Below are 72089 nucleotides of genomic sequence, written 5' to 3' on the forward strand. Positions count from 1 at the left end.
CGGGGCCCAGCACACACCCTGTGTCCAAACACCAGGGCTGCGCTCATAAAACCGTGTGACCTCGGCGGGCTGCTTCTGGACATGATAATAACAGTACTCACAGCAATAGGATGGTTGTGAAGCTCAACTGACTTCATATAAGTAAGAGACTTAGAGTAGTAACCAGCTTGAGGTAAAAACAGCCATTATTTCACATCTAGTTGAAGATTTTGTTTAAAAAAGTGTGATTTCAGCACAGTGTTCGACAAGAAGCACACAACAAAGTCTAGCTATTATTGAAGTTATTATTATTACTTCTTTTGTATTACTTTAATAATATTATTCATTACTATTATTACTTTCAGACATAGAGGTGACAGACTTGGGGTTGTCCCTGCTAAAGTGTTGAAAGGAGAATGACAAAAGAAAAGGCTATAGCTTCTTCTTCTTTTTTTTTTTAATTTTTATTTTATATTGGAGTATAAGTGATTAACAATGTTGTGTTAGTTTCAGGTGCACAGCAAAGTGATTCAGTTATACATATACCTGTATCTATTCTTTTTCAAATTCTTTTCCCATTTAGGTTGTTAGGTAATATTGAGCAGAGTTCCCTGTGCTATGCAATTAAGTCCTTGTTGGTTATCCATTTTCAATATAGCAGTGTGTACATGTTAATCCCAAACTCCCTAAATATCCCTTCCCACCTTCCCGCCGGTAACCGTAAGTTTGTTCTCTAAGTCTAAGTCCAAGTGAGTCTGTTTCTGTTTTGTAAATATGTTCCTATGTAACATTATTTTTAGATCCCACATATAAGCGATATCATACAATACTTGTCTTTGTCTGACTTACTTCACTCAGTATGATAATCTCTACGTCCACCCATGTTGCTGCAAATGGCATTATTTCATTCTTTTTAATGGCTGAGTAATATTCCATTGTATATATTTACCACATCTTCTTTAGCAATGCCCCTGTCGATGGACATTTAGGTTGCTTCCATGTCTTGGCTATTGTAAACTGTGTTGCAATGAACATTGGGGTGCATGTATCCTTTCAGACCATGTTTTTCTCCGGATATATGCCCAGTACTGTGATTGTGGGATCAGAGGGTAGCTCTGTTTTTAGTTTTTTAAGGAACCTCCATACTGTTCTCCACAGTGGCTATACCAATTTACTTTCCCACCAACAGTGTAGGAGAATTCCCTTTTCTCCACACCCTCTCCAGCATTTATTCATTGTGGATTTTTTGATGATAGACTTTCTGACTGGTGTGATGTCATATCTCACTGCAGTTTTGATTTGCATTTCTCTAATAATTAGCGATGTTGAACATCTTTTCCTGTGCCTCTTGGAAAAGGCTGTAGCTTCTTATCACCCAAAGCGCGGACAAGATCCACAGCACGGACATCGCCTTTGACTTTGGTGAAGTTCAGGAGCTCAGACTTCGGCCGCAGACCTACGACTCAGAATCTGCATTTGAAACTAGATCCCAGGTGAGTCAGGGGCATGTTCAAGGTGGAGAGGCACCGCTCCAGTGCGCTGGTCCTCAACCCACTGGAATCACATTTGAAACACACTGCTGTGTAGACCCTCCCCCCAACCTCTCACCACCTCAAAATTGCAGCTCCATTGGCTGCAGTACAAATGCCAAAACTGTTGTGCAGTCATGGTTGACGCCCACCCATCTATCTTCTGGTCCATGGAGAGTTAGTCTGCAGGGATGGATGGGAGCTTAGTTTCTTCAGCAAGTGCCAGTGAGAGGGTTTGTATTTTTTCTCGTCAGGCCCAGTGGAAGGATGGAGGGACATGGAGAGAACACATTCTTCTCTCCCGCCCCTGCCATTCCCCGTCTTCATTCCAACTGTGGACACATGACAAGGCTCTGTGCAGGCTTCTTGGCCAATGTTTGTTTCTCTGGTTGTGGGTCACAGTGTCCAGGCTGGGCTGGCTGGCAGTCTCTCTGTCAGGCCCGTGTACCTGGGGCTTGGCTTTTGGGCGCTGGGAGTTTGTATTTCCTTGAAATGGGGTTCATCTCCTTCCTTCATCCACTCCTGCCCACTGCTCACAGCACCCAGAGCCTGCTGACCTTTCCTGCGAGACCCTTGAGCCCTGGTAGAAAATTCCCTTTCCCACCCAGCTCAGGCTGGTTATCTAAGTGACTGTTGCTGTGAGGAGGATGGCTCATGCCCCATCTTAAGGCCAAGGACTCTCCTGGGGGCCAGGCTACTATTGTTTTGTGGGAATGAGGGTCATGGGGTTGTCATTTTCTGAATTTTCCAGAGAAGCAAACAACTTGGGGTTTTATGGGAAAAAAAAATGTAAATGTTGACAGCTAGTTAACAAAAAACTTCCAAGTTCTGATAGGCAAATAAAACATTTCCTCAGCTCAGACTTGCCCCTTGTTCTAAACAGCCCATTGGGATTGCAGAGATTCCACAAGCCATGGAGACTAATCCAAATGATCTCGCTGGACCTTTGGAGCTGCTAGAAAAGGGGAGACACCTGGCATCCCCTAAGCCACATGGCCAAGGGTTTTTAATCCAATGACTTGTTAGTTTGGTAGCCCCTCTGCTGAAGGCACACCTTCCAGAGGCCTAAGCATGGCTGTTGCTGACACTCACCACCTAAGACCTCTGGATGTCCTCCTAGGGGGACAGGGGACCTCTCTGCCTGACCTGGGGCCAGATATGGTAGGACTTGTGCAGGGCAGTCGTATTTCCCTAGGACAGCAGAACGGAAGGAAAGAAAGGACGGTTTACACTCTCCGATCTTCTCCCTCCCCTCTTTTGTGCCCTCCCTGAATGACAGACAGCCCCAGCGTTAGACACAGCCCCTTGTTTAATGGGGCCACGTCTCTGCTAGTGACCGAATGTTTCTCCCTCATTATTTTCTTTATGCAAGAGGACGTGACTTGTGTTTGTTGCTAATATTAGATCTGTAACAGATGCCCTCATTGTTGGGCCCTGGGTCCATGTGGAGCAGATTAATAAAGCAAAGACAAGGGCCTCAAATACTCAGTGACTTTAAGATCCTACTTCTCTGCTGGGTCTCAGAGTACCAGTCGCTCTAATAAATGATTAGGAAAAGAATGTTGATCTAAAGAGGCATCAAATTTTTACTTGTCCAAGGTATCCACATCTCAGTGGCTCTCAGTTCTCTCACCTTTCTGAGATCTTGGCTAAGATAAAGGGATGGGTACCAGATGCTTCCACCAACTCCAGGCCAAGTATGAAGAGCAGCTTCTCTCTTTCCTGGGAAATGGGTCAGTCATGTTATCATTTGCCATTGCTATCTTGGATATTCGTTTAAAAATGAGATATATAGGTTGGCTCTGGTGAAGTTAGAAGAGCTATATACATTTTATATCTATATCATCTATTAACTATTCATTTAGTACAGTTTATGTGCTATGTATTGTTCTAAGCTCTTTGTATCCTGAATTTCATCACATCTAAGATGCCACTGATTATAAGCTACACCATTATTTTTCATATCACTGAGGCAACTAAACTATGCTATGCTATTGACTGTAAGTTGCACCTCAATTTCAGACATGTTAAAATGTGAAAAATGCATGTCTTAGAATCAATGAAACATGGTATATTAATGCATGTTGTCATAATTAAAAGAACTCTAGGAGGTAGGTTCTATCCTTATCCTCATTTTGTAGATGAGAAAACCGAGGCATAGGGAGGTTCCACAATGCGCCCAGGATCACACAGCATTTGCACCCAGACAGTCGAACTCCAGGGCCCAGCTCATAACCACTACACTCTTCTCCCTGCAGATAAGGAAAGCCGAAAAAAAACAGTTTCAGAAAAGTTATTTTAAATGTTTCTCTGCATGAGGAGACTCAAAGTTACTCCTGTCTGCAGTTGTCCCCTAACATCTGGACCAATATCCCAAAGCTGAGCAATCCGGAAGTGCTCAGGAGTTCTATGGACCATGTGTCTGTTTTAGTGCAAGCTCATGGGGTGAGAGTGTGCCTGTGGACACATGGCTCCTTCTATGAGGACTGCGGTTGTCTAGCGTTACTTCTAGACACCATCCAAGGTTTAGCTTTGCTAGAAAGAAGAGAGTTCTGTCCACAGTTTCAGGAGAGCGTGACTCAGCCTCCTGTTGGCTTGGGTGTCAACCACCACTTTTGACTCTGAGGCCTTCTGCTTCTCACTTGAGGGTTGAGCCTGGTATGCTTTCTTACGTTTAGTCATGATTAGGAAAATAAGTCAGACATCCTCACCCAAATAGGAGCTACTCCTCAGCCTCCTTGCCTCTCCTCATAATCCAAATGGGGTTAATTTCCTCCTTACCCGTCAATTTCATACAAGCGTTTGACAATCAACAGAGAGGAGTGACAAAGAAGTAGCTTCAGGGACCTAGAAATTTAATCATTATTCCAGTTTACAAGCCACAGTTTCAACATATCTCATCATTAAGTATGATTTTACCCCATTGCTACTGTCTTTCCAGAGCTACTTCTCCCCAGATTAGCTTCATCGAACCTTCTCTGCCCTCATAGCACATAGCTCTCTTAAGGAGCACTTCTCACACTGTATCAGAACTCCTTGTCTGTCTGTCTGTCTGTCTGTCTGTCTTCCCTACTACTTCAAGTTCTGTGGTACAAATTCTGTATCTGTCTTGCCCTGGGCTAGAGGTGACTCAGCATGAAGTCTCCGTTACAGAACTCACTCGTGGCGTGAAGGTTCCCCAGCGTTGCCCTTCCCTGTCTAAGGCAGAGCATCAGTTAACTTCTGCTTTCTTTTCTGGTTACCCATGGAGCCCTGCGAGGTGCTGGCATGAGAGCAGGGACCAAGTCTAACCTCGTTCCTCCCTGAATACTCGGCATCTAGCCAGTGCTCATGGTAGATGTTTTAAAAACATGTAGAAAATGAATGAATGAACTAGAGCCATGAGACTCCAAATGAAATTTCATGGAAGGGTTTTTTTCCCTTTCTTTTATTCATTTATTTACTCACTGTGTTGAATACTTACTGCATAGCAGGCACTATGTTTATGTCTGAGGGGGAAGGTAGCAATTAGATACAGGGGAAATACTGGGATTGATAAGCACAATCAGGGAATTCCCTGGTGGTCCAGTGATTAGGACTCCGTGCTTCCACTGTAGGGGGACTGGGTTCGATCCTTGGTCAGGGAACTAAGATGCCACAAGCTGCAAAAAAAAAAAAGGCACAATCAGAAAGGGCCCTTCATGTCATGTAGGGCAGGAGGAGGGCAAGGGGTGAGTGAGGACACACTTGTTAGGAAGATGGATGACTTGAGGAACTAATGTTTAGCTGGATTGTGTTTAAAAAAAAAAAAAAAAAGCTCAATGAAAGACATGAAGAGATGGGAATACAAGGTGAGAATTCCAGGCCAAGGGAAGTATTTTATGATGCAGTCTCAGGGACAAGAGAGAGCACTGTCTGTGGTAGAAAGTGCAAGAAGTTGAATAGCACTGCTCAGAGCATAGACGGCCAGGTGGCACAGGCCCAGGTGAGGCCCAAGAGGGAGGGATCAGATCTCAGTGGTTTTGGGGCTCAGGTAGGGAGCAGGGTTTCATCCTAAGGCAAATGGGGAGCGATTGACGGACTGTAAGAGTAAGATGATGTCATCACATTTATTTTAGGAAGTTACTGCAGCTGCAGAATGGATTGGCGGGGATGAAGGGATGAAATACTGGGTATGAGAGATGAGGTGGTGAGGACTGCAGGGCTGGAGACGGGTCTACTTTGACTCATGTCTTCAAACAGCTTGGAACAGAATTAACCAAACCACTGAAATCCAAGTAGAATGTCATTTTATTCCACATCAGCCATTATTCTTCCCCTTCAGGTCTTTGCTGACAGCTACCGACAGATGTTGGATTGGCATGGGTGTGAGTGCAGAGGCCTGAGAGGATCTGGTTTGAAACCTCGTCCCCAGGAGAAGAGAGTCAGTGGCAAAGAAAAGGGACCAGAGGTGATCAAATAATAGAGACAGTGAATTTTCACTCATGAAGATGCTGTGAAAGACAGGCTTCCCCTAGAATGAGCTGTCAGTAAAAACTTGAATTAGATCAAGGTACTCCCATGAGATACTGTGTTCTAAAATCTTGGGGTGAGGACGTTTGTAATTTGCAAAAGTAAACTCAATATCATCATATAACTTATCTTTGGAAAGCAGGCAAACAAAAAAAAGCTCTCTTGTTTGTACTATAGACTAAAAGGAACTAAAGTAGACAAAATCGCCCTGGCTGTGGGATGTGCAAATGTTCTGTGTTATGTGCGTGTTGGTCACTGACAGGGTCTGGGGAAAAACCAGAATTTGCCGAAGGGGGTGGGGGAGTAGTGGCAGAGATAGTTTTGCTTATCAAAGGGGGGGGGGGCAGGGATCAAGAAAGTTTGAAAAACAGTGAATGAAAATCATATAAATGCTTTAGTCATAAAAACTGAGAATTTATTTCTATATTCTGCATTTTTTCAAACACAACATAATTATCAAATCTGACATCTATTACTGCAGACTCTGTGGTAGCCAATGGCACCCAGAGACTAAGAAGGGACCACCCTGTCTCCGGGAGTACATGATCTAGTAGAGAAGACAGACAGAGGAATGATTAATACCCTTACATGACAAGTAGCATAATAGAGCATGTATAAAGAACATGAGAAAGAGAGGGATTGATTTCTACTTGTTTAATTGTGTTTAGAGTTGACAACATGAATCGACATTGGGGAACATGTATAATCCTAGATAGTAATATAAATATTAAAAAATCCCATGAAAACCATAATCCTCACAGCCTCCCATGGAGGACATGGCAGAGGTGTACAAGGACAAGGGTGACCTGCCTGAGGGACAAGTACCACGTGACCAGGGTCATCAACTCCAGATCAAAGGGGACTCCAAGTCTAGTTGTTACTGTGACATCACACTGTATGTGTCTTGTTTTTTTTTTAATTAAGAAATAAATTTAGGTTTCATTTCAGGGGCCAAACATAGTCAACCTTTTCAGGTATTGAAGCCTCCAAGGAATTGGTTCTTAAGCTCCAAAATGTGCTCTTCTGACAATTTCTCTCCTATTTTAGAGGCTCACATCACGGATTTGCTTTGATTAGAGGAAAGGCCAGGCTTAGGAAGCAGACGGGCCTGGCTCAAATCTGGCTCAGGACTCACTGATTATGCCATCTTGGACAAGCATCTTGAACGCTCTGGTCCAGTTCCCCACGTGGCACACTGAGGAAATAAGATTAAATAAGAAGATGTGAGTGAAGGCACCCTAGTAGGCACTCTGCTTCTGTCTCAACCACCACCCCACTCCAAGCTACCATCTCTCATCTGGATCTTTATACATGTTTTTCTTCATTCATTCTGGGCCACTCCAGTCTGCCCATTTCTGCCCAGAAAGCAAATGTGATTGTGTCTCCACCATTGAAAGATCAAAAGCCTCAACATGATTTATAGAATATTTCTTTCCAACTGCAGGACATGAGCGATTCGTGGGTCATAGAAACAACTTTGTGGGTTGCCAGCAGCATATTTTTTAAAGGGGAACAAAATAGAACACAACAGAAACACTAGATTGCAATGTCAATTTTAAACATAAAGATTATTACATGAAGCTTGCTTTCTCAATATGGGTCTGGGTTTTAGTATTTTCTGAGAGATGAAATAAGTGCACCTGTGAAACAAAAAGAAGACAATGGTGAGGAGCAGAAAAGGAAGCTATGTACACTTGAAAAAGCTAAGGGGACAGAAATGAGCTGTTAAAATTAGAAGTTTGACAGGAGAAAAGAAAAAGACAATAGAAGCAGGTTTACAAGATAAAGATGAGAAAAAATTTCAGAAGGTAAAGCATAGTGATAAAGGGAGAGAAAATTGGAAGAAGAAAAGTCACAAAACTTGGAGGTCCGGTCCATGAGTTCTGATATCCAAATACAGGAGTTAATGTACAGAGGGAAAAACTAGAGGAAGTTGTCAAAGAAGCTTCCATAGTCTTGTCTTTTCCAAATGACTTCTTTCACGCAATCATATGCCTTTAATAAGTTCCCTCCGCTTTTAGTGGTTTTATAGCTCATTTCCTTCTGTTGCTGAATAATATTCCATTGTATGGTGTACCACCTTTATTTATCCACTCACGTGCTGAAGGACATCTTGGATGCTTCCAAGTTTTTCTGCAATTATCAATAAAACTACTATAAACATTTGTGTGCAGGTTTTGGTGTGGATGTAAGTTTTCAGCTCATCTGAGTAAATACCAAAGAGTGCAATCGCTGGATTGTATGGTGAGACTATATTTAGTTTTGTAAGAAACTGCCAATTATTCTTACCGGTAGAAAACTTATCTTTGTTTTTTGTTTGTTTTTGCTCCTGATCTACCTCATGTTTGCACAAAAGGTCACACATACCCATTTGCAAATTCCACTCCTTGGGGTATTTCTCCTTGTTACAGTGTTACAAAGGCAAGGTAAAGATTTCACAATCAGTCAAGAGCCAGAGGACCCCGCCCTTATTCAGACTCCTACACCAACTTGTTTAGTAGTCTTTCAACAAATCAGGTTTCGATGGCTCTCCACTTGCCAGTTTAGGCAAAATGAGCTCTTAGCCACATTGCACCTCTGAGAGAGTTTGCACATAACAAGTTCAGATCGGGCAAACATAATTTGTGCTAACTAAATATTACCTATTATCACTATTACTTAGGACCCAAAGTTGTAAGATGAACATTAGAACCTGTATTTAAACGTAACTTGTAGAGGTTGGAGTTCGGGTCTTGGGACTCCTCTAAGATTTATAAAAAGCATCAGTTATGGATTTGTCTGACTACCTGGCCACAATGAATTATTCCTAGAGATTAACCATTACACCAATTCAGTTTCCGTGTGAGTAAGGATTCCTTTCCAGATATTTAGAAATAACTTCACCATGATATTTCTGTCATTAGATGGTGACCATATATGGGTTTGTGTTTTTTTTGTTTTTTTTTAAATAAATTTATTTATTACTTTATTTTATTTTTGGCTGCATTGGGTCTTCGTTGCTGCACGTGGGCTTTCTCTAGTTGTGGCGATCGGGGGGCTACTCTTCGTTGTGGTGCGCGGGCCTCTCATTGCAGTGGCTTCTCTTGTTGCAGAGCATGGGCTCTAGGCGTGCGGGCTTCAGTAGTTGCAGCACGCAGGCTCAGTAGCTGTGGCTCGCGGGCTCTAGAGCGCAGGCTCAGTAGCCGTGGCGCATAGGCTCAGTTGCTCCACGGCAGTGGGACCTTCCCGGACCAGGGCCCGGACCCGTGTCCCCTGCATTGGCAGGCAGACTCTCAACTACTGCGCCACCAGGGAAGCCCCATATATGGGTTTTGAAGTTGCTTTTCCCCCCAATGTTTGTGTTACCTTTCATCACTTTAAATAGGAAACCACAAACAGATGCTAGGAATTGGCTACCGAGATAAGTGGAATGGACGCAGATCTGAGTTGAACAGATCCTGGTGAGGAACAGCCCTTGCCCATGCCGCTCTGCTCACCAGCCTCTCAAACTGAAATGCCTCACAAGCTCCTTGTCATTGACCTGCAGTGATTACAGGGTAATAATGAGACCCTTCTCACGGTTCCTCAGCAAGTGGTGGGTGTTAGGGGGATAAGCAATTTCAGGGAGGACAGAGGAAGGGCAGAACTGAGCCCTGTTGGACATGGGTAACATGTTGGAGGTGCCACTCTATGAAAATGCAACATTTGTGTGGCCGGGTTTCTGGATTTTTCTAGGATCCTGGCATCCAGTAGCCTCGTGCCCTAAATGTTCAGGCCCCTCTACCCAACACAGAGCTACGTCCAGGCCTGTAGACCTCAGAGAGCATCTTTTCTTTGTCCCATCTCTCAGAGAGCCTCTTCTCAAAAGATTCACATGGTGCCTATATATTTCAGGGCCCGTTCACTCACTCACTTCTTCATTCATTCATTCATTCAGCACATGTTTACTAAGCACTTACCATGTACCAGGCACTGTTTGTGGAATTGGGGCACAACAGTGAAAAAGGCAAAGTTTCAGTTCTCCTGGATCTTATATTCCCATTATAAAGAGACACATAACAAGTCAAGCAGTCATAAGGGCTAGGAGAACAAATAAAGCAGAGTAAGGGGTTAGAGAGTGACAGGACTGCTATGTCAGAGAGGGTGGCCTCTTGGGAGTGTGGTCTTCGAGTGCGCCTTGTGGACAAGGGAGTGAGAGCATCATTCTAGGCAGAGGGGCAACACATGCAAATACCTGCGGTGGGGGCAGCCTTAAGGTGCTCACAGATTAGCAACGTGGCTGGAGAGCAGGACAGAGGCGGTGGGAGCTGAGGCAGGGGGAAGGCACAATATGTCATAACTCAGTTAATGCAAACTCCTCCCACTGAGTGATCGGGGCCATTGGTGTTTTAGGTGAGCTGGGGATGGAGGAATCTGGGGGCCCCAGAGTCTTTGAAAGCACTGATAGTTCACAGCCATCCCTGGAAATGGCTCTATCTTTCCTCCCAGAGGCAAATCCTGAGAGCAGAAGGTCTGTAGGTTCTGGTTTCCTGCTGTATCAGCTGACAGGTCACGTTTCTGACTCGTATTGAATTAGGTGGGACTTTAACAGACCCAGCAGATCACTGGCATTCACAAAGTTGACAACAGCCATCCCAGCTACTTATGAGCAACTCCAAATCAAGGCAGTCAATATTTTGGAATTGTGCTGAGGCCCATATTCAAATAATGTGGAGAGCAGTGAAGGAAGCTCCTCAGGAGGCTTCTGGAGAAATTCTCTGGAAAAACGGCTACCAGGTGAGAGATCAGGTGTCAGAGTTGAATGGGCTATAGATTTAGAATTTCAGGCTATGCATGGGAAATCCTGGCTCCAGATAAGGATAATTTTTAGGAAAGAGCTAGGATTAAGAATTTGCAAAGAAAGCGCTCAGGATCCTTCCCCTGGGAATGTCAAGGGTCTATTGCATAAGTTTCTTTTTCCGGAGAAACTCCTTAGTAAGCCGGTGACCTAACCTCACCTCTCCTGTGGTATATCACCTTGACTGTACTTACACATGACCGTTTAGGACCCTGAGAACTTTATTAACCTATGGTTTAGCTCATGGATTGAACCAGATTAATACAGTTGATAATTACCTTTCTTGGCTTTCTCTGTTCAGTGAGGACTCAATGGAAATTGTCGACTAAGTGAATGACTTGAAACCACCAGTAGAAATGAAACAAGAGCTAGCATCATAAAAACACCTAAAATAAATAAATAATTCCTATTATAGGATAATTGCTTCCATGTTAAATGTCTTTTGAAATAAGATATCCAGTTCTAAGGTGGGGGTTGAAATAACTTACGGAGCCAGAGAATAAACTCTGTTTCTCTTATTCTAGCATGAGACCTTCATTCATTGACGCAACAAATATTGTTAAGCCCCCTCACCGTGCCAGTCTAGTACTACATGCTAAGGGAACATAATACGAAGTTTATGACCTGCTTGGAGACAGACAGGCAATTAGGCAGTTTCACCACGCCACAGCTTCTTCCCAGCTACCATAACCATAGCCAAGCTCTCCCCCAAACTGCTGCTTTTAGAGCCTCTGAAGAAGTTATCTTTTACTGGGATCAGTCAGCCTCAAGTTCAGGGCCAAAGCCTCTTGGGGCTCTCAGACATGTTTCAGTCTGTTCTCGGGCTCATGGCAGCTCTCTTGTTCACTTTTCTCAATCGTACCTGACAAATGGGCACAGGTCAGCTTTTTGGGAGAATGATGGCTGCCCCAGGCATTCCTTTCTTACCAGGGCTGCAGGGGGATGGGACTGGCTTTGAATGTCCCCACTGGCTCCTTCACTCTAGGAATGAGTGTGGCTTACTGTCAAATCCCTCCCTTCCTCCGCCCATGACATTGACATTCCTTGGCTCCTTTAGGGAGCCCGGGCATTTCAATTCCATTTCTTGTGTTTCATTCCGATTTCCCACTCTCTCCCCCCTTGCTATGGACCGAATGTGTCCTCCTAAAATTCATATGTTGACACCTTAATCTCCGATTAGGGATTTGCAGGTGGGGCCATTGGGAAGTCTTTAGATCATGAGGGTGGAGCCCTCATGAATGAGATTAATGCCCTTCTAAAAAGAGAGATGATTATTCTCTTCACCATGTGAGGATGCAGCAAGAAGGTGGCTGTCTGTAAAGCAGGAAGAGAACCCTCACCAAGAAGCTGACCATGCTGGCACCCTAGGCTTGGACTTCCTGCCTCCAGAACTGTGAAAAAAAACTGTTGTTCAATCCCCCCAGTTTATGGTACCTTGTGCTAGCCGCCCAAATGGATAAAGACACCCCTGTAACTGCTTGTCTACAGTTCACACTGGCTACTCTAGGAGAAAGGTAAAAACAAGTAGGCTAGAGACAGGAAACGTGTTTACCATATTAGGAGGGTCTACAATGTGCCAAGAACCGTGACTCCCAATTTGTAAACATTGTTCACTTTTCTTTCCAAGAGCTCAGTCTGTAGAGTCGGCCAGATGGAGATTGGAAGCCCAGCCCTGCCTTTTGCTAGGGTGACGGGCAAGTGACACAGCACTCCTAGGCCCCTGCTCCTGGGAGAGCCAGCGGGGCCCAGCACACACCCTGTGTCCAAACACCAGGGCTGCGCTCATAAAACCGTGTGACCTCGGCGGGCTGCTTCTGGACATGATAATAACAGTACTCACAGCAATAGGATGGTTGTGAAGCTCAACTGACTTCATATAAGTAAGAGACTTAGAGTAGTAACCAGCTTGAGGTAAAAACAGCCATTATTTCACATCTAGTTGAAGATTTTGTTTAAAAAAGTGTGATTTCAGCACAGTGTTCGACAAGAAGCACACAACAAAGTCTAGCTATTATTGAAGTTATTATTATTACTTCTTTTGTATTACTTTAATAATATTATTCATTACTATTATTACTTTCAGACATAGAGGTGACAGACTTGGGGTTGTCCCTGCTAAAGTGTTGAAAGGAGAATGACAAAAGAAAAGGCTATAGCTTCTTCTTCTTTTTTTTTTTAATTTTTATTTTATATTGGAGTATAAGTGATTAACAATGTTGTGTTAGTTTCAGGTGCACAGCAAAGTGATTCAGTTATACATATACCTGTATCTATTCTTTTTCAAATTCTTTTCCCATTTAGGTTGTTAGGTAATATTGAGCAGAGTTCCCTGTGCTATGCAATTAAGTCCTTGTTGGTTATCCATTTTCAATATAGCAGTGTGTACATGTTAATCCCAAACTCCCTAAATATCCCTTCCCACCTTCCCGCCGGTAACCGTAAGTTTGTTCTCTAAGTCTAAGTCCAAGTGAGTCTGTTTCTGTTTTGTAAATATGTTCCTATGTAACATTATTTTTAGATCCCACATATAAGCGATATCATACAATACTTGTCTTTGTCTGACTTACTTCACTCAGTATGATAATCTCTACGTCCACCCATGTTGCTGCAAATGGCATTATTTCATTCTTTTTAATGGCTGAGTAATATTCCATTGTATATATTTACCACATCTTCTTTAGCAATGCCCCTGTCGATGGACATTTAGGTTGCTTCCATGTCTTGGCTATTGTAAACTGTGTTGCAATGAACATTGGGGTGCATGTATCCTTTCAGACCATGTTTTTCTCCGGATATATGCCCAGTACTGTGATTGTGGGATCAGAGGGTAGCTCTGTTTTTAGTTTTTTAAGGAACCTCCATACTGTTCTCCACAGTGGCTATACCAACTTACTTTCCCACCAACAGTGTAGGAGAATTCCCTTTTCTCCACACCCTCTCCAGCATTTATTCATTGTGGATTTTTTGATGATAGACTTTCTGACTGGTGTGATGTCATATCTCACTGCAGTTTTGATTTGCATTTCTCTAATAATTAGCGATGTTGAACATCTTTTCCTGTGCCTCTTGGAAAAGGCTGTAGCTTCTTATCACCCAAAGCGCGGACAAGATCCACAGCACGGACATCGCCTTTGACTTTGGTGAAGTTCAGGAGCTCAGACTTCGGCCGCAGACCTACGACTCAGAATCTGCATTTGAAACTAGATCCCAGGTGAGTCAGGGGCATGTTCAAGGTGGAGAGGCACCGCTCCAGTGCGCTGGTCCTCAACCCACTGGAATCACATTTGAAACACACTGCTGTGTAGACCCTCCCCCCAACCTCTCACCACCTCAAAATTGCAGCTCCATTGGCTGCAGTACAAATGCCAAAACTGTTGTGCAGTCATGGTTGACGCCCACCCATCTATCTTCTGGTCGATGGAGAGTTAGTCTGCAGGGATGGATGGGAGCTTAGTTTCTTCAGCAAGTGCCAGTGAGAGGGTTTGTATTTTTTCTCGTCAGGCCCAGTGGAAGGATGGAGGGACATGGAGAGAACACATTCTTCTCTCCCGCCCCTGCCATTCCCCGTCTTCATTCCAACTGTGGACACATGACAAGGCTCTGTGCAGGCTTCTTGGCCAATGTTTGTTTCTCTGGTTGTGGGTCACAGTGTCCAGGCTGGGCTGGCTGGCAGTGTCTCTGTCAGGCCCGTGTACCTGGGGCTTGGCTTTTGGGCGCTGGGAGTTTGTATTTCCTTGAAATGGGGTTCATCTCCTTCCTTCATCCACTCCTGCCCACTGCTCACAGCACCCAGAGCCTGCTGACCTTTCCTGCGAGACCCTTGAGCCCTGGTAGAAAATTCCCTTTCCCACCCAGCTCAGGCTGGTTATCTAAGTGACTGTTGCTGTGAGGAGGATGGCTCATGCCCCATCTTAAGGCCAAGGACTCTCCTGGGGGCCAGGCTACTATTGTTTTGTGGGAATGAGGGTCATGGGGTTGTCATTTTCTGAATTTTCCAGAGAAGCAAACAACTTGGGGTTTTATGGGAAAAAAAAATGTAAATGTTGACAGCTAGTTAACAAAAAACTTCCAAGTTCTGATAGGCAAATAAAACATTTCCTCAGCTCAGACTTGCCCCTTGTTCTAAACAGCCCATTGGGATTGCAGAGATTCCACAAGCCATGGAGACTAATCCAAATGATCTCGCTGGACCTTTGGAGCTGCTAGAAAAGGGGAGACACCTGGCATCCCCTAAGCCACATGGCCAAGGGTTTTTAATCCAATGACTTGTTAGTTTGGTAGCCCCTCTGCTGAAGGCACACCTTCCAGAGGCCTAAGCATGGCTGTTGCTGACACTCACCACCTAAGACCTCTGGATGTCCTCCTAGGGGGAGAGGGGACCTCTCTGCCTGACCTGGGGCCAGATATGGTAGGACTTGTGCAGGGCAGTCGTATTTCCCTAGGACAGCAGAACGGAAGGAAAGAAAGGACGGTTTACACTCTCCGATCTTCTCCCTCCCCTCTTTTGTGCCCTCCCTGAATGACAGACAGCCCCAGCGTTAGACACAGCCCCTTGTTTAATGGGGCCACGTCTCTGCTAGTGACCGAATGTTTCTCCCTCATTATTTTCTTTATGCAAGAGGACGTGACTTGTGTTTGTTGCTAATATTAGATCTGTAACAGATGCCCTCATTGTTGGGCCCTGGGTCCATGTGGAGCAGATTAATAAAGCAAAGACAAGGGCCTCAAATACTCAGTGACTTTAAGATCCTACTTCTCTGCTGGGTCTCAGAGTACCAGTCGCTCTAATAAATGATTAGGAAAAGAATGTTGATCTAAAGAGGCATCAAATTTTTACTTGTCCAAGGTATCCACATCTCAGTGGCTCTCAGTTCTCTCACCTTTCTGAGATCTTGGCTAAGATAAAGGGATGGGTACCAGATGCTTCCACCAACTCCAGGCCAAGTATGAAGAGCAGCTTCTCTCTTTCCTGGGAAATGGGTCAGTCATGTTATCATTTGCCATTGCTATCTTGGATATTCGTTTAAAAATGAGATATATAGGTTGGCTCTGGTGAAGTTAGAAGAGCTATATACATTTTATATCTATATCATCTATTAACTATTCATTTAGTACAGTTTATGTGCTATGTATTGTTCTAAGCTCTTTGTATCCTGAATTTCATCACATCTAAGATGCCACTGATTATAAGCTACACCATTATTTTTCATATCACTGAGGCAACTAAACTATGCTATGCTATTGACTGTAAGTTGCACCTCAATTTCAGACATGTTAAAATGTGAAAAATGCATGTCTTAGAATCAATGAAACATGGTATATTAATGCATGTTGTCATAATTAAAAGAACTCTAGGAGGTAGGTTCTATCCTTATCCTCATTTTGTAGATGAGAAAACCGAGGCATAGGGAGGTTCCACAATGCGCCCAGGATCACACAGCATTTGCACCCAGACAGTCGAACTCCAGGGCCCAGCTCATAACCACTACACTCTTCTCCCTGCAGATAAGGAAAGCCGAAAAAAAACAGTTTCAGAAAAGTTATTTTAAATGTTTCTCTGCATGAGGAGACTCAAAGTTACTCCTGTCTGCAGTTGTCCCCTAACATCTGGACCAATATCCCAAAGCTGAGCAATCCGGAAGTGCTCAGGAGTTCTATGGACCATGTGTCTGTTTTAGTGCAAGCTCATGGGGTGAGAGTGTGCCTGTGGACACATGGCTCCTTCTATGAGGACTGCGGTTGTCTAGCGTTACTTCTAGACACCATCCAAGGTTTAGCTTTGCTAGAAAGAAGAGAGTTCTGTCCACAGTTTCAGGAGAGCGTGACTCAGCCTCCTGTTGGCTTGGGTGTCAACCACCACTTTTGACTCTGAGGCCTTCTGCTTCTCACTTGAGGGTTGAGCCTGGTATGCTTTCTTACGTTTAGTCATGATTAGGAAAATAAGTCAGACATCCTCACCCAAATAGGAGCTACTCCTCAGCCTCCTTGCCTCTCCTCATAATCCAAATGGGGTTAATTTCCTCCTTACCCGTCAATTTCATACAAGCGTTTGACAGTCAACAGAGAGGAGTGACAAAGAAGTAGCTTCAGGGACCTAGAAATTTAATCATTATTCCAGTTTACAAGCCACAGTTTCAACATATCTCATCATTAAGTATGATTTTACCCCATTGCTACTGTCTTTCCAGAGCTACTTCTCCCCAGATTAGCTTCATCGAACCTTCTCTGCCCTCATAGCACATAGCTCTCTTAAGGAGCACTTCTCACACTGTATCAGAACTCCTTGTCTGTCTGTCTGTCTGTCTGTCTTCCCTACTACTTCAAGTTCTGTGGTACAAATTCTGTATCTGTCTTGCCCTGGGCTAGAGGTGACTCAGCATGAAGTCTCCGTTACAGAACTCACTCGTGGCGTGAAGGTTCCCCAGCGTTGCCCTTCCCTGTCTAAGGCAGAGCATCAGTTAACTTCTGCTTTCTTTTCTGGTTACCCATGGAGCCCTGCGAGGTGCTGGCATGAGAGCAGGGACCAAGTCTAACCTCGTTCCTCCCTGAATACTCGGCATCTAGCCAGTGCTCATGGTAGATGTTTTAAAAACATGTAGAAAATGAATGAATGAACTAGAGCCATGAGACTCCAAATGAAATTTCATGGAAGGGTTTTTTTCCCTTTCTTTTATTCATTTATTTACTCACTGTGTTGAATACTTACTGCATAGCAGGCACTATGTTTATGTCTGAGGGGGAAGGTAGCAATTAGATACAGGGGAAATACTGGGATTGATAAGCACAATCAGGGAATTCCCTGGTGGTCCAGTGATTAGGACCCCGTGCTTCCACTGTAGGGGGACTGGGTTCGATCCTTGGTCAGGGAACTAAGATGCCACAAGCTGCAAAAAAAAAAAAGGCACAATCAGAAAGGGCCCTTCATGTCATGTAGGGCAGGAGGAGGGCAAGGGGTGAGTGAGGACACACTTGTTAGGAAGATGGATGACTTGAGGAACTAATGTTTAGCTGGATTGTGTTTAAAAAAAAAAAAAAAAAGCTCAATGAAAGACATGAAGAGATGGGAATACAAGGTGAGAATTCCAGGCCAAGGGAAGTATTTTATGATGCAGTCTCAGGGACAAGAGAGAGCACTGTCTGTGGTAGAAAGTGCAAGAAGTTGAATAGCACTGCTCAGAGCATAGACGGCCAGGTGGCACAGGCCCAGGTGAGGCCCAAGAGGGAGGGATCAGATCTCAGTGGTTTTGGGGCTCAGGTAGGGAGCAGGGTTTCATCCTAAGGCAAATGGGGAGCGATTGACGGACTGTAAGAGTAAGATGATGTCATCACATTTATTTTAGGAAGTTACTGCAGCTGCAGAATGGATTGGCGGGGATGAAGGGATGAAATACTGGGTATGAGAGATGAGGTGGTGAGGACTGCAGGGCTGGAGACGGGTCTACTTTGACTCATGTCTTCAAACAGCTTGGAACAGAATTAACCAAACCACTGAAATCCAAGTAGAATGTCATTTTATTCCACATCAGCCATTATTCTTCCCCTTCAGGTCTTTGCTGACAGCTACCGACAGATGTTGGATTGGCATGGGTGTGAGTGCAGAGGCCTGAGAGGATCTGGTTTGAAACCTCGTCCCCAGGAGAAGAGAGTCAGTGGCAAAGAAAAGGGACCAGAGGTGATCAAATAATAGAGACAGTGAATTTTCACTCATGAAGATGCTGTGAAAGACAGGCTTCCCCTAGAATGAGCTGTCAGTAAAAACTTGAATTAGATCAAGGTACTCCCATGAGATACTGTGTTCTAAAATCTTGGGGTGAGGACGTTTGTAATTTGCAAAAGTAAACTCAATATCATCATATAACTTATCTTTGGAAAGCAGGCAAACAAAAAAAAAGAACTAAAGTAGACAAAATCGCCCTGGCTGTGGGATGTGCAAATGTTCTGTGTTATGTGCGTGTTGGTCACTGACAGGGTCTGGGGAAAAACCAGAATTTGCCGAAGGGGGTGGGGGAGTAGTGGCAGAGATAGTTTTGCTTATCAAAGGGGGGGGGGCAGGGATCAAGAAAGTTTGAAAAACAGTGAATGAAAATCATATAAATGCTTTAGTCATAAAAACTGAGAATTTATTTCTATATTCTGCATTTTTTCAAACACAACATAATTATCAAATCTGACATCTATTACTGCAGACTCTGTGGTAGCCAATGGCACCCAGAGACTAAGAAGGGACCACCCTGTCTCCGGGAGTACATGATCTAGTAGAGAAGACAGACAGAGGAATGATTAATACCCTTACATGACAAGTAGCATAATAGAGCATGTATAAAGAACATGAGAAAGAGAGGGATTGATTTCTACTTGTTTAATTGTGTTTAGAGTTGACAACATGAATCGACATTGGGGAACATGTATAATCCTAGATAGTAATATAAATATTAAAAAATCCCATGAAAACCATAATCCTCACAGCCTCCCATGGAGGACATGGCAGAGGTGTACAAGGGCAAGGGTGACCTGCCTGAGGGACAAGTACCACGTGACCAGGGTCATCAACTCCAGATCAAAGGGGACTCCAAGTCTAGTTGTTACTGTGACATCACACTGTATGTGTCTTGTTTTTTTTTTAATTAAGAAATAAATTTAGGTTTCATTTCAGGGGCCAAACATAGTCAACCTTTTCAGGTATTGAAGCCTCCAAGGAATTGGTTCTTAAGCTCCAAAATGTGCTCTTCTGACAATTTCTCTCCTATTTTAGAGGCTCACATCATGGATTTGCTTTGATTAGAGGAAAGGCCAGGCTTAGGAAGCAGACGGGCCTGGCTCAAATCTGGCTCAGGACTCACTGATTATGCCATCTTGGACAAGCATCTTGAACGCTCTGGTCCAGTTCCCCACGTGGCACACTGAGGAAATAAGATTAAATAAGAAGATGTGAGTGAAGGCACCCTAGTAGGCACTCTGCTTCTGTCTCAACCACCACCCCACTCCAAGCTACCATCTCTCATCTGGATCTTTATACATGTTTTTCTTCATTCATTCTGGGCCACTCCAGTCTGCCCATTTCTGCCCAGAAAGCAAATGTGATTGTGTCTCCACCATTGAAAGATCAAAAGCCTCAACATGATTTATAGAATATTTCTTTCCAACTGCAGGACATGAGCGATTCGTGGGTCATAGAAACAACTTTGTGGGTTGCCAGCAGCATATTTTTTAAAGGGGAACAAAATAGAACACAACAGAAACACTAGATTGCAATGTCAATTTTAAACATAAAGATTATTACATGAAGCTTGCTTTCTCAATATGGGTCTGGGTTTTAGTATTTTCTGAGAGATGAAATAAGTGCACCTGTGAAACAAAAAGAAGACAATGGTGAGGAGCAGAAAAGGAAGCTATGTACACTTGAAAAAGCTAAGGGGACAGAAATGAGCTGTTAAAATTAGAAGTTTGACAGGAGAAAAGAAAAAGACAATAGAAGCAGGTTTACAAGATAAAGATGAGAAAAAATTTCAGAAGGTAAAGCATAGTGATAAAGGGAGAGAAAATTGGAAGAAGAAAAGTCACAAAACTTGGAGGTCCGGTCCATGAGTTCTGATATCCAAATACAGGAGTTAATGTACAGAGGGAAAAACTAGAGGAAGTTGTCAAAGAAGCTTCCATAGTCTTGTCTTTTCCAAATGACTTCTTTCACGCAATCATATGCCTTTAATAAGTTCCCTCCGCTTTTAGTGGTTTTATAGCTCATTTCCTTCTGTTGCTGAATAATATTCCATTGTATGGTGTACCACCTTTATTTATCCACTCACGTGCTGAAGGACATCTTGGATGCTTCCAAGTTTTTCTGCAATTATCAATAAAACTACTATAAACATTTGTGTGCAGGTTTTGGTGTGGATGTAAGTTTTCAGCTCATCTGAGTAAATACCAAAGAGTGCAATCGCTGGATTGTATGGTGAGACTATATTTAGTTTTGTAAGAAACTGCCAATTATTCTTACCGGTAGAAAACTTATCTTTGTTTTTTGTTTGTTTTTGCTCCTGATCTACCTCATGTTTGCACAAAAGGTCACACATACCCATTTGCAAATTCCACTCCTTGGGGTATTTCTCCTTGTTACAGTGTTACAAAGGCAAGGTAAAGATTTCACAATCAGTCAAGAGCCAGAGGACCCCGCCCTTATTCAGACTCCTACACCAACTTGTTTAGTAGTCTTTCAACAAATCAGGTTTCGATGGCTCTCCACTTGCCAGTTTAGGCAAAATGAGCTCTTAGCCACATTGCACCTCTGAGAGAGTTTGCACATAACAAGTTCAGATCGGGCAAACATAATTTGTGCTAACTAAATATTACCTATTATCACTATTACTTAGGACCCAAAGTTGTAAGATGAACATTAGAACCTGTATTTAAACGTAACTTGTAGAGGTTGGAGTTCGGGTCTTGGGACTCCTCTAAGATTTATAAAAAGCATCAGTTATGGATTTGTCTGACTACCTGGCCACAATGAATTATTCCTAGAGATTAACCATTACACCAATTCAGTTTCCGTGTGAGTAAGGATTCCTTTCCAGATATTTAGAAATAACTTCACCATGATATTTCTGTCATTAGATGGTGACCATATATGGGTTTGTGTTTTTTTTGTTTTTTTTTAAATAAATTTATTTATTACTTTATTTTATTTTTGGCTGCATTGGGTCTTCGTTGCTGCACGTGGGCTTTCTCTAGTTGTGGCGATCGGGGGGCTACTCTTCGTTGTGGTGCGCGGGCCTCTCATTGCAGTGGCTTCTCTTGTTGCAGAGCATGGGCTCTAGGCGTGCGGGCTTCAGTAGTTGCAGCACGCAGGCTCAGTAGCTGTGGCTCGCGGGCTCTAGAGCGCAGGCTCAGTAGCCGTGGCGCATAGGCTCAGTTGCTCCACGGCAGTGGGACCTTCCCGGACCAGGGCCCGAACCCGTGTCCCCTGCATTGGCAGGCAGACTCTCAACTACTGCGCCACCAGGGAAGCCCCATATATGGGTTTTGAAGTTGCTTTTCCCCCCAATGTTTGTGTTACCTTTCATCACTTTAAATAGGAAACCACAAACAGATGCTAGGAATTGGCTACCGAGATAAGTGGAATGGACGCAGATCTGAGTTGAACAGATCCTGGTGAGGAACAGCCCTTGCCCATGCCGCTCTGCTCACCAGCCTCTCAAACTGAAATGCCTCACAAGCTCCTTGTCATTGACCTGCAGTGATTACAGGGTAATAATGAGACCCTTCTCACGGTTCCTCAGCAAGTGGTGGGTGTTAGGGGGATAAGCAATTTCAGGGAGGACAGAGGAAGGGCAGAACTGAGCCCTGTTGGACATGGGTAACATGTTGGAGGTGCCACTCTATGAAAATGCAACATTTGTGTGGCCGGGTTTCTGGATTTTTCTAGGATCCTGGCATCCAGTAGCCTCGTGCCCTAAATGTTCAGGCCCCTCTACCCAACACAGAGCTACGTCCAGGCCTGTAGACCTCAGAGAGCATCTTTTCTTTGTCCCATCTCTCAGAGAGCCTCTTCTCAAAAGATTCACATGGTGCCTATATATTTCAGGGCCCGTTCACTCACTCACTTCTTCATTCATTCATTCATTCAGCACATGTTTACTAAGCACTTACCATGTACCAGGCACTGTTTGTGGAATTGGGGCACAACAGTGAAAAAGGCAAAGTTTCAGTTCTCCTGGATCTTATATTCCCATTATAAAGAGACACATAACAAGTCAAGCAGTCATAAGGGCTAGGAGAACAAATAAAGCAGAGTAAGGGGTTAGAGAGTGACAGGACTGCTATGTCAGAGAGGGTGGCCTCTTGGGAGTGTGGTCTTCGAGTGCGCCTTGTGGACAAGGGAGTGAGAGCATCATTCTAGGCAGAGGGGCAACACATGCAAATACCTGCGGTGGGGGCAGCCTTAAGGTGCTCACAGATTAGCAACGTGGCTGGAGAGCAGGACAGAGGCGGTGGGAGCTGAGGCAGGGGGAAGGCACAATATGTCATAACTCAGTTAATGCAAACTCCTCCCACTGAGTGATCGGGGCCATTGGTGTTTTAGGTGAGCTGGGGATGGAGGAATCTGGGGGCCCCAGAGTCTTTGAAAGCACTGATAGTTCACAGCCATCCCTGGAAATGGCTCTATCTTTCCTCCCAGAGGCAAATCCTGAGAGCAGAAGGTCTGTAGGTTCTGGTTTCCTGCTGTATCAGCTGACAGGTCACGTTTCTGACTCGTATTGAATTAGGTGGGACTTTAACAGACCCAGCAGATCACTGGCATTCACAAAGTTGACAACAGCCATCCCAGCTACTTATGAGCAACTCCAAATCAAGGCAGTCAATATTTTGGAATTGTGCTGAGGCCCATATTCAAATAATGTGGAGAGCAGTGAAGGAAGCTCCTCAGGAGGCTTCTGGAGAAATTCTCTGGAAAAACGGCTACCAGGTGAGAGATCAGGTGTCAGAGTTGAATGGGCTATAGATTTAGAATTTCAGGCTATGCATGGGAAATCCTGGCTCCAGATAAGGATAATTTTTAGGAAAGAGCTAGGATTAAGAATTTGCAAAGAAAGCGCTCAGGATCCTTCCCCTGGGAATGTCAAGGGTCTATTGCATAAGTTTCTTTTTCCGGAGAAACTCCTTAGTAAGCCGGTGACCTAACCTCACCTCTCCTGTGGTATATCACCTTGACTGTACTTACACATGACCGTTTAGGACCCTGAGAACTTTATTAACCTATGGTTTAGCTCATGGATTGAACCAGATTAATACAGTTGATAATTACCTTTCTTGGCTTTCTCTGTTCAGTGAGGACTCAATGGAAATTGTCGACTAAGTGAATGACTTGAAACCACCAGTAGAAATGAAACAAGAGCTAGCATCATAAAAACACCTAAAATAAATAAATAATTCCTATTATAGGATAATTGCTTCCATGTTAAATGTCTTTTGAAATAAGATATCCAGTTCTAAGGTGGGGGTTGAAATAACTTACGGAGCCAGAGAATAAACTCTGTTTCTCTTATTCTAGCATGAGACCTTCATTCATTGACGCAACAAATATTGTTAAGCCCCCTCACCGTGCCAGTCTAGTACTACATGCTAAGGGAACATAATACGAAGTTTATGACCTGCTTGGAGACAGACAGGCAATTAGGCAGTTTCACCACGCCACAGCTTCTTCCCAGCTACCATAACCATAGCCAAGCTCTCCCCCAAACTGCTGCTTTTAGAGCCTCTGAAGAAGTTATCTTTTACTGGGATCAGTCAGCCTCAGGTTCAGGGCCAAAGCCTCTTGGGGCTCTCAGACATGTTTCAGTCTGTTCTCGGGCTCATGGCAGCTCTCTTGTTCACTTTTCTCAATCGTACCTGACAAATGGGCACAGGTCAGCTTTTTGGGAGAATGATGGCTGCCCCAGGCATTCCTTTCTTACCAGGGCTGCAGGGGGATGGGACTGGCTTTGAATGTCCCCACTGGCTCCTTCACTCTAGGAATGAGTGTGGCTTACTGTCAAATCCCTCCCTTCCTCCGCCCATGACATTGACATTCCTTGGCTCCTTTAGGGAGCCCGGGCATTTCAATTCCATTTCTTGTGTTTCATTCCGATTTCCCACTCTCTCCCCCCTTGCTATGGACCGAATGTGTCCTCCTAAAATTCATATGTTGACACCTTAATCTCCGATTAGGGATTTGCAGGTGGGGCCATTGGGAAGTCTTTAGATCATGAGGGTGGAGCCCTCATGAATGAGATTAATGCCCTTCTAAAAAGAGAGATGATTATTCTCTTCACCATGTGAGGATGCAGCAAGAAGGTGGCTGTCTGTAAAGCAGGAAGAGAACCCTCACCAAGAAGCTGACCATGCTGGCACCCTAGGCTTGGACTTCCTGCCTCCAGAACTGTGAAAAAAAACTGTTGTTCAATCCCCCCAGTTTATGGTACCTTGTGCTAGCAGCCCAAATGGATAAAGACACCCCTGTAACTGCTTGTCTACAGTTCACACTGGCTACTCTAGGAGAAAGGTAAAAACAAGTAGGCTAGAGACAGGAAACGTGTTTACCATATTAGGAGGGTCTACAATGTGCCAAGAACCGTGACTCCCAATTTGTAAACATTGTTCACTTTTCTTTCCAAGAGCTCAGTCTGTAGAGTCGGCCAGATGGAGATTGGAAGCCCAGCCCTGCCTTTTGCTAGGGTGACGGGCAAGTGACACAGCACTCCTAGGCCCCTGCTCCTGGGAGAGCCAGCGGGGCCCAGCACACACCCTGTGTCCAAACACCAGGGCTGCGCTCATAAAACCGTGTGACCTCGGCGGGCTGCTTCTGGACATGATAATAACAGTACTCACAGCAATAGGATGGTTGTGAAGCTCAACTGACTTCATATAAGTAAGAGACTTAGAGTAGTAACCAGCTTGAGGTAAAAACAGCCATTATTTCACATCTAGTTGAAGATTTTGTTTAAAAAAGTGTGATTTCAGCACAGTGTTCGACAAGAAGCACACAACAAAGTCTAGCTATTATTGAAGTTATTATTATTACTTCTTTTGTATTACTTTAATAATATTATTCATTACTATTATTACTTTCAGACATAGAGGTGACAGACTTGGGGTTGTCCCTGCTAAAGTGTTGAAAGGAGAATGACAAAAGAAAAGGCTATAGCTTCTTCTTCTTTTTTTTTTTAATTTTTATTTTATATTGGAGTATAAGTGATTAACAATGTTGTGTTAGTTTCAGGTGCACAGCAAAGTGATTCAGTTATACATATACCTGTATCTATTCTTTTTCAAATTCTTTTCCCATTTAGGTTGTTAGGTAATATTGAGCAGAGTTCCCTGTGCTATGCAATTAAGTCCTTGTTGGTTATCCATTTTCAATATAGCAGTGTGTACATGTTAATCCCAAACTCCCTAAATATCCCTTCCCACCTTCCCGCCGGTAACCGTAAGTTTGTTCTCTAAGTCTAAGTCCAAGTGAGTCTGTTTCTGTTTTGTAAATATGTTCCTATGTAACATTATTTTTAGATCCCACATATAAGCGATATCATACAATACTTGTCTTTGTCTGACTTACTTCACTCAGTATGATAATCTCTACGTCCACCCATGTTGCTGCAAATGGCATTATTTCATTCTTTTTAATGGCTGAGTAATATTCCATTGTATATATTTACCACATCTTCTTTAGCAATGCCCCTGTCGATGGACATTTAGGTTGCTTCCATGTCTTGGCTATTGTAAACTGTGTTGCAATGAACATTGGGGTGCATGTATCCTTTCAGACCATGTTTTTCTCCGGATATATGCCCAGTACTGTGATTGTGGGATCAGAGGGTAGCTCTGTTTTTAGTTTTTTAAGGAACCTCCATACTGTTCTCCACAGTGGCTATACCAATTTACTTTCCCACCAACAGTGTAGGAGAATTCCCTTTTCTCCACACCCTCTCCAGCATTTATTCATTGTGGATTTTTTGATGATAGACTTTCTGACTGGTGTGATGTCATATCTCACTGCAGTTTTGATTTGCATTTCTCTAATAATTAGCGATGTTGAACATCTTTTCCTGTGCCTCTTGGAAAAGGCTGTAGCTTCTTATCACCCAAAGCGCGGACAAGATCCACAGCACGGACATCGCCTTTGACTTTGGTGAAGTTCAGGAGCTCAGACTTCGGCCGCAGACCTACGACTCAGAATCTGCATTTGAAACTAGATCCCAGGTGAGTCAGGGGCATGTTCAAGGTGGAGAGGCACCGCTCCAGTGCGCTGGTCCTCAACCCACTGGAATCACATTTGAAACACACTGCTGTGTAGACCCTCCCCCCAACCTCTCACCACCTCAAAATTGCAGCTCCATTGGCTGCAGTACAAATGCCAAAACTGTTGTGCAGTCATGGTTGACGCCCACCCATCTATCTTCTGGTCCATGGAGAGTTAGTCTGCAGGGATGGATGGGAGCTTAGTTTCTTCAGCAAGTGCCAGTGAGAGGGTTTGTATTTTTTCTCGTCAGGCCCAGTGGAAGGATGGAGGGACATGGAGAGAACACATTCTTCTCTCCCGCCCCTGCCATTCCCCGTCTTCATTCCAACTGTGGACACATGACAAGGCTCTGTGCAGGCTTCTTGGCCAATGTTTGTTTCTCTGGTTGTGGGTCACAGTGTCCAGGCTGGGCTGGCTGGCAGTGTCTCTGTCAGGCCCGTGTACCTGGGGCTTGGCTTTTGGGCGCTGGGAGTTTGTATTTCCTTGAAATGGGGTTCATCTCCTTCCTTCATCCACTCCTGCCCACTGCTCACAGCACCCAGAGCCTGCTGACCTTTCCTGCGAGACCCTTGAGCCCTCGTAGAAAATTCCCTTTCCCACCCAGCTCAGGCTGGTTATCTAAGTGACTGTTGCTGTGAGGAGGATGGCTCATGCCCCATCTTAAGGCCAAGGACTCTCCTGGGGGCCAGGCTACTATTGTTTTGTGGGAATGAGGGTCATGGGGTTGTCATTTTCTGAATTTTCCAGAGAAGCAAACAACTTGGGGTTTTATGGGAAAAAAAAATGTAAATGTTGACAGCTAGTTAACAAAAAACTTCCAAGTTCTGATAGGCAAATAAAACATTTCCTCAGCTCAGACTTGCCCCTTGTTCTAAACAGCCCATTGGGATTGCAGAGATTCCACAAGCCATGGAGACTAATCCAAATGATCTCGCTGGACCTTTGGAGCTGCTAGAAAAGGGGAGACACCTGGCATCCCCTAAGCCACATGGCCAAGGGTTTTTAATCCAATGACTTGTTAGTTTGGTAGCCCCTCTGCTGAAGGCACACCTTCCAGAGGCCTAAGCATGGCTGTTGCTGACACTCACCACCTAAGACCTCTGGATGTCCTCCTAGGGGGACAGGGGACCTCTCTGCCTGACCTGGGGCCAGATATGGTAGGACTTGTGCAGGGCAGTCGTATTTCCCTAGGACAGCAGAACGGAAGGAAAGAAAGGACGGTTTACACTCTCCGATCTTCTCCCTCCCCTCTTTTGTGCCCTCCCTGAATGACAGACAGCCCCAGCGTTAGACACAGCCCCTTGTTTAATGGGGCCACGTCTCTGCTAGTGACCGAATGTTTCTCCCTCATTATTTTCTTTATGCAAGAGGACGTGACTTGTGTTTGTTGCTAATATTAGATCTGTAACAGATGCCCTCATTGTTGGGCCCTGGGTCCATGTGGAGCAGATTAATAAAGCAAAGACAAGGGCCTCAAATACTCAGTGACTTTAAGATCCTACTTCTCTGCTGGGTCTCAGAGTACCAGTCGCTCTAATAAATGATTAGGAAAAGAATGTTGATCTAAAGAGGCATCAAATTTTTACTTGTCCAAGGTATCCACATCTCAGTGGCTCTCAGTTCTCTCACCTTTCTGAGATCTTGGCTAAGATAAAGGGATGGGTACCAGATGCTTCCACCAACTCCAGGCCAAGTATGAAGAGCAGCTTCTCTCTTTCCTGGGAAATGGGTCAGTCATGTTATCATTTGCCATTGCTATCTTGGATATTCGTTTAAAAATGAGATATATAGGTTGGCTCTGGTGAAGTTAGAAGAGCTATATACATTTTATATCTATATCATCTATTAACTATTCATTTAGTACAGTTTATGTGCTATGTATTGTTCTAAGCTCTTTGTATCCTGAATTTCATCACATCTAAGATGCCACTGATTATAAGCTACACCATTATTTTTCATATCACTGAGGCAACTAAACTATGCTATGCTATTGACTGTAAGTTGCACCTCAATTTCAGACATGTTAAAATGTGAAAAATGCATGTCTTAGAATCAATGAAACATGGTATATTAATGCATGTTGTCATAATTAAAAGAACTCTAGGAGGTAGGTTCTATCCTTATCCTCATTTTGTAGATGAGAAAACCGAGGCATAGGGAGGTTCCACAATGCGCCCAGGATCACACAGCATTTGCACCCAGACAGTCGAACTCCAGGGCCCAGCTCATAACCACTACACTCTTCTCCCTGCAGATAAGGAAAGCCGAAAAAAAACAGTTTCAGAAAAGTTATTTTAAATGTTTCTCTGCATGAGGAGACTCAAAGTTACTCCTGTCTGCAGTTGTCCCCTAACATCTGGACCAATATCCCAAAGCTGAGCAATCCGGAAGTGCTCAGGAGTTCTATGGACCATGTGTCTGTTTTAGTGCAAGCTCATGGGGTGAGAGTGTGCCTGTGGACACATGGCTCCTTCTATGAGGACTGCGGTTGTCTAGCGTTACTTCTAGACACCATCCAAGGTTTAGCTTTGCTAGAAAGAAGAGAGTTCTGTCCACAGTTTCAGGAGAGCGTGACTCAGCCTCCTGTTGGCTTGGGTGTCAACCACCACTTTTGACTCTGAGGCCTTCTGCTTCTCACTTGAGGGTTGAGCCTGGTATGCTTTCTTACGTTTAGTCATGATTAGGAAAATAAGTCAGACATCCTCACCCAAATAGGAGCTACTCCTCAGCCTCCTTGCCTCTCCTCATAATCCAAATGGGGTTAATTTCCTCCTTACCCGTCAATTTCATACAAGCGTTTGACAATCAACAGAGAGGAGTGACAAAGAAGTAGCTTCAGGGACCTAGAAATTTAATCATTATTCCAGTTTACAAGCCACAGTTTCAACATATCTCATCATTAAGTATGATTTTACCCCATTGCTACTGTCTTTCCAGAGCTACTTCTCCCCAGATTAGCTTCATCGAACCTTCTCTGCCCTCATAGCACATAGCTCTCTTAAGGAGCACTTCTCACACTGTATCAGAACTCCTTGTCTGTCTGTCTGTCTGTCTGTCTTCCCTACTACTTCAAGTTCTGTGGTACAAATTCTGTATCTGTCTTGCCCTGGGCTAGAGGTGACTCAGCATGAAGTCTCCGTTACAGAACTCACTCGTGGCGTGAAGGTTCCCCAGCGTTGCCCTTCCCTGTCTAAGGCAGAGCATCAGTTAACTTCTGCTTTCTTTTCTGGTTACCCATGGAGCCCTGCGAGGTGCTGGCATGAGAGCAGGGACCAAGTCTAACCTCGTTCCTCCCTGAATACTCGGCATCTAGCCAGTGCTCATGGTAGATGTTTTAAAAACATGTAGAAAATGAATGAATGAACTAGAGCCATGAGACTCCAAATGAAATTTCATGGAAGGGTTTTTTTCCCTTTCTTTTATTCATTTATTTACTCACTGTGTTGAATACTTACTGCATAGCAGGCACTATGTTTATGTCTGAGGGGGAAGGTAGCAATTAGATACAGGGGAAATACTGGGATTGATAAGCACAATCAGGGAATTCCCTGGTGGTCCAGTGATTAGGACTCCGTGCTTCCACTGTAGGGGGACTGGGTTCGATCCTTGGTCAGGGAACTAAGATGCCACAAGCTGCAAAAAAAAAAAAGGCACAATCAGAAAGGGCCCTTCATGTCATGTAGGGCAGGAGGAGGGCAAGGGGTGAGTGAGGACACACTTGTTAGGAAGATGGATGACTTGAGGAACTAATGTTTAGCTGGATTGTGTTTAAAAAAAAAAAAAAAAAAGCTCAATGAAAGACATGAAGAGATGGGAATACAAGGTGAGAATTCCAGGCCAAGGGAAGTATTTTATGATGCAGTCTCAGGGACAAGAGAGAGCACTGTCTGTGGTAGAAAGTGCAAGAAGTTGAATAGCACTGCTCAGAGCATAGACGGCCAGGTGGCACAGGCCCAGGTGAGGCCCAAGAGGGAGGGATCAGATCTCAGTGGTTTTGGGGCTCAGGTAGGGAGCAGGGTTTCATCCTAAGGCAAATGGGGAGCGATTGACGGACTGTAAGAGTAAGATGATGTCATCACATTTATTTTAGGAAGTTACTGCAGCTGCAGAATGGATTGGCGGGGATGAAGGGATGAAATACTGGGTATGAGAGATGAGGTGGTGAGGACTGCAGGGCTGGAGACGGGTCTACTTTGACTCATGTCTTCAAACAGCTTGGAACAGAATTAACCAAACCACTGAAATCCAAGTAGAATGTCATTTTATTCCACATCAGCCATTATTCTTCCCCTTCAGGTCTTTGCTGACAGCTACCGACAGATGTTGGATTGGCATGGGTGTGAGTGCAGAGGCCTGAGAGGATCTGGTTTGAAACCTCGTCCCCAGGAGAAGAGAGTCAGTGGCAAAGAAAAGGGACCAGAGGTGATCAAATAATAGAGACAGTGAATTTTCACTCATGAAGATGCTGTGAAAGACAGGCTTCCCCTAGAATGAGCTGTCAGTAAAAACTTGAATTAGATCAAGGTACTCCCATGAGATACTGTGTTCTAAAATCTTGGGGTGAGGACGTTTGTAATTTGCAAAAGTAAACTCAATATCATCATATAACTTATCTTTGGAAAGCAGGCAAACAAAAAAAAGCTCTCTTGTTTGTACTATAGACTAAAAGGAACTAAAGTAGACAAAATCGCCCTGGCTGTGGGATGTGCAAATGTTCTGTGTTATGTGCGTGTTGGTCACTGACAGGGTCTGGGGAAAAACCAGAATTTGCCGAAGGGGGTGGGGGAGTAGTGGCAGAGATAGTTTTGCTTATCAAAGGGGGGGGGGGCAGGGATCAAGAAAGTTTGAAAAACAGTGAATGAAAATCATATAAATGCTTTAGTCATAAAAACTGAGAATTTATTTCTATATTCTGCATTTTTTCAAACACAACATAATTATCAAATCTGACATCTATTACTGCAGACTCTGTGGTAGCCAATGGCACCCAGAGACTAAGAAGGGACCACCCTGTCTCCGGGAGTACATGATCTAGTAGAGAAGACAGACAGAGGAATGATTAATACCCTTACATGACAAGTAGCATAATAGAGCATGTATAAAGAACATGAGAAAGAGAGGGATTGATTTCTACTTGTTTAATTGTGTTTAGAGTTGACAACATGAATCGACATTGGGGAACATGTATAATCCTAGATAGTAATATAAATATTAAAAAATCCCATGAAAACCATAATCCTCACAGCCTCCCATGGAGGACATGGCAGAGGTGTACAAGGACAAGGGTGACCTGCCTGAGGGACAAGTACCACGTGACCAGGGTCATCAACTCCAGATCAAAGGGGACTCCAAGTCTAGTTGTTACTGTGACATCACACTGTATGTGTCTTGTTTTTTTTTTAATTAAGAAATAAATTTAGGTTTCATTTCAGGGGCCAAACATAGTCAACCTTTTCAGGTATTGAAGCCTCCAAGGAATTGGTTCTTAAGCTCCAAAATGTGCTCTTCTGACAATTTCTCTCCTATTTTAGAGGCTCACATCACGGATTTGCTTTGATTAGAGGAAAGGCCAGGCTTAGGAAGCAGACGGGCCTGGCTCAAATCTGGCTCAGGACTCACTGATTATGCCATCTTGGACAAGCATCTTGAACGCTCTGGTCCAGTTCCCCACGTGGCACACTGAGGAAATAAGATTAAATAAGAAGATGTGAGTGAAGGCACCCTAGTAGGCACTCTGCTTCTGTCTCAACCACCACCCCACTCCAAGCTACCATCTCTCATCTGGATCTTTATACATGTTTTTCTTCATTCATTCTGGGCCACTCCAGTCTGCCCATTTCTGCCCAGAAAGCAAATGTGATTGTGTCTCCACCATTGAAAGATCAAAAGCCTCAACATGATTTATAGAATATTTCTTTCCAACTGCAGGACATGAGCGATTCGTGGGTCATAGAAACAACTTTGTGGGTTGCCAGCAGCATATTTTTTAAAGGGGAACAAAATAGAACACAACAGAAACACTAGATTGCAATGTCAATTTTAAACATAAAGATTATTACATGAAGCTTGCTTTCTCAATATGGGTCTGGGTTTTAGTATTTTCTGAGAGATGAAATAAGTGCACCTGTGAAACAAAAAGAAGACAATGGTGAGGAGCAGAAAAGGAAGCTATGTACACTTGAAAAAGCTAAGGGGACAGAAATGAGCTGTTAAAATTAGAAGTTTGACAGGAGAAAAGAAAAAGACAATAGAAGCAGGTTTACAAGATAAAGATGAGAAAAAATTTCAGAAGGTAAAGCATAGTGATAAAGGGAGAGAAAATTGGAAGAAGAAAAGTCACAAAACTTGGAGGTCCGGTCCATGAGTTCTGATATCCAAATACAGGAGTTAATGTACAGAGGGAAAAACTAGAGGAAGTTGTCAAAGAAGCTTCCATAGTCTTGTCTTTTCCAAATGACTTCTTTCACGCAATCATATGCCTTTAATAAGTTCCCTCCGCTTTTAGTGGTTTTATAGCTCATTTCCTTCTGTTGCTGAATAATATTCCATTGTATGGTGTACCACCTTTATTTATCCACTCACGTGCTGAAGGACATCTTGGATGCTTCCAAGTTTTTCTGCAATTATCAATAAAACTACTATAAACATTTGTGTGCAGGTTTTGGTGTGGATGTAAGTTTTCAGCTCATCTGAGTAAATACCAAAGAGTGCAATCGCTGGATTGTATGGTGAGACTATATTTAGTTTTGTAAGAAACTGCCAATTATTCTTACCGGTAGAAAACTTATCTTTGTTTTTTGTTTGTTTTTGCTCCTGATCTACCTCATGTTTGCACAAAAGGTCACACATACCCATTTGCAAATTCCACTCCTTGGGGTATTTCTCCTTGTTACAGTGTTACAAAGGCAAGGTAAAGATTTCACAATCAGTCAAGAGCCAGAGGACCCCGCCCTTATTCAGACTCCTACACCAACTTGTTTAGTAGTCTTTCAACAAATCAGGTTTCGATGGCTCTCCACTTGCCAGTTTAGGCAAAATGAGCTCTTAGCCACATTGCACCTCTGAGAGAGTTTGCACATAACAAGTTCAGATCGGGCAAACATAATTTGTGCTAACTAAATATTACCTATTATCACTATTACTTAGGACCCAAAGTTGTAAGATGAACATTAGAACCTGTATTTAAACGTAACTTGTAGAGGTTGGAGTTCGGGTCTTGGGACTCCTCTAAGATTTATAAAAAGCATCAGTTATGGATTTGTCTGACTACCTGGCCACAATGAATTATTCCTAGAGATTAACCATTACACCAATTCAGTTTCCGTGTGAGTAAGGATTCCTTTCCAGATATTTAGAAATAACTTCACCATGATATTTCTGTCATTAGATGGTGACCATATATGGGTTTGTGTTTTTTTTGTTTTTTTTTAAATAAATTTATTTATTACTTTATTTTATTTTTGGCTGCATTGGGTCTTCGTTGCTGCACGTGGGCTTTCTCTAGTTGTGGCGATCGGGGGGCTACTCTTCGTTGTGGTGCGCGGGCCTCTCATTGCAGTGGCTTCTCTTGTTGCAGAGCATGGGCTCTAGGCGTGCGGGCTTCAGTAGTTGCAGCACGCAGGCTCAGTAGCTGTGGCTCGCGGGCTCTAGAGCGCAGGCTCAGTAGCCGTGGCGCATAGGCTCAGTTGCTCCACGGCAGTGGGACCTTCCCGGACCAGGGCCCGAACCCGTGTCCCCTGCATTGGCAGGCAGACTCTCAACTACTGCGCCACCAGGGAAGCCCCATATATGGGTTTTGAAGTTGCTTTTCCCCCCAATGTTTGTGTTACCTTTCATCACTTTAAATAGGAAACCACAAACAGATGCTAGGAATTGGCTACCGAGATAAGTGGAATGGACGCAGATCTGAGTTGAACAGATCCTGGTGAGGAACAGCCCTTGCCCATGCCGCTCTGCTCACCAGCCTCTCAAACTGAAATGCCTCACAAGCTCCTTGTCATTGACCTGCAGTGATTACAGGGTAATAATGAGACCCTTCTCACGGTTCCTCAGCAAGTGGTGGGTGTTAGGGGGATAAGCAATTTCAGGGAGGACAGAGGAAGGGCAGAACTGAGCCCTGTTGGACATGGGTAACATGTTGGAGGTGCCACTCTATGAAAATGCAACATTTGTGTGGCCGGGTTTCTGGATTTTTCTAGGATCCTGGCATCCAGTAGCCTCGTGCCCTAAATGTTCAGGCCCCTCTACCCAACACAGAGCTACGTCCAGGCCTGTAGACCTCAGAGAGCATCTTTTCTTTGTCCCATCTCTCAGAGAGCCTCTTCTCAAAAGATTCACATGGTGCCTATATATTTCAGGGCCCGTTCACTCACTCACTTCTTCATTCATTCATTCATTCAGCACATGTTTACTAAGCACTTACCATGTACCAGGCACTGTTTGTGGAATTGGGGCACAACAGTGAAAAAGGCAAAGTTTCAGTTCTCCTGGATCTTATATTCCCATTATAAAGAGACACATAACAAGTCAAGCAGTCATAAGGGCTAGGAGAACAAATAAAGCAGAGTAAGGGGTTAGAGAGTGACAGGACTGCTATGTCAGAGAGGGTGGCCTCTTGGGAGTGTGGTCTTCGAGTGCGCCTTGTGGACAAGGGAGTGAGAGCATCATTCTAGGCAGAGGGGCAACACATGCAAATACCTGCGGTGGGGGCAGCCTTAAGGTGCTCACAGATTAGCAACGTGGCTGGAGAGCAGGACAGAGGCGGTGGGAGCTGAGGCAGGGGGAAGGCACAATATGTCATAACTCAGTTAATGCAAACTCCTCCCACTGAGTGATCGGGGCCATTGGTGTTTTAGGTGAGCTGGGGATGGAGGAATCTGGGGGCCCCAGAGTCTTTGAAAGCACTGATAGTTCACAGCCATCCCTGGAAATGGCTCTATCTTTCCTCCCAGAGGCAAATCCTGAGAGCAGAAGGTCTGTAGGTTCTGGTTTCCTGCTGTATCAGCTGACAGGTCACGTTTCTGACTCGTATTGAATTAGGTGGGACTTTAACAGACCCAGCAGATCACTGGCATTCACTAAGTTGACAACAGCCATCCCAGCTACTTATGAGCAACTCCAAATCAAGGCAGTCAATATTTTGGAATTGTGCTGAGGCCCATATTCAAATAATGTGGAGAGCAGTGAAGGAAGCTCCTCAGGAGGCTTCTGGAGAAATTCTCTGGAAAAACGGCTACCAGGTGAGAGATCAGGTGTCAGAGTTGAATGGGCTATAGATTTAGAATTTCAGGCTATGCATGGGAAATCCTGGCTCCAGATAAGGATAATTTTTAGGAAAGAGCTAGGATTAAGAATTTGCAAAGAAAGCGCTCAGGATCCTTCCCCTGGGAATGTCAAGGGTCTATTGCATAAGTTTCTTTTTCCGGAGAAACTCCTTAGTAAGCCGGTGACCTAACCTCACCTCTCCTGTGGTATATCACCTTGACTGTACTTACACATGACCGTTTAGGACCCTGAGAACTTTATTAACCTATGGTTTAGCTCATGGATTGAACCAGATTAATACAGTTGATAATTACCTTTCTTGGCTTTCTCTGTTCAGTGAGGACTCAATGGAAATTGTCGACTAAGTGAATGACTTGAAACCACCAGTAGAAATGAAACAAGAGCTAGCATCATAAAAACACCTAAAATAAATAAATAATTCCTATTATAGGATAATTGCTTCCATGTTAAATGTCTTTTGAAATAAGATATCCAGTTCTAAGGTGGGGGTTGAAATAACTTACGGAGCCAGAGAATAAACTCTGTTTCTCTTATTCTAGCATGAGACCTTCATTCATTGACGCAACAAATATTGTTAAGCCCCCTCACCGTGCCAGTCTAGTACTACATGCTAAGGGAACATAATACGAAGTTTATGACCTGCTTGGAGACAGACAGGCAATTAGGCAGTTTCACCACGCCACAGCTTCTTCCCAGCTACCATAACCATAGCCAAGCTCTCCCCCAAACTGCTGCTTTTAGAGCCTCTGAAGAAGTTATCTTTTACTGGGATCAGTCAGCCTCAAGTTCAGGGCCAAAGCCTCTTGGGGCTCTCAGACATGTTTCAGTCTGTTCTCGGGCTCATGGCAGCTCTCTTGTTCACTTTTCTCAATCGTACCTGACAAATGGGCACAGGTCAGCTTTTTGGGAGAATGATGGCTGCCCCAGGCATTCCTTTCTTACCAGGGCTGCAGGGGGATGGGACTGGCTTTGAATGTCCCCACTGGCTCCTTCACTCTAGGAATGAGTGTGGCTTACTGTCAAATCCCTCCCTTCCTCCGCCCATGACATTGACATTCCTTGGCTCCTTTAGGGAGCCCGGGCATTTCAATTCCATTTCTTGTGTTTCATTCCGATTTCCCACTCTCTCCCCCCTTGCTATGGACCGAATGTGTCCTCCTAAAATTCATATGTTGACACCTTAATCTCCGATTAGGGATTTGCAGGTGGGGCCATTGGGAAGTCTTTAGATCATGAGGGTGGAGCCCTCATGAATGAGATTAATGCCCTTCTAAAAAGAGAGATGATTATTCTCTTCACCATGTGAGGATGCAGCAAGAAGGTGGCTGTCTGTAAAGCAGGAAGAGAACCCTCACCAAGAAGCTGACCATGCTGGCACCCTAGGCTTGGACTTCCTGCCTCCAGAACTGTGAAAAAAAACTGTTGTTCAATCCCCCCAGTTTATGGTACCTTGTGCTAGCCGCCCAAATGGATAAAGACACCCCTGTAACTGCTTGTCTACAGTTCACACTGGCTACTCTAGGAGAAAGGTAAAAACAAGTAGGCTAGAGACAGGAAACGTGTTTACCATATTAGGAGGGTCTACAATGTGCCAAGAACCGTGACTCCCAATTTGTAAACATTGTTCACTTTTCTTTCCAAGAGCTCAGTCTGTAGAGTCGGCCAGATGGAGATTGGAAGCCCAGCCCTGCCTTTTGCTAGGGTGACGGGCAAGTGACACAGCACTCCTAGGCCCCTGCTCCTGGGAGAGCCAGCGGGGCCCAGCACACACCCTGTGTCCAAACACCAGGGCTGCGCTCATAAAACCGTGTGACCTCGGCGGGCTGCTTCTGGACATGATAATAACAGTACTCACAGCAATAGGATGGTTGTGAAGCTCAACTGACTTCATATAAGTAAGAGACTTAGAGTAGTAACCAGCTTGAGGTAAAAACAGCCATTATTTCACATCTAGTTGAAGATTTTGTTTAAAAAAGTGTGATTTCAGCACAGTGTTCGACAAGAAGCACACAACAAAGTCTAGCTATTATTGAAGTTATTATTATTACTTCTTTTGTATTACTTTAATAATATTATTCATTACTATTATTACTTTCAGACATAGAGGTGACAGACTTGGGGTTGTCCCTGCTAAAGTGTTGAAAGGAGAATGACAAAAGAAAAGGCTATAGCTTCTTCTTCTTTTTTTTTTTAATTTTTATTTTATATTGGAGTATAAGTGATTAACAATGTTGTGTTAGTTTCAGGTGCACAGCAAAGTGATTCAGTTATACATATACCTGTATCTATTCTTTTTCAAATTCTTTTCCCATTTAGGTTGTTAGGTAATATTGAGCAGAGTTCCCTGTGCTATGCAATTAAGTCCTTGTTGGTTATCCATTTTCAATATAGCAGTGTGTACATGTTAATCCCAAACTCCCTAAATATCCCTTCCCACCTTCCCGCCGGTAACCGTAAGTTTGTTCTCTAAGTCTAAGTCCAAGTGAGTCTGTTTCTGTTTTGTAAATATGTTCCTATGTAACATTATTTTTAGATCCCACATATAAGCGATATCATACAATACTTGTCTTTGTCTGACTTACTTCACTCAGTATGATAATCTCTACGTCCACCCATGTTGCTGCAAATGGCATTATTTCATTCTTTTTAATGGCTGAGTAATATTCCATTGTATATATTTACCACATCTTCTTTAGCAATGCCCCTGTCGATGGACATTTAGGTTGCTTCCATGTCTTGGCTATTGTAAACTGTGTTGCAATGAACATTGGGGTGCATGTATCCTTTCAGACCATGTTTTTCTCCGGATATATGCCCAGTACTGTGATTGTGGGATCAGAGGGTAGCTCTGTTTTTAGTTTTTTAAGGAACCTCCATACTGTTCTCCACAGTGGCTATACCAACTTACTTTCCCACCAACAGTGTAGGAGAATTCCCTTTTCTCCACACCCTCTCCAGCATTTATTCATTGTGGATTTTTTGATGATAGACTTTCTGACTGGTGTGATGTCATATCTCACTGCAGTTTTGATTTGCATTTCTCTAATAATTAGCGATGTTGAACATCTTTTCCTGTGCCTCTTGGAAAAGGCTGTAGCTTCTTATCACCCAAAGCGCGGACAAGATCCACAGCACGGACATCGCCTTTGACTTTGGTGAAGTTCAGGAGCTCAGACTTCGGCCGCAGACCTACGACTCAGAATCTGCATTTGAAACTAGATCCCAGGTGAGTCAGGGGCATGTTCAAGGTGGAGAGGCACCGCTCCAGTGCGCTGGTCCTCAACCCACTGGAATCACATTTGAAACACACTGCTGTGTAGACCCTCCCCCCAACCTCTCACCACCTCAAAATTGCAGCTCCATTGGCTGCAGTACAAATGCCAAAACTGTTGTGCAGTCATGGTTGACGCCCACCCATCTATCTTCTGGTCCATGGAGAGTTAGTCTGCAGGGATGGATGGGAGCTTAGTTTCTTCAGCAAGTGCCAGTGAGAGGGTTTGTATTTTTTCTCGTCAGGCCCAGTGGAAGGATGGAGGGACATGGAGAGAACACATTCTTCTCTCCCGCCCCTGCCATTCCCCGTCTTCATTCCAACTGTGGACACATGACAAGGCTCTGTGCAGGCTTCTTGGCCAATGTTTGTTTCTCTGGTTGTGGGTCACAGTGTCCAGGCTGGGCTGGCTGGCAGTGTCTCTGTCAGGCCCGTGTACCTGGGGCTTGGCTTTTGGGCGCTGGGAGTTTGTATTTCCTTGAAATGGGGTTCATCTCCTTCCTTCATCCACTCCTGCCCACTGCTCACAGCACCCAGAGCCTGCTGACCTTTCCTGCGAGACCCTTGAGCCCTGGTAGAAAATTCCCTTTCCCACCCAGCTCAGGCTGGTTATCTAAGTGACTGTTGCTGTGAGGAGGATGGCTCATGCCCCATCTTAAGGCCAAGGACTCTCCTGGGGGCCAGGCTACTATTGTTTTGTGGGAATGAGGGTCATGGGGTTGTCATTTTCTGAATTTTCCAGAGAAGCAAACAACTTGGGGTTTTATGGGAAAAAAAAATGTAAATGTTGACAGCTAGTTAACAAAAAACTTCCAAGTTCTGATAGGCAAATAAAACATTTCCTCAGCTCAGACTTGCCCCTTGTTCTAAACAGCCCATTGGGATTGCAGAGATTCCACAAGCCATGGAGACTAATCCAAATGATCTCGCTGGACCTTTGGAGCTGCTAGAAAAGGGGAGACACCTGGCATCCCCTAAGCCACATGGCCAAGGGTTTTTAATCCAATGACTTGTTAGTTTGGTAGCCCCTCTGCTGAAGGCACACCTTCCAGAGGCCTAAGCATGGCTGTTGCTGACACTCACCACCTAAGACCTCTGGATGTCCTCCTAGGGGGACAGGGGACCTCTCTGCCTGACCTGGGGCCAGATATGGTAGGACTTGTGCAGGGCAGTCGTATTTCCCTAGGACAGCAGAACGGAAGGAAAGAAAGGACGGTTTACACTCTCCGATCTTCTCCCTCCCCTCTTTTGTGCCCTCCCTGAATGACAGACAGCCCCAGCGTTAGACACAGCCCCTTGTTTAATGGGGCCACGTCTCTGCTAGTGACCGAATGTTTCTCCCTCATTATTTTCTTTATGCAAGAGGACGTGACTTGTGTTTGTTGCTAATATTAGATCTGTAACAGATGCCCTCATTGTTGGGCCCTGGGTCCATGTGGAGCAGATTAATAAAGCAAAGACAAGGGCCTCAAATACTCAGTGACTTTAAGATCCTACTTCTCTGCTGGGTCTCAGAGTACCAGTCGCTCTAATAAATGATTAGGAAAAGAATGTTGATCTAAAGAGGCATCAAATTTTTACTTGTCCAAGGTATCCACATCTCAGTGGCTCTCAGTTCTCTCACCTTTCTGAGATCTTGGCTAAGATAAAGGGATGGGTACCAGATGCTTCCACCAACTCCAGGCCAAGTATGAAGAGCAGCTTCTCTCTTTCCTGGGAAATGGGTCAGTCATGTTATCATTTGCCATTGCTATCTTGGATATTCGTTTAAAAATGAGATATATAGGTTGGCTCTGGTGAAGTTAGAAGAGCTATATACATTTTATATCTATATCATCTATTAACTATTCATTTAGTACAGTTTATGTGCTATGTATTGTTCTAAGCTCTTTGTATCCTGAATTTCATCACATCTAAGATGCCACTGATTATAAGCTACACCATTATTTTTCATATCACTGAGGCAACTAAACTATGCTATGCTATTGACTGTAAGTTGCACCTCAATTTCAGACATGTTAAAATGTGAAAAATGCATGTCTTAGAATCAATGAAACATGGTATATTAATGCATGTTGTCATAATTAAAAGAACTCTAGGAGGTAGGTTCTATCCTTATCCTCATTTTGTAGATGAGAAAACCGAGGCATAGGGAGGTTCCACAATGCGCCCAGGATCACACAGCATTTGCACCCAGACAGTCGAACTCCAGGGCCCAGCTCATAACCACTACACTCTTCTCCCTGCAGATAAGGAAAGCCGAAAAAAAACAGTTTCAGAAAAGTTATTTTAAATGTTTCTCTGCATGAGGAGACTCAAAGTTACTCCTGTCTGCAGTTGTCCCCTAACATCTGGACCAATATCCCAAAGCTGAGCAATCCGGAAGTGCTCAGGAGTTCTATGGACCATGTGTCTGTTTTAGTGCAAGCTCATGGGGTGAGAGTGTGCCTGTGGACACATGGCTCCTTCTATGAGGACTGCGGTTGTCTAGCGTTACTTCTAGACACCATCCAAGGTTTAGCTTTGCTAGAAAGAAGAGAGTTCTGTCCACAGTTTCAGGAGAGCGTGACTCAGCCTCCTGTTGGCTTGGGTGTCAACCACCACTTTTGACTCTGAGGCCTTCTGCTTCTCACTTGAGGGTTGAGCCTGGTATGCTTTCTTAGGTTTAGTCATGATTAGGAAAATAAGTCAGACATCCTCACCCAAATAGGAGCTACTCCTCAGCCTCCTTGCCTCTCCTCATAATCCAAATGGGGTTAATTTCCTCCTTACCCGTCAATTTCATACAAGCGTTTGACAATCAACAGAGAGGAGTGACAAAGAAGTAGCTTCAGGGACCTAGAAATTTAATCATTATTCCAGTTTACAAGCCACAGTTTCAACATATCTCATCATTAAGTATGATTTTACCCCATTGCTACTGTCTTTCCAGAGCTACTTCTCCCCAGAGTAGCTTCATCGAACCTTCTCTGCCCTCATAGCACATAGCTCTCTTAAGGAGCACTTCTCACACTGTATCAGAACTCCTTGTCTGTCTGTCTGTCTGTCTGTCTTCCCTACTACTTCAAGTTCTGTGGTACAAATTCTGTATCTGTCTTGCCCTGGGCTAGAGGTGACTCAGCATGAAGTCTACGTTACAGAACTCACTCGTGGCGGGAAAGTTCCCCAGCGTTGCCCTTCCCTGTCTAAGGCAGAGCATCAGTTAACTTCTGCTTTCTTTTCTGGTTACCCATGGAGCCCTGCGAGGTGCTGGCATGAGAGCAGGGACCAAGTCTAACCTCGTTCCTCCCTGAATACTCGGCATCTAGCCAGTGCTCATGGTAGATGTTTTAAAAACATGTAGAAAATGAATGAATGAACTAGAGCCATGAGACTCCAAATGAAATTTCATGGAAGGGATTTTTTCCCCTTTCTTTTATTCATTTATTTACTCACTGTGTTGAATACTTACTGCATAGCAGGCACTATGTTTATGTCTGAGGGGGAAGGTAGCAATTAGATACAGGGGAAATACTGGGATTGATAAGCACAATCAGGGAATTCCCTGGTGGTCCAGTGATTAGGACTCCGTGCTTCCACTGTAGGGGGACTGGGTTCGATCCTTGGTCAAGGAACTAAGATGCCACAAGCTGCAAAAAAAAAAAGGCACAATCAGAAAGGGCCCTTCATGTCATGTAGGGCAGGAGGAGGGCAAGGGGTGAGTGAGGACACACTTGTTAGGAAGATGGATGACTTGAGGAACTAATGTTTAGCTGGATTGTGTTTAAAAAAAAAAAAAAAAAAGCTCAATGAAAGACATGAAGAGATGGGAATACAAGGTGAGAATTCCAGGCCAAGGGAAGTATTTTATGATGCAGTCTCAGGGACAAGAGAGAGCACTGTCTGTGGTAGAAAGTGCAAGAAGTTGAATAGCACTGCTCAGAGCATAGACGGCCAGGTGGCACAGGCCCAGGTGAGGCCCAAGAGGGAGGGATCAGATCTCAGTGGTTTTGGGGCTCAGGTAGGGAGCAGGGTTTCATCCTAAGGCAAATGGGGAGCGATTGACGGACTGTAAGAGTAAGATGATGTCATCACATTTATTTTAGGAAGTTACTGCAGCTGCAGAATGGATTGGCGGGGATGAAGGGATGAAATACTGGGTATGAGAGATGAGGTGGTGAGGACTGCAGGGCTGGAGACGGGTCTACTTTGACTCATGTCTTCAAACAGCTTGGAACAGAATTAACCAAACCACTGAAATCCAAGTAGAATGTCATTTTATTCCACATCAGCCATTTTTCTTCCCCTTCAGGTCTTTGCTGACAGCTACCGACAGATGTTGGATTGGCATGGGTGTGAGTGCAGAGGCCTGAGAGGATCTGGTTTGAAACCTCGTCCCCAGGAGAAGAGAGTCAGTGGCAAAGAAAAGGGACCAGAGGTGATCAAATAATAGAGACAGTGAATTTTCACTCATGAAGATGCTGTGAAAGACAGGCTTCCCCTAGAATGAGCTGTCAGTAAAAACTTTAATTAGATCAAGGTACTCCCATGAGATACTGTGTTCTAAAATCTTGGGGTGAGGACGTTTGTAATTTGCAAAAGTAAACTCAATATCATCATATAACTTATCTTTGGAAAGCAGGCAAACAAAAAAAAGCTCTCTTGTTTGTACTATAGACTAAAAGGAACTAAAGTAGACAAAATCACCCTGGCTGTGGGATGTGCAAATGTTCTGTGTTATGTGCGTGTTGGTCACTGACAGGGTCTGGGGAAAAACCAGAATTTGCCGAAGGGGGTGGGGGAGTAGTGGCAGAGATAGTTTTGCTTATCAAAGGGGGGGGGCAGGGATCAAGAAAGTTTGAAAAACAGTGTATGAAAATCATATAAATGCTTTAGTCATAAAAACTGAGAATTTATTTCTATATTCTGCATTTTTTCAAACACAACATAATTATCAAATCTGACATCTATTACTGCAGACTCTGTGGTAGCCAATGGCACCCAGAGACTAAGAAGGGACCACCCTGTCTCCGGGAGTACATGATCTAGTAGAGAAGACAGACAGAGGAATGATTAATACCCTTACATGACAAGTAGCATAATAGAGCATGTATAAAGAACATGAGAAAGAGAGGGATTGATTTCTACTTGTTTAATTGTGTTTAGAGTTGACAACATGAATCGACATTGGGGAACATGTATAATCCTAGATAGTAATATAAATATTAAAAAATCCCATGAAAACCATAATCCTCACAGCCTCCCATGGAGGACATGGCAGAGGTGTACAAGGGCAAGGGTGACCTGCCTGAGGGACAAGTACCACGTGACCAGGGTCATCAACTCCAGATCAAAGGGGACTCCAAGTCTAGTTGTTACTGTGACATCACACTGTATGTGTCTTGTTTTTTTTTTAATTAAGAAATAAATTTAGGTTTCATTTCAGGGGCCAAACATAGTCAACCTTTTCAGGTATTGAAGCCTCCAAGGAATTGGTTCTTAAGCTCCAAAATGTGCTCTTCTGACAATTTCTCTCCTATTTTAGAGGCTCACATCACGGATTTGCTTTGATTAGAGGAAAGGCCAGGCTTAGGAAGCAGACGGGCCTGGCTCAAATCTGGCTCAGGACTCACTGATTATGCCATCTTGGACAAGCATCTTGAACGCTCTGGTCCAGTTCCCCACGTGGCACACTGAGGAAATAAGATTAAATAAGAAGATGTGAGTGAAGGCACCCTAGTAGGCACTCTGCTTCTGTCTCAACCACCACCCCACTCCAAGCTACCATCTCTCATCTGGATCTTTATACATGTTTTTCTTCATTCATTCTGGGCCACTCCAGTCTGCCCATTTCTGCCCAGAAAGCAAATGTGATTGTGTCTCCACCATTGAAAGATCAAAAGCCTCAACATGATTTATAGAATATTTCTTTCCAACTGCAGGACATGAGCGATTCGTGGGTCATAGAAACAACTTTGTGGGTTGCCAGCAGCATATTTTTTAAAGGGGAACAAAATAGAACACAACAGAAACACTAGATTGCAATGTCAATTTTAAACATAAAGATTATTACATGAAGCTTGCTTTCTCAATATGGGTCTGGGTTTTAGTATTTTCTGAGAGATGAAATAAGTGCACCTGTGAAACAAAAAGAAGACAATGGTGAGGAGCAGAAAAGGAAGCTATGTACACTTGAAAAAGCTAAGGGGACAGAAATGAGCTGTTAAAATTAGAAGTTTGATAGGAGAAATGAAAAAGACAATAGAAGCAGGTGTACAAGATAAAGATGAGAAAAAATTTCAGAAGGTAAAGCATAGTGATAAAGGGAGAGAAAATTGGAAGAAGAAAAGTCACAAAACTTGGAGGTCCGGTCCATGAGTTCTGATATCCAAATACAGGAGTTAATGTACAGAGGGAAAAACTAGAGGAAGTTGTCAAAGAAGCTTCCATAGTCTTGTCTTTTCCAAATGACTTCTTTCACGCAATCATATGCCTTTAATAAGTTCCCTCCGCTTTTAGTGGTTTTATAGCTCATTTCCTTCTGTTGCTGAATAATATTCCATTGTATGGTGTACCACCTTTATTTATCCACTCACGTGCTGAAGGACATCTTGGATGCTTCCAAGTTTTTCTGCAATTATCAATAAAACTACTATAAACATTTGTGTGCAGGTTTTGGTGTGGATGTAAGTTTTCAGCTCATCTGAGTAAATACCAAAGAGTGCAATCGCTGGATTGTATGGTGAGACTATATTTAGTTTTGTAAGAAACTGCCAATTATTCTTACCGGTAGAAAACTTATCTTTGTTTTTTGTTTGTTTTTGCTCCTGATCTACCTCATGTTTGCACAAAAGGTCACACATACCCATTTGCAAATTCCACTCCTTGGGGTATTTCTCCTTGTTACAGTGTTACAAAGGCAAGGTAAAGATTTCACAATCAGTCAAGAGCCAGAGGACCCCGCCCTTATTCAGACTCCTACACCAACTTGTTTAGTAGTCTTTCAACAAATCAGGTTTCGATGGCTCTCCACTTGCCAGTTTAGGCAAAATGAGCTCTTAGCCACATTGCACCTCTGAGAGAGTTTGCACATAACAAGTTCAGATCGGGCAAACATAATTTGTGCTAACTAAATATTACCTATTATCACTATTACTTAGGACCCAAAGTTGTAAGGTGAACATTAGAACCTGTATTTAAACGTAACTTGTAGAGGTTGGAGTTCGGGTCTTGGGACTCCTCTAAGATTTATAAAAAGCATCAGTTATGGATTTGTCTGACTACCTGGCCACAATGAATTATTCCTAGAGATTAACCATTACACCAATTCAGTTTCCGTGTGAGTAAGGATTCCTTTCCAGATATTTAGAAATAACTTCACCATGATATTTCTGTCATTAGATGGTGACCATATATGGGTTTGTGTTTTGTTTGTTTTTTTTAAATAAATTTATTTATTACTTTATTTTATTTTTGGCTGCATTGGGTCTTCGTTGCTGCACGTGGGCTTTCTCTAGTTGTGGCGATCGGGGGGCTACTCTTCGTTGTGGTGCGCGGGCCTCTCATTGCAGTGGCTTCTCTTGTTGCAGAGCATGGGCTCTAGGCGTGCGGGCTTCAGTAGTTGCAGCACGCAGGCTCAGTAGCTGTGGCTCGCGGGCTCTAGAGCGCAGGCTCAGTAGCCGTGGCGCATAGGCTCAGTTGCTCCACGGCAGTGGGACCTTCCCGGACCAGGGCCCGAACCCGTGTCCCCTGCATTGGCAGGCAGACTCTCAAGTACTGCGCCACCAGGGAAGCCCCATATATGGGTTTTGAAGTTGCTTTTCCCCCCAATGTTTGTGTTACCTTTCATCACTTTAAATAGGAAACCACAAACAGATGCTAGGAATTGGCTACCGAGATAAGTGGAATGGACGCAGATCTGAGTTGAACAGATCCTGGTGAGGAACAGCCCTTGCCCATGCCGCTCTGCTCACCAGCCTCTCAAACTGAAATGCCTCACAAGCTCCTTGTCATTGACCTGCAGTGATTACAGGGTAATAATGAGACCCTTCTCACGGTTCCTCAGCAAGTGGTGGGTGTTAGGGGGATAAGCAATTTCAGGGAGGACAGAGGAAGGGCAGAACTGAGCCCTGTTGGACATGGGTAACATGTTGGAGGTGCCACTCTATGAAAATGCAACATTTGTGTGGCCGGGTTTCTGGATTTTTCTAGGATCCTGGCATCCAGTAGCCTCGTGCCCTAAATGTTCAGGCCCCTCTACCCAACACAGAGCTACGTCCAGGCCTGTAGACCTCAGAGAGCATCTTTTCTTTGTCCCATCTCTCAGAGAGCCTCTTCTCAAAAGATTCACATGGTGCCTATATATTTCAGGGCCCGTTCACTCACTCACTTCTTCATTCATTCATTCATTCAGCACATGTTTACTAAGCACTTACCATGTACCAGGCACTGTTTGTGGAATTGGGGCACAACAGTGAAAAAGGCAAAGTTTCAGTTCTCCTGGATCTTATATTCCCATTATAAAGAGACACATAACAAGTCAAGCAGTCATAAGGGCTAGGAGAACAAATAAAGCAGAGTAAGGGGTTAGAGAGTGACAGGACTGCTATGTCAGAGAGGGTGGCCTCTTGGGAGTGTGGTCTTCGAGTGCGCCTTGTGGACAAGGGAGTGAGAGCATCATTCTAGGCAGAGGGGCAACACATGCAAATACCTGCGGTGGGGGCAGCCTTAAGGTGCTCACAGATTAGCAACGTGGCTGGAGAGCAGGACAGAGGCGGTGGGAGCTGAGGCAGGGGGAAGGCACAATATGTCATAACTCAGTTAATGCAAACTCCTCCCACTGAGTGATCGGGGCCATTGGTGTTTTAGGTGAGCTGGGGATGGAGGAATCTGGGGGCCCCAGAGTCTTTGAAAGCACTGATAGTTCACAGCCATCCCTGGAAATGGCTCTATCTTTCCTCCCAGAGGCAAATCCTGAGAGCAGAAGGTCTGTAGGTTCTGGTTTCCTGCTGTATCAGCTGACAGGTCACGTTTCTGACTCGTATTGAATTAGGTGGGACTTTAACAGACCCAGCAGATCACTGGCATTCACTAAGTTGACAACAGCCATCCCAGCTACTTATGAGCAACTCCAAATCAAGGCAGTCAATATTTTGGAATTGTGCTGAGGCCCATATTCAAATCATGTGGAGAGCAGTGAAGGAAGCTCCTCAGGAGACTTCAGGAGAAGTTCTCTGGAAAAACGGCTACCAGGTGAGAGATCAGGTGTCAGAGTTGAATGGGCTATAGATTTAGAATTTCAGGCTATGCATGGGAAATCCTGGCTCCAGATAAGGATAATTTTTAGGAAAGAGCTAGGATTAAGAATTTGCAAAGAAAGCGCTCAGGATCCTTCCCCTGGGAATGTCAAGGGTCTATTGCATAAGTTTCTTTTTCCGGAGAAACTCCTTAGTAAGCCGGTGACCTAACCTCACCTCTCCTGTGGTATATCACCTTGACTGTACTTACACATGACCGTTTAGGACCCTGAGAACTTTATTAACCTATGGTTTAGCTCATGGATTGAACCAGATTAATACAGTTGATAATTACCTTTCTTGGCTTTCTCTGTTCAGTGAGGACTCAATGGAAATTGTCGACTAAGTGAATGACTTGAAACCACCAGTAGAAATGAAACAAGAGCTAGCATCATAAAAACACCTAAAATAAATAAATAATTCCTATTATAGGATAATTGCTTCCATGTTAAATGTCTTTTGAAATAAGATATCCAGTTCTAAGGTGGGGGTTGAAATAACTTACGGAGCCAGAGAATAAACTCTGTTTCTCTTATTCTAGCATGAGACCTTCATTCATTGACGCAACAAATATTGTTAAGCCCCCTCACCGTGCCAGTCTAGTACTACATGCTAAGGGAACATAATACGAAGTTTATGACCTGCTTGGAGACAGACAGGCAATTAGGCAGTTTCACCACGCCACAGCTTCTTCCCAGCTACCATAACCATAGCCAAGCTCTCCCCCAAACTGCTGCTTTTAGAGCCTCTGAAGAAGTTATCTTTTACTGGGATCAGTCAGCCTCAAGTTCAGGGCCAAAGCCTCTTGGGGCTCTCAGACATGTTTCAGTCTGTTCTCGGGCTCATGGCAGCTCTCTTGTTCACTTTTCTCAATCGTACCTGACAAATGGGCACAGGTCAGCTTTTTGGGAGAATGATGGCTGCCCCAGGCATTCCTTTCTTACCAGGGCTGCAGGGGGATGGGACTGGCTTTGAATGTCCCCACTGGCTCCTTCACTCTAGGAATGAGTGTGGCTTACTGTCAAATCCCTCCCTTCCTCCGCCCATGACATTGACATTCCTTGGCTCCTTTAGGGAGCCCGGGCATTTCAATTCCATTTCTTGTGTTTCATTCCGATTTCCCACTCTCTCCCCCCTTGCTATGGACCGAATGTGTCCTCCTAAAATTCATATGTTGACACCTTAATCTCCGATTAGGGATTTGCAGGTGGGGCCATTGGGAAGTCTTTAGATCATGAGGGTGGAGCCCTCATGAATGAGATTAATGCCCTTCTAAAAAGAGAGATGATTATTCTCTTCACCATGTGAGGATGCAGCAAGAAGGTGGCTGTCTGTAAAGCAGGAAGAGAACCCTCACCAAGAAGCTGACCATGCTGGCACCCTAGGCTTGGACTTCCTGCCTCCAGAACTGTGAAAAAAAACTGTTGTTCAATCCCCCCAGTTTATGGTACCTTGTGCTAGCAGCCCAAATGGATAAAGACACCCCTGTAACTGCTTGTCTACAGTTCACACTGGCTACTCTAGGAGAAAGGTAAAAACAAGTAGGCTAGAGACAGGAAACGTGTTTACCATATTAGGAGGGTCTACAATGTGCCAAGAACCGTGACTCCCAATTTGTAAACATTGTTCACTTTTCTTTCCAAGAGCTCAGTCTGTAGAGTCGGCCAGATGGAGATTGGAAGCCCAGCCCTGCCTTTTGCTAGGGTGACGGGCAAGTGACACAGCACTCCTAGGCCCCTGCTCCTGGGAGAGCCAGCGGGGCCCAGCACACACCCTGTGTCCAAACACCAGGGCTGCGCTCATAAAACCGTGTGACCTCGGCGGGCTGCTTCTGGACATGATAATAACAGTACTCACAGCAATAGGATGGTTGTGAAGCTCAACTGACTTCATATAAGTAAGAGACTTAGAGTAGTAACCAGCTTGAGGTAAAAACAGCCATTATTTCACATCTAGTTGAAGATTTTGTTTAAAAAAGTGTGATTTCAGCACAGTGTTCGACAAGAAGCACACAACAAAGTCTAGCTATTATTGAAGTTATTATTATTACTTCTTTTGTATTACTTTAATAATATTATTCATTACTATTATTACTTTCAGACATAGAGGTGACAGACTTGGGGTTGTCCCTGCTAAAGTGTTGAAAGGAGAATGACAAAAGAAAAGGCTATAGCTTCTTCTTCTTTTTTTTTTTAATTTTTATTTTATATTGGAGTATAAGTGATTAACAATGTTGTGTTAGTTTCAGGTGCACAGCAAAGTGATTCAGTTATACATATACCTGTATCTATTCTTTTTCAAATTCTTTTCCCATTTAGGTTGTTAGGTAATATTGAGCAGAGTTCCCTGTGCTATGCAATTAAGTCCTTGTTGGTTATCCATTTTCAATATAGCAGTGTGTACATGTTAATCCCAAACTCCCTAAATATCCCTTCCCACCTTCCCGCCGGTAACCGTAAGTTTGTTCTCTAAGTCTAAGTCCAAGTGAGTCTGTTTCTGTTTTGTAAATATGTTCCTATGTAACATTATTTTTAGATCCCACATATAAGCGATATCATACAATACTTGTCTTTGTCTGACTTACTTCACTCAGTATGATAATCTCTACGTCCACCCATGTTGCTGCAAATGGCATTATTTCATTCTTTTTAATGGCTGAGTAATATTCCATTGTATATATTTACCACATCTTCTTTAGCAATGCCCCTGTCGATGGACATTTAGGTTGCTTCCATGTCTTGGCTATTGTAAACTGTGTTGCAATGAACATTGGGGTGCATGTATCCTTTCAGACCATGTTTTTCTCCGGATATATGCCCAGTACTGTGATTGTGGGATCAGAGGGTAGCTCTGTTTTTAGTTTTTTAAGGAACCTCCATACTGTTCTCCACAGTGGCTATACCAATTTACTTTCCCACCAACAGTGTAGGAGAATTCCCTTTTCTCCACACCCTCTCCAGCATTTATTCATTGTGGATTTTTTGATGATAGACTTTCTGACTGGTGTGATGTCATATCTCACTGCAGTTTTGATTTGCATTTCTCTAATAATTAGCGATGTTGAACATCTTTTCCTGTGCCTCTTGGAAAAGGCTGTAGCTTCTTATCACCCAAAGCGCGGACAAGATCCACAGCACGGACATCGCCTTTGACTTTGGTGAAGTTCAGGAGCTCAGACTTCGGCCGCAGACCTACGACTCAGAATCTGCATTTGAAACTAGATCCCAGGTGAGTCAGGGGCATGTTCAAGGTGGAGAGGCACCGCTCCAGTGCGCTGGTCCTCAACCCACTGGAATCACATTTGAAACACACTGCTGTGTAGACCCTCCCCCCAACCTCTCACCACCTCAAAATTGCAGCTCCATTGGCTGCAGTACAAATGCCAAAACTGTTGTGCAGTCATGGTTGACGCCCACCCATCTATCTTCTGGTCCATGGAGAGTTAGTCTGCAGGGATGGATGGGAGCTTAGTTTCTTCAGCAAGTGCCAGTGAGAGGGTTTGTATTTTTTCTCGTCAGGCCCAGTGGAAGGATGGAGGGACATGGAGAGAACACATTCTTCTCTCCCGCCCCTGCCATTCCCCGTCTTCATTCCAACTGTGGACACATGACAAGGCTCTGTGCAGGCTTCTTGGCCAATGTTTGTTTCTCTGGTTGTGGGTCACAGTGTCCAGGCTGGGCTGGCTGGCAGTCTCTCTGTCAGGCCCGTGTACCTGGGGCTTGGCTTTTGGGCGCTGGGAGTTTGTATTTCCTTGAAATGGGGTTCATCTCCTTCCTTCATCCACTCCTGCCCACTGCTCACAGCACCCAGAGCCTGCTGACCTTTCCTGCGAGACCCTTGAGCCCTGGTAGAAAATTCCCTTTCCCACCCAGCTCAGGCTGGTTATCTAAGTGACTGTTGCTGTGAGGAGGATGGCTCATGCCCCATCTTAAGGCCAAGGACTCTCCTGGGGGCCAGGCTACTATTGTTTTGTGGGAATGAGGGTCATGGGGTTGTCATTTTCTGAATTTTCCAGAGAAGCAAACAACTTGGGGTTTTATGGGAAAAAAAAATGTAAATGTTGACAGCTAGTTAACAAAAAACTTCCAAGTTCTGATAGGCAAATAAAACATTTCCTCAGCTCAGACTTGCCCCTTGTTCTAAACAGCCCATTGGGATTGCAGAGATTCCACAAGCCATGGAGACTAATCCAAATGATCTCGCTGGACCTTTGGAGCTGCTAGAAAAGGGGAGACACCTGGCATCCCCTAAGCCACATGGCCAAGGGTTTTTAATCCAATGACTTGTTAGTTTGGTAGCCCCTCTGCTGAAGGCACACCTTCCAGAGGCCTAAGCATGGCTGTTGCTGACACTCACCACCTAAGACCTCTGGATGTCCTCCTAGGGGGACAGGGGACCTCTCTGCCTGACCTGGGGCCAGATATGGTAGGACTTGTGCAGGGCAGTCGTATTTCCCTAGGACAGCAGAACGGAAGGAAAGAAAGGACGGTTTACACTCTCCGATCTTCTCCCTCCCCTCTTTTGTGCCCTCCCTGAATGACAGACAGCCCCAGCGTTAGACACAGCCCCTTGTTTAATGGGGCCACGTCTCTGCTAGTGACCGAATGTTTCTCCCTCATTATTTTCTTTATGCAAGAGGACGTGACTTGTGTTTGTTGCTAATATTAGATCTGTAACAGATGCCCTCATTGTTGGGCCCTGGGTCCATGTGGAGCAGATTAATAAAGCAAAGACAAGGGCCTCAAATACTCAGTGACTTTAAGATCCTACTTCTCTGCTGGGTCTCAGAGTACCAGTCGCTCTAATAAATGATTAGGAAAAGAATGTTGATCTAAAGAGGCATCAAATTTTTACTTGTCCAAGGTATCCACATCTCAGTGGCTCTCAGTTCTCTCACCTTTCTGAGATCTTGGCTAAGATAAAGGGATGGGTACCAGATGCTTCCACCAACTCCAGGCCAAGTATGAAGAGCAGCTTCTCTCTTTCCTGGGAAATGGGTCAGTCATGTTATCATTTGCCATTGCTATCTTGGATATTCGTTTAAAAATGAGATATATAGGTTGGCTCTGGTGAAGTTAGAAGAGCTATATACATTTTATATCTATATCATCTATTAACTATTCATTTAGTACAGTTTATGTGCTATGTATTGTTCTAAGCTCTTTGTATCCTGAATTTCATCACATCTAAGATGCCACTGATTATAAGCTACACCATTATTTTTCATATCACTGAGGCAACTAAACTATGCTATGCTATTGACTGTAAGTTGCACCTCAATTTCAGACATGTTAAAATGTGAAAAATGCATGTCTTAGAATCAATGAAACATGGTATATTAATGCATGTTGTCATAATTAAAAGAACTCTAGGAGGTAGGTTCTATCCTTATCCTCATTTTGTAGATGAGAAAACCGAGGCATAGGGAGGTTCCACAATGCGCCCAGGATCACACAGCATTTGCACCCACACAGTCGAACTCCAGGGCCCAGCTCATAACCACTACACTCTTCTCCCTGCAGATAAGGAAAGCCGAAAAAAAACAGTTTCAGAAAAGTTATTTTAAATGTTTCTCTGCATGAGGAGACTCAAAGTTACTCCTGTCTGCAGTTGTCCCCTAACATCTGGACCAATATCCCAAAGCTGAGCAATCCGGAAGTGCTCAGGAGTTCTATGGACCATGTGTCTGTTTTAGTGCAAGCTCATGGGGTGAGAGTGTGCCTGTGGACACATGGCTCCTTCTATGAGGACTGCGGTTGTCTAGCGTTACTTCTAGACACCATCCAAGGTTTAGCTTTGCTAGAAAGAAGAGAGTTCTGTCCACAGTTTCAGGAGAGCGTGACTCAGCCTCCTGTTGGCTTGGGTGTCAACCACCACTTTTGACTCTGAGGCCTTCTGCTTCTCACTTGAGGGTTGAGCCTGGTATGCTTTCTTACGTTTAGTCATGATTAGGAAAATAAGTCAGACATCCTCACCCAAATAGGAGCTACTCCTCAGCCTCCTTGCCTCTCCTCATAATCCAAATGGGGTTAATTTCCTCCTTACCCGTCAATTTCATACAAGCGTTTGACAATCAACAGAGAGGAGTGACAAAGAAGTAGCTTCAGGGACCTAGAAATTTAATCATTATTCCAGTTTACAAGCCACAGTTTCAACATATCTCATCATTAAGTATGATTTTACCCCATTGCTACTGTCTTTCCAGAGCTACTTCTCCCCAGATTAGCCTCATCGAACCTTCTCTGCCCTCATAGCACATAGCTCTCTTAAGGAGCACTTCTCACACTGTATCAGAACTCCTTGTCTGTCTGTCTGTCTGTCTGTCTTCCCTACTACTTCAAGTTCTGTGGTACAAATTCTGTATCTGTCTTGCCCTGGGCTAGAGGTGACTCAGCATGAAGTCTCCGTTACAGAACTCACTCGTGGCGTGAAGGTTCCCCAGCGTTGCCCTTCCCTGTCTAAGGCAGAGCATCAGTTAACTTCTGCTTTCTTTTCTGGTTACCCATGGAGCCCTGCGAGGTGCTGGCATGAGAGCAGGGACCAAGTCTAACCTCGTTCCTCCCTGAATACTCGGCATCTAGCCAGTGCTCATGGTAGATGTTTTAAAAACATGTAGAAAATGAATGAATGAACTAGAGCCATGAGACTCCAAATGAAATTTCATGGAAGGGTTTTTTTCCCTTTCTTTTATTCATTTATTTACTCACTGTGTTGAATACTTACTGCATAGCAGGCACTATGTTTATGTCTGAGGGGGAAGGTAGCAATTAGATACAGGGGAAATACTGGGATTGATAAGCACAATCAGGGAATTCCCTGGTGGTCCAGTGATTAGGACTCCGTGCTTCCACTGTAGGGGGACTGGGTTCGATCCTTGGTCAGGGAACTAAGATGCCACAAGCTGCAAAAAAAAAAAAGGCACAATCAGAAAGGGCCCTTCATGTCATGTAGGGCAGGAGGAGGGCAAGGGGTGAGTGAGGACACACTTGTTAGGAAGATGGATGACTTGAGGAACTAATGTTTAGCTGGATTGTGTTTAAAAAAAAAAAAAAAAAGCTCAATGAAAGACATGAAGAGATGGGAATACAAGGTGAGAATTCCAGGCCAAGGGAAGTATTTTATGATGCAGTCTCAGGGACAAGAGAGAGCACTGTCTGTGGTAGAAAGTGCAAGAAGTTGAATAGCACTGCTCAGAGCATAGACGGCCAGGTGGCACAGGCCCAGGTGAGGCCCAAGAGGGAGGGATCAGATCTCAGTGGTTTTGGGGCTCAGGTAGGGAGCAGGGTTTCATCCTAAGGCAAATGGGGAGCGATTGACGGACTGTAAGAGTAAGATGATGTCATCACATTTATTTTAGGAAGTTACTGCAGCTGCAGAATGGATTGGCGGGGATGAAGGGATGAAATACTGGGTATGAGAGATGAGGTGGTGAGGACTGCAGGGCTGGAGACGGGTCTACTTTGACTCATGTCTTCAAACAGCTTGGAACAGAATTAACCAAACCACTGAAATCCAAGTAGAATGTCATTTTATTCCACATCAGCCATTATTCTTCCCCTTCAGGTCTTTGCTGACAGCTACCGACAGATGTTGGATTGGCATGGGTGTGAGTGCAGAGGCCTGAGAGGATCTGGTTTGAAACCTCGTCCCCAGGAGAAGAGAGTCAGTGGCAAAGAAAAGGGACCAGAGGTGATCAAATAATAGAGACAGTGAATTTTCACTCATGAAGATGCTGTGAAAGACAGGCTTCCCCTAGAATGAGCTGTCAGTAAAAACTTGAATTAGATCAAGGTACTCCCATGAGATACTGTGTTCTAAAATCTTGGGGTGAGGACGTTTGTAATTTGCAAAAGTAAACTCAATATCATCATATAACTTATCTTTGGAAAGCAGGCAAACAAAAAAAAGCTCTCTTGTTTGTACTATAGACTAAAAGGAACTAAAGTAGACAAAATCGCCCTGGCTGCGGGATGTGCAAATGTTCTGTGTTATGTGCGTGTTGGTCACTGACAGGGTCTGGGGAAAAACCAGAATTTGCCGAAGGGGGTGGGGGAGTAGTGGCAGAGATAGTTTTGCTTATCAAAGGGGGGGGGGGCAGGGATCAAGAAAGTTTGAAAAACAGTGTATGAAAATCATATAAATGCTTTAGTCATAAAAACTGAGAATTTATTTCTATATTCTGCATTTTTTCAAACACAACATAATTATCAAATCTGACATCTATTACTGCAGACTCTGTGGTAGCCAATGGCACCCAGAGACTAAGAAGGGACCACCCTGTCTCCGGGAGTACATGATCTAGTAGAGAAGACAGACAGAGGAATGATTAATACCCTTACATGACAAGTAGCATAATAGAGCATGTATAAAGAACATGAGAAAGAGAGGGATTGATTTCTACTTGTTTAATTGTGTTTAGAGTTGACAACATGAATCGACATTGGGGAACATGTATAATCCTAGATAGTAATATAAATATTAAAAAATCCCATGAAAACCATAATCCTCACAGCCTCCCATGGAGGACATGGCAGAGGTGTACAAGGGCAAGGGTGACCTGCCTGAGGGACAAGTACCACGTGACCAGGGTCATCAACTCCAGATCAAAGGGGACTCCAAGTCTAGTTGTTACTGTGACATCACACTGTATGTGTCTTGTTTTTTTTTTAATTAAGAAATAAATTTAGGTTTCATTTCAGGGGCCAAACATAGTCAACCTTTTCAGGTATTGAAGCCTCCAAGGAATTGGTTCTTAAGCTCCAAAATGTGCTCTTCTGACAATTTCTCTCCTATTTTAGAGGCTCACATCACGGATTTGCTTTGATTAGAGGAAAGGCCAGGCTTAGGAAGCAGACGGGCCTGGCTCAAATCTGGCTCAGGACTCACTGATTATGCCATCTTGGACAAGCATCTTGAACGCTCTGGTCCAGTTCCCCACGTGGCACACTGAGGAAATAAGATTAAATAAGAAGATGTGAGTGAAGGCACCCTAGTAGGCACTCTGCTTCTGTCTCAACCACCACCCCACTCCAAGCTACCATCTCTCATCTGGATCTTTATACATGTTTTTCTTCATTCATTCTGGGCCACTCCAGTCTGCCCATTTCTGCCCAGAAAGCAAATGTGATTGTGTCTCCACCATTGAAAGATCAAAAGCCTCAACATGATTTATAGAATATTTCTTTCCAACTGCAGGACATGAGCGATTCGTGGGTCATAGAAACAACTTTGTGGGTTGCCAGCAGCATATTTTTTAAAGGGGAACAAAATAGAACACAACAGAAACACTAGATTGCAATGTCAATTTTAAACATAAAGATTATTACATGAAGCTTGCTTTCTCAATATGGGTCTGGGTTTTAGTATTTTCTGAGAGATGAAATAAGTGCACCTGTGAAACAAAAAGAAGACAATGGTGAGGAGCAGAAAAGGAAGCTATGTACACTTGAAAAAGCTAAGGGGACAGAAATGAGCTGTTAAAATTAGAAGTTTGACAGGAGAAAAGAAAAAGACAATAGAAGCAGGTTTACAAGATAAAGATGAGAAAAAATTTCAGAAGGTAAAGCATAGTGATAAAGGGAGAGAAAATTGGAAGAAGAAAAGTCACAAAACTTGGAGGTCCGGTCCATGAGTTCTGATATCCAAATACAGGAGTTAATGTACAGAGGGAAAAACTAGAGGAAGTTGTCAAAGAAGCTTCCATAGTCTTGTCTTTTCCAAATGACTTCTTTCACGCAATCATATGCCTTTAATAAGTTCCCTCCGCTTTTAGTGGTTTTATAGCTCATTTCCTTCTGTTGCTGAATAATATTCCATTGTATGGTGTACCACCTTTATTTATCCACTCACGTGCTGAAGGACATCTTGGATGCTTCCAAGTTTTTCTGCAATTATCAATAAAACTACTATAAACATTTGTGTGCAGGTTTTGGTGTGGATGTAAGTTTTCAGCTCATCTGAGTAAATACCAAAGAGTGCAATCGCTGGATTGTATGGTGAGACTATATTTAGTTTTGTAAGAAACTGCCAATTATTCTTACCGGTAGAAAACTTATCTTTGTTTTTTGTTTGTTTTTGCTCCTGATCTACCTCATGTTTGCACAAAAGGTCACACATACCCATTTGCAAATTCCACTCCTTGGGGTATTTCTCCTTGTTACAGTGTTACAAAGGCAAGGTAAAGATTTCACAATCAGTCAAGAGCCAGAGGACCCCGCCCTTATTCAGACTCCTACACCAACTTGTTTAGTAGTCTTTCAACAAATCAGGTTTCGATGGCTCTCCACTTGCCAGTTTAGGCAAAATGAGCTCTTAGCCACATTGCACCTCTGAGAGAGTTTGCACATAACAAGTTCAGATCGGGCAAACATAATTTGTGCTAACTAAATATTACCTATTATCACTATTACTTAGGACCCAAAGTTGTAAGATGAACATTAGAACCTGTATTTAAACGTAACTTGTAGAGGTTGGAGTTCGGGTCTTGGGACTCCTCTAAGATTTATAAAAAGCATCAGTTATGGATTTGTCTGACTACCTGGCCACAATGAATTATTCCTAGAGATTAACCATTACACCAATTCAGTTTCCGTGTGAGTAAGGATTCCTTTCCAGATATTTAGAAATAACTTCACCATGATATTTCTGTCATTAGATGGTGACCATATATGGGTTTGTGTTTTTTTTGTTTTTTTTTAAATAAATTTATTTATTACTTTATTTTATTTTTGGCTGCATTGGGTCTTCGTTGCTGCACGTGGGCTTTCTCTAGTTGTGGCGATCGGGGGGCTACTCTTCGTTGTGGTGCGCGGGCCTCTCATTGCAGTGGCTTCTCTTGTTGCAGAGCATGGGCTCTAGGCGTGCGGGCTTCAGTAGTTGCAGCACGCAGGCTCAGTAGCTGTGGCTCGCGGGCTCTAGAGCGCAGGCTCAGTAGCCGTGGCGCATAGGCTCAGTTGCTCCACGGCAGTGGGACCTTCCCGGACCAGGGCCCGGACCCGTGTCCCCTGCATTGGCAGGCAGACTCTCAACTACTGCGCCACCAGGGAAGCCCCATATATGGGTTTTGAAGTTGCTTTTCCCCCCAATGTTTGTGTTACCTTTCATCACTTTAAATAGGAAACCACAAACAGATGCTAGGAATTGGCTACCGAGATAAGTGGAATGGACGCAGATCTGAGTTGAACAGATCCTGGTGAGGAACAGCCCTTGCCCATGCCGCTCTGCTCACCAGCCTCTCAAACTGAAATGCCTCACAAGCTCCTTGTCATTGACCTGCAGTGATTACAGGGTAATAATGAGACCCTTCTCACGGTTCCTCAGCAAGTGGTGGGTGTTAGGGGGATAAGCAATTTCAGGGAGGACAGAGGAAGGGCAGAACTGAGCCCTGTTGGACATGGGTAACATGTTGGAGGTGCCACTCTATGAAAATGCAACATTTGTGTGGCCGGGTTTCTGGATTTTTCTAGGATCCTGGCATCCAGTAGCCTCGTGCCCTAAATGTTCAGGCCCCTCTACCCAACACAGAGCTACGTCCAGGCCTGTAGACCTCAGAGAGCATCTTTTCTTTGTCCCATCTCTCAGAGAGCCTCTTCTCAAAAGATTCACATGGTGCCTATATATTTCAGGGCCCGTTCACTCACTCACTTCTTCATTCATTCATTCATTCAGCACATGTTTACTAAGCACTTACCATGTACCAGGCACTGTTTGTGGAATTGGGGCACAACAGTGAAAAAGGCAAAGTTTCAGTTCTCCTGGATCTTATATTCCCATTATAAAGAGACACATAACAAGTCAAGCAGTCATAAGGGCTAGGAGAACAAATAAAGCAGAGTAAGGGGTTAGAGAGTGACAGGACTGCTATGTCAGAGAGGGTGGCCTCTTGGGAGTGTGGTCTTCGAGTGCGCCTTGTGGACAAGGGAGTGAGAGCATCATTCTAGGCAGAGGGGCAACACATGCAAATACCTGCGGTGGGGGCAGCCTTAAGGTGCTCACAGATTAGCAACGTGGCTGGAGAGCAGGACAGAGGCGGTGGGAGCTGAGGCAGGGGGAAGGCACAATATGTCATAACTCAGTTAATGCAAACTCCTCCCACTGAGTGATCGGGGCCATTGGTGTTTTAGGTGAGCTGGGGATGGAGGAATCTGGGGGCCCCAGAGTCTTTGAAAGCACTGATAGTTCACAGCCATCCCTGGAAATGGCTCTATCTTTCCTCCCAGAGGCAAATCCTGAGAGCAGAAGGTCTGTAGGTTCTGGTTTCCTGCTGTATCAGCTGACAGGTCACGTTTCTGACTCGTATTGAATTAGGTGGGACTTTAACAGACCCAGCAGATCACTGGCATTCACAAAGTTGACAACAGCCATCCCAGCTACTTATGAGCAACTCCAAATCAAGGCAGTCAATATTTTGGAATTGTGCTGAGGCCCATATTCAAATAATGTGGAGAGCAGTGAAGGAAGCTCCTCAGGAGGCTTCTGGAGAAATTCTCTGGAAAAACGGCTACCAGGTGAGAGATCAGGTGTCAGAGTTGAATGGGCTATAGATTTAGAATTTCAGGCTATGCATGGGAAATCCTGGCTCCAGATAAGGATAATTTTTAGGAAAGAGCTAGGATTAAGAATTTGCAAAGAAAGCGCTCAGGATCCTTCCCCTGGGAATGTCAAGGGTCTATTGCATAAGTTTCTTTTTCCGGAGAAACTCCTTAGTAAGCCGGTGACCTAACCTCACCTCTCCTGTGGTATATCACCTTGACTGTACTTACACATGACCGTTTAGGACCCTGAGAACTTTATTAACCTATGGTTTAGCTCATGGATTGAACCAGATTAATACAGTTGATAATTACCTTTCTTGGCTTTCTCTGTTCAGTGAGGACTCAATGGAAATTGTCGACTAAGTGAATGACTTGAAACCACCAGTAGAAATGAAACAAGAGCTAGCATCATAAAAACACCTAAAATAAATAAATAATTCCTATTATAGGATAATTGCTTCCATGTTAAATGTCTTTTGAAATAAGATATCCAGTTCTAAGGTGGGGGTTGAAATAACTTACGGAGCCAGAGAATAAACTCTGTTTCTCTTATTCTAGCATGAGACCTTCATTCATTGACGCAACAAATATTGTTAAGCCCCCTCACCGTGCCAGTCTAGTACTACATGCTAAGGGAACATAATACGAAGTTTATGACCTGCTTGGAGACAGACAGGCAATTAGGCAGTTTCACCACGCCACAGCTTCTTCCCAGCTACCATAACCATAGCCAAGCTCTCCCCCAAACTGCTGCTTTTAGAGCCTCTGAAGAAGTTATCTTTTACTGGGATCAGTCAGCCTCAAGTTCAGGGCCAAAGCCTCTTGGGGCTCTCAGACATGTTTCAGTCTGTTCTCGGGCTCATGGCAGCTCTCTTGTTCACTTTTCTCAATCGTACCTGACAAATGGGCACAGGTCAGCTTTCTGGGAGAATGATGGCTGCCCCAGGCATTCCTTTCTTACCAGGGCTGCAGGGGGATGGGACTGGCTTTGAATGTCCCCACTGGCTCCTTCACTCTAGGAATGAGTGTGGCTTACTGTCAAATCCCTCCCTTCCTCCGCCCATGACATTGACATTCCTTGGCTCCTTTAGGGAGCCCGGGCATTTCAATTCCATTTCTTGTGTTTCATTCCGATTTCCCACTCTCTCCCCCCTTGCTATGGACCGAATGTGTCCTCCTAAAATTCATATGTTGACACCTTAATCTCCGATTAGGGATTTGCAGGTGGGGCCATTGGGAAGTCTTTAGATCATGAGGGTGGAGCCCTCATGAATGAGATTAATGCCCTTCTAAAAAGAGAGATGATTATTCTCTTCACCATGTGAGGATGCAGCAAGAAGGTGGCTGTCTGTAAAGCAGGAAGAGAACCCTCACCAAGAAGCTGACCATGCTGGCACCCTAGGCTTGGACTTCCTGCCTCCAGAACTGTGAAAAAAAACTGTTGTTCAATCCCCCCAGTTTATGGTACCTTGTGCTAGCAGCCCAAATGGATAAAGACACCCCTGTAACTGCTTGTCTACAGTTCACACTGGCTACTCTAGGAGAAAGGTAAAAACAAGTAGGCTAGAGACAGGAAACGTGTTTACCATATTAGGAGGGTCTACAATGTGCCAAGAACCGTGACTCCCAATTTGTAAACATTGTTCACTTTTCTTTCCAAGAGCTCAGTCTGTAGAGTCGGCCAGATGGAGATTGGAAGCCCAGCCCTGCCTTTTGCTAGGGTGACGGGCAAGTGACACAGCACTCCTAGGCCCCTGCTCCTGGGAGAGCCAGCGGGGCCCAGCACACACCCTGTGTCCAAACACCAGGGCTGCGCTCATAAAACCGTGTGACCTCGGCGGGCTGCTTCTGGACATGATAATAACAGTACTCACAGCAATAGGATGGTTGTGAAGCTCAACTGACTTCATATAAGTAAGAGACTTAGAGTAGTAACCAGCTTGAGGTAAAAACAGCCATTATTTCACATCTAGTTGAAGATTTTGTTTAAAAAAGTGTGATTTCAGCACAGTGTTCGACAAGAAGCACACAACAAAGTCTAGCTATTATTGAAGTTATTATTATTACTTCTTTTGTATTACTTTAATAATATTATTCATTACTATTATTACTTTCAGACATAGAGGTGACAGACTTGGGGTTGTCCCTGCTAAAGTGTTGAAAGGAGAATGACAAAAGAAAAGGCTATAGCTTCTTCTTCTTTTTTTTTTTAATTTTTATTTTATATTGGAGTATAAGTGATTAACAATGTTGTGTTAGTTTCAGGTGCACAGCAAAGTGATTCAGTTATACATATACCTGTATCTATTCTTTTTCAAATTCTTTTCCCATTTAGGTTGTTAGGTAATATTGAGCAGAGTTCCCTGTGCTATGCAATTAAGTCCTTGTTGGTTATCCATTTTCAATATAGCAGTGTGTACATGTTAATCCCAAACTCCCTAAATATCCCTTCCCACCTTCCCGCCGGTAACCGTAAGTTTGTTCTCTAAGTCTAAGTCCAAGTGAGTCTGTTTCTGTTTTGTAAATATGTTCCTATGTAACATTATTTTTAGATCCCACATATAAGCGATATCATACAATACTTGTCTTTGTCTGACTTACTTCACTCAGTATGATAATCTCTACGTCCACCCATGTTGCTGCAAATGGCATTATTTCATTCTTTTTAATGGCTGAGTAATATTCCATTGTATATATTTACCACATCTTCTTTAGCAATGCCCCTGTCGATGGACATTTAGGTTGCTTCCATGTCTTGGCTATTGTAAACTGTGTTGCAATGAACATTGGGGTGCATGTATCCTTTCAGACCATGTTTTTCTCCGGATATATGCCCAGTACTGTGATTGTGGGATCAGAGGGTAGCTCTGTTTTTAGTTTTTTAAGGAACCTCCATACTGTTCTCCACAGTGGCTATACCAACTTACTTTCCCACCAACAGTGTAGGAGAATTCCCTTTTCTCCACACCCTCTCCAGCATTTATTCATTGTGGATTTTTTGATGATAGACTTTCTGACTGGTGTGATGTCATATCTCACTGCAGTTTTGATTTGCATTTCTCTAATAATTAGCGATGTTGAACATCTTTTCCTGTGCCTCTTGGAAAAGGCTGTAGCTTCTTATCACCCAAAGCGCGGACAAGATCCACAGCACGGACATCGCCTTTGACTTTGGTGAAGTTCAGGAGCTCAGACTTCGGCCGCAGACCTACGACTCAGAATCTGCATTTGAAACTAGATCCCAGGTGAGTCAGGGGCATGTTCAAGGTGGAGAGGCACCGCTCCAGTGCGCTGGTCCTCAACCCACTGGAATCACATTTGAAACACACTGCTGTGTAGACCCTCCCCCCAACCTCTCACCACCTCAAAATTGCAGCTCCATTGGCTGCAGTACAAATGCCAAAACTGTTGTGCAGTCATGGTTGACGCCCACCCATCTATCTTCTGGTCCATGGAGAGTTAGTCTGCAGGGATGGATGGGAGCTTAGTTTCTTCAGCAAGTGCCAGTGAGAGGGTTTGTATTTTTTCTCGTCAGGCCCAGTGGAAGGATGGAGGGACATGGAGAGAACACATTCTTCTCTCCCGCCCCTGCCATTCCCCGTCTTCATTCCAACTGTGGACACATGACAAGGCTCTGTGCAGGCTTCTTGGCCAATGTTTGTTTCTCTGGTTGTGGGTCACAGTGTCCAGGCTGGGCTGGCTGGCAGTGTCTCTGTCAGGCCCGTGTACCTGGGGCTTGGCTTTTGGGCGCTGGGAGTTTGTATTTCCTTGAAATGGGGTTCATCTCCTTCCTTCATCCACTCCTGCCCACTGCTCACAGCACCCAGAGCCTGCTGACCTTTCCTGCGAGACCCTTGAGCCCTGGTAGAAAATTCCCTTTCCCACCCAGCTCAGGCTGGTTATCTAAGTGACTGTTGCTGTGAGGAGGATGGCTCATGCCCCATCTTAAGGCCAAGGACTCTCCTGGGGGCCAGGCTACTATTGTTTTGTGGGAATGAGGGTCATGGGGTTGTCATTTTCTGAATTTTCCAGAGAAGCAAACAACTTGGGGTTTTATGGGAAAAAAAAATGTAAATGTTGACAGCTAGTTAACAAAAAACTTCCAAGTTCTGATAGGCAAATAAAACATTTCCTCAGCTCAGACTTGCCCCTTGTTCTAAACAGCCCATTGGGATTGCAGAGATTCCACAAGCCATGGAGACTAATCCAAATGATCTCGCTGGACCTTTGGAGCTGCTAGAAAAGGGGAGACACCTGGCATCCCCTAAGCCACATGGCCAAGGGTTTTTAATCCAATGACTTGTTAGTTTGGTAGCCCCTCTGCTGAAGGCACACCTTCCAGAGGCCTAAGCATGGCTGTTGCTGACACTCACCACCTAAGACCTCTGGATGTCCTCCTAGGGGGAGAGGGGACCTCTCTGCCTGACCTGGGGCCAGATATGGTAGGACTTGTGCAGGGCAGTCGTATTTCCCTAGGACAGCAGAACGGAAGGAAAGAAAGGACGGTTTACACTCTCCGATCTTCTCCCTCCCCTCTTTTGTGCCCTCCCTGAATGACAGACAGCCCCAGCGTTAGACACAGCCCCTTGTTTAATGGGGCCACGTCTCTGCTAGTGACCGAATGTTTCTCCCTCATTATTTTCTTTATGCAAGAGGACGTGACTTGTGTTTGTTGCTAATATTAGATCTGTAACAGATGCCCTCATTGTTGGGCCCTGGGTCCATGTGGAGCAGATTAATAAAGCAAAGACAAGGGCCTCAAATACTCAGTGACTTTAAGATCCTACTTCTCTGCTGGGTCTCAGAGTACCAGTCGCTCTAATAAATGATTAGGAAAAGAATGTTGATCTAAAGAGGCATCAAATTTTTACTTGTCCAAGGTATCCACATCTCAGTGGCTCTCAGTTCTCTCACCTTTCTGAGATCTTGGCTAAGATAAAGGGGTGGGTACCAGATGCTTCCACCAACTCCAGGCCAAGTATGAAGAGCAGCTTCTCTCTTTCCTGGGAAATGGGTCAGTCATGTTATCATTTGCCATTGCTATCTTGGATATTCGTTTAAAAATGAGATATATAGGTTGGCTCTGGTGAAGTTAGAAGAGCTATATACATTTTATATCTATATCATCTATTAACTATTCATTTAGTACAGTTTATGTGCTATGTATTGTTCTAAGCTCTTTGTATCCTGAATTTCATCACATCTAAGATGCCACTGATTATAAGCTACACCATTATTTTTCATATCACTGAGGCAACTAAACTATGCTATGCTATTGACTGTAAGTTGCACCTCAATTTCAGACATGTTAAAATGTGAAAAATGCATGTCTTAGAATCAATGAAACATGGTATATTAATGCATGTTGTCATAATTAAAAGAACTCTAGGAGGTAGGTTCTATCCTTATCCTCATTTTGTAGATGAGAAAACCGAGGCATAGGGAGGTTCCACAATGCGCCCAGGATCACACAGCATTTGCACCCAGACAGTCGAACTCCAGGGCCCAGCTCATAACCACTACACTCTTCTCCCTGCAGATAAGGAAAGCCGAAAAAAAACAGTTTCAGAAAAGTTATTTTAAATGTTTCTCTGCATGAGGAGACTCAAAGTTACTCCTGTCTGCAGTTGTCCCCTAACATCTGGACCAATATCCCAAAGCTGAGCAATCCGGAAGTGCTCAGGAGTTCTATGGACCATGTGTCTGTTTTAGTGCAAGCTCATGGGGTGAGAGTGTGCCTGTGGACACATGGCTCCTTCTATGAGGACTGCGGTTGTCTAGCGTTACTTCTAGACACCATCCAAGGTTTAGCTTTGCTAGAAAGAAGAGAGTTCTGTCCACAGTTTCAGGAGAGCGTGACTCAGCCTCCTGTTGGCTTGGGTGTCAACCACCACTTTTGACTCTGAGGCCTTCTGCTTCTCACTTGAGGGTTGAGCCTGGTATGCTTTCTTACGTTTAGTCATGATTAGGAAAATAAGTCAGACATCCTCACCCAAATAGGAGCTACTCCTCAGCCTCCTTGCCTCTCCTCATAATCCAAATGGGGTTAATTTCCTCCTTACCCGTCAATTTCATACAAGCGTTTGACAATCAACAGAGAGGAGTGACAAAGAAGTAGCTTCAGGGACCTAGAAATTTAATCATTATTCCAGTTTACAAGCCACAGTTTCAACATATCTCATCATTAAGTATGATTTTACCCCATTGCTACTGTCTTTCCAGAGCTACTTCTCCCCAGATTAGCCTCATCGAACCTTCTCTGCCCTCATAGCACATAGCTCTCTTAAGGAGCACTTCTCACACTGTATCAGAACTCCTTGTCTGTCTGTCTGTCTGTCTGTCTTCCCTACTACTTCAAGTTCTGTGGTACAAATTCTGTATCTGTCTTGCCCTGGGCTAGAGGTGACTCAGCATGAAGTCTCCGTTACAGAACTCACTCGTGGCGTGAAGGTTCCCCAGCGTTGCCCTTCCCTGTCTAAGGCAGAGCATCAGTTAACTTCTGCTTTCTTTTCTGGTTACCCATGGAGCCCTGCGAGGTGCTGGCATGAGAGCAGGGACCAAGTCTAACCTCGTTCCTCCCTGAATACTCGGCATCTAGCCAGTGCTCATGGTAGATGTTTTAAAAACATGTAGAAAATGAATGAATGAACTAGAGCCATGAGACTCCAAATGAAATTTCATGGAAGGGTTTTTTTCCCTTTCTTTTATTCATTTATTTACTCACTGTGTTGAATACTTACTGCATAGCAGGCACTATGTTTATGTCTGAGGGGGAAGGTAGCAATTAGATACAGGGGAAATACTGGGATTGATAAGCACAATCAGGGAATTCCCTGGTGGTCCAGTGATTAGGACTCCGTGCTTCCACTGTAGGGGGACTGGGTTCGATCCTTGGTCAGGGAACTAAGATGCCACAAGCTGCAAAAAAAAAAAAGGCACAATCAGAAAGGGCCCTTCATGTCATGTAGGGCAGGAGGAGGGCAAGGGGTGAGTGAGGACACACTTGTTAGGAAGATGGATGACTTGAGGAACTAATGTTTAGCTGGATTGTGTTTAAAAAAAAAAAAAAAAAGCTCAATGAAAGACATGAAGAGATGGGAATACAAGGTGAGAATTCCAGGCCAAGGGAAGTATTTTATGATGCAGTCTCAGGGACAAGAGAGAGCACTGTCTGTGGTAGAAAGTGCAAGAAGTTGAATAGCACTGCTCAGAGCATAGACGGCCAGGTGGCACAGGCCCAGGTGAGGCCCAAGAGGGAGGGATCAGATCTCAGTGGTTTTGGGGCTCAGGTAGGGAGCAGGGTTTCATCCTAAGGCAAATGGGGAGCGATTGACGGACTGTAAGAGTAAGATGATGTCATCACATTTATTTTAGGAAGTTACTGCAGCTGCAGAATGGATTGGCGGGGATGAAGGGATGAAATACTGGGTATGAGAGATGAGGTGGTGAGGACTGCAGGGCTGGAGACGGGTCTACTTTGACTCATGTCTTCAAACAGCTTGGAACAGAATTAACCAAACCACTGAAATCCAAGTAGAATGTCATTTTATTCCACATCAGCCATTATTCTTCCCCTTCAGGTCTTTGCTGACAGCTACCGACAGATGTTGGATTGGCATGGGTGTGAGTGCAGAGGCCTGAGAGGATCTGGTTTGAAACCTCGTCCCCAGGAGAAGAGAGTCAGTGGCAAAGAAAAGGGACCAGAGGTGATCAAATAATAGAGACAGTGAATTTTCACTCATGAAGATGCTGTGAAAGACAGGCTTCCCCTAGAATGAGCTGTCAGTAAAAACTTGAATTAGATCAAGGTACTCCCATGAGATACTGTGTTCTAAAATCTTGGGGTGAGGACGTTTGTAATTTGCAAAAGTAAACTCAATATCATCATATAACTTATCTTTGGAAAGCAGGCAAACAAAAAAAAGCTCTCTTGTTTGTACTATAGACTAAAAGGAACTAAAGTAGACAAAATCACCCTGGCTGCGGGATGTGCAAATGTTCTGTGTTATGTGCGTGTTGGTCACTGACAGGGTCTGGGGAAAAACCAGAATTTGCCGAAGGGGGTGGGGGAGTAGTGGCAGAGATAGTTTTGCTTATCAAAGGGGGGGGGGGCAGGGATCAAGAAAGTTTGAAAAACAGTGTATGAAAATCATATAAATGCTTTAGTCATAAAAACTGAGAATTTATTTCTATATTCTGCATTTTTTCAAACACAACATAATTATCAAATCTGACATCTATTACTGCAGACTCTGTGGTAGCCAATGGCACCCAGAGACTAAGAAGGGACCACCCTGTCTCCGGGAGTACATGATCTAGTAGAGAAGACAGACAGAGGAATGATTAATACCCTTACATGACAAGTAGCATAATAGAGCATGTATAAAGAACATGAGAAAGAGAGGGATTGATTTCTACTTGTTTAATTGTGTTTAGAGTTGACAACATGAATCGACATTGGGGAACATGTATAATCCTAGATAGTAATATAAATATTAAAAAATCCCATGAAAACCATAATCCTCACAGCCTCCCATGGAGGACATGGCAGAGGTGTACAAGGGCAAGGGTGACCTGCCTGAGGGACAAGTACCACGTGACCAGGGTCATCAACTCCAGATCAAAGGGGACTCCAAGTCTAGTTGTTACTGTGACATCACACTGTATGTGTCTTGTTTTTTTTTTTAATTAAGAAATAAATTTAGGTTTCATTTCAGGGGCCAAACATAGTCAACCTTTTCAGGTATTGAAGCCTCCAAGGAATTGGTTCTTAAGCTCCAAAATGTGCTCTTCTGACAATTTCTCTCCTATTTTAGAGGCTCACATCATGGATTTGCTTTGATTAGAGGAAAGGCCAGGCTTAGGAAGCAGACGGGCCTGGCTCAAATCTGGCTCAGGACTCACTGATTATGCCATCTTGGACAAGCATCTTGAACGCTCTGGTCCAGTTCCCCACGTGGCACACTGAGGAAATAAGATTAAATAAGAAGATGTGAGTGAAGGCACCCTAGTAGGCACTCTGCTTCTGTCTCAACCACCACCCCACTCCAAGCTACCATCTCTCATCTGGATCTTTATACATGTTTTTCTTCATTCATTCTGGGCCACTCCAGTCTGCCCATTTCTGCCCAGAAAGCAAATGTGATTGTGTCTCCACCATTGAAAGATCAAAAGCCTCAACATGATTTATAGAATATTTCTTTCCAACTGCAGGACATGAGCGATTCGTGGGTCATAGAAACAACTTTGTGGGTTGCCAGCAGCATATTTTTTAAAGGGGAACAAAATAGAACACAACAGAAACACTAGATTGCAATGTCAATTTTAAACATAAAGATTATTACATGAAGCTTGCTTTCTCAATATGGGTCTGGGTTTTAGTATTTTCTGAGAGATGAAATAAGTGCACCTGTGAAACAAAAAGAAGACAATGGTGAGGAGCAGAAAAGGAAGCTATGTACACTTGAAAAAGCTAAGGGGACAGAAATGAGCTGTTAAAATTAGAAGTTTGACAGGAGAAAAGAAAAAGACAATAGAAGCAGGTTTACAAGATAAAGATGAGAAAAAATTTCAGAAGGTAAAGCATAGTGATAAAGGGAGAGAAAATTGGAAGAAGAAAAGTCACAAAACTTGGAGGTCCGGTCCATGAGTTCTGATATCCAAATACAGGAGTTAATGTACAGAGGGAAAAACTAGAGGAAGTTGTCAAAGAAGCTTCCATAGTCTTGTCTTTTCCAAATGACTTCTTTCACGCAATCATATGCCTTTAATAAGTTCCCTCCGCTTTTAGTGGTTTTATAGCTCATTTCCTTCTGTTGCTGAATAATATTCCATTGTATGGTGTACCACCTTTATTTATCCACTCACGTGCTGAAGGACATCTTGGATGCTTCCAAGTTTTTCTGCAATTATCAATAAAACTACTATAAACATTTGTGTGCAGGTTTTGGTGTGGATGTAAGTTTTCAGCTCATCTGAGTAAATACCAAAGAGTGCAATCGCTGGATTGTATGGTGAGACTATATTTAGTTTTGTAAGAAACTGCCAATTATTCTTACCGGTAGAAAACTTATCTTTGTTTTTTGTTTGTTTTTGCTCCTGATCTACCTCATGTTTGCACAAAAGGTCACACATACCCATTTGCAAATTCCACTCCTTGGGGTATTTCTCCTTGTTACAGTGTTACAAAGGCAAGGTAAAGATTTCACAATCAGTCAAGAGCCAGAGGACCCCGCCCTTATTCAGACTCCTACACCAACTTGTTTAGTAGTCTTTCAACAAATCAGGTTTCGATGGCTCTCCACTTGCCAGTTTAGGCAAAATGAGCTCTTAGCCACATTGCACCTCTGAGAGAGTTTGCACATAACAAGTTCAGATCGGGCAAACATAATTTGTGCTAACTAAATATTACCTATTATCACTATTACTTAGGACCCAAAGTTGTAAGATGAACATTAGAACCTGTATTTAAACGTAACTTGTAGAGGTTGGAGTTCGGGTCTTGGGACTCCTCTAAGATTTATAAAAAGCATCAGTTATGGATTTGTCTGACTACCTGGCCACAATGAATTATTCCTAGAGATTAACCATTACACCAATTCAGTTTCCGTGTGAGTAAGGATTCCTTTCCAGATATTTAGAAATAACTTCACCATGATATTTCTGTCATTAGATGGTGACCATATATGGGTTTGTGTTTTTTTTGTTTTTTTTTAAATAAATTTATTTATTACTTTATTTTATTTTTGGCTGCATTGGGTCTTCGTTGCTGCACGTGGGCTTTCTCTAGTTGTGGCGATCGGGGGGCTACTCTTCGTTGTGGTGCGCGGGCCTCTCATTGCAGTGGCTTCTCTTGTTGCAGAGCATGGGCTCTAGGCGTGCGGGCTTCAGTAGTTGCAGCACGCAGGCTCAGTAGCTGTGGCTCGCGGGCTCTAGAGCGCAGGCTCAGTAGCCGTGGCGCATAGGCTCAGTTGCTCCACGGCAGTGGGACCTTCCCGGACCAGGGCCCGAACCCGTGTCCCCTGCATTGGCAGGCAGACTCTCAACTACTGCGCCACCAGGGAAGCCCCATATATGGGTTTTGAAGTTGCTTTTCCCCCCAATGTTTGTGTTACCTTTCATCACTTTAAATAGGAAAC

Source organism: Balaenoptera ricei, chromosome 8 (assembly GCF_028023285.1).
Source record: "Balaenoptera ricei isolate mBalRic1 chromosome 8, mBalRic1.hap2, whole genome shotgun sequence".
Lineage (NCBI taxonomy): Eukaryota > Metazoa > Chordata > Mammalia > Artiodactyla > Balaenopteridae > Balaenoptera > Balaenoptera ricei.